Here is a 69,170-nt window from a genome sequence, read left to right as displayed (position 1 = left end):
CAGTACAGAGAACTGGGGCCCTGTGGTTGTCAAGTGGTTTGGGAGAAGACAAAAGCCAGGGATTCCTAGGGAAGGCAGGGAATGGATGAGTAGAAAAGGGCAGTCAGGGCCCTTCAGAATGAGTAGCATTGGTTCCTGGGCCAATCGCCCTGTGGGATGTGGCCACGGGACAGACATTGGTGTGAAAGATGGATCCGGGCAGCACGTGGGCTTAGTCCAGGTCTTCCTCCCCGGGACGACCCAGCTCCTCATAAATCTCACGCACAGCCAGAATGCGATTGAGCATGCTCTCCAACATGCTGCGGTCCATGGGGATCACAGAATACCAGAGAGGTGACTCGGCGATGCAGGACCGCTCGGGTTGCAGGTAGAACACATCGTTGCGAGTCCGGAGGCTTTCGGGACTGCAATGGTGGGGGTGGGGTGGGGGTGGGGCGGGAGGACAGAGATCAGTTCCTGGGCGAAGTAGAGCCTGTGGGTCCCCCCCGCTAATGCCATTCCTGCGAACCTGCCAACTCACCATTTTGAGAGATAGAATTCATAGAACTTGACAGGGCAGCGGAGGGGATTCATGCGGTTCTCACGCTGCTCTAAGATGGGGGCTTCGTCTTCTCTCTTCCGTTTCCCAGGACCGGTGTCTGTGGAGGAGACGAATGAACCAGACTCCTTAAAAGTGCAGTCTCAACGAGGCACCTCCAAGAGCACAGTCCAGGGCACGGGGGGAAGGCCTCAGGACACAAAACAGTCTCATGGAGAAATAAAGGCAGAAGAAAAGTCTGTCAGTCTCTCTGTACCAACCCAACGCTCTGTAGGGTGTTGCTCTGCAGTGTACCCTGGTTCTCACTGCTAAAGTCTCCATCATCTTCCCCAAGTTGATTTCCTGAAGAGGTGGTCTCAGAAGTTACACGGAAAAACTGACAAAACAGACCCTACTGCAAGATTGGGGTTGCCTTCTGGGATAAACAGCGATGGCCCCAGCTCCTGGCACATTAGTCCTGGTAGAGGCTCAGGTTCAGAAGGGACCTTGGGAACTGATTCCAGGGCCAGAATGGAAACCAAAGTGCTGTGGCAGTTATGCCCACTAGCAAAGAGCGATGGAAAGGCTGTCATTCACTCTTGTCAACTCTTCCCCTCAGCCAAACACACCCAACAGCTTCCCACCTGTCCAGCCCCAAAAGTAAACTGCCCTGAAATGAGGAAAAGTGGGAAACAGGCAGCTGGGTGACCTTTTATTTATATAATAGCCACGGCCCATCGGATTGAAGGACTGGCTGTTTTCATCTTTTCTGCAAACCCAGGAACGGAAGGATAGAGAACCTGGGGGCAATGGAGAGGGCCAACCTGGTGGCACGGTGAGGCATGGAAGGGGAAAGCAGAGAGGAAAGAAAAGCAAAGGAGGGGGCAGCTTCGTACCTCGCCCTTTCCTCTGCCGGACAGGGGCATAGTAGCGGATGCTCACCACCTTAGTGGTGCCCCGAGGGGTAGTACACTTGCGGGACTGCCGCACCACGTTGGTGAAGGAGAGCTGCATGTGTTCCTCAGCCGTCTGCAGCCCAAAAAACTTAGTGTTGAAGAACATGAGGGTGTTGAGAAGGACAAAGGGCGAGTAGACCCCCAGCTGCTTACACTCCCAGAGGTGCTCTTCCTCCACTCGGGAGAACACCGTATCTGCAACGGGCAAGGGGGAGAGGCTGGTCAGGAGGGATTGACTACACAGACCCAACCGCTTCTGCTCCCATATGTCCCACTCACAAGCATTGGGCACGCCAGATTCATTCGGTGAGGGACCATTGCACGTAAAACCCTGACACCTCGCTATACTACAAAGGAGGGCTGGATTTCTGGGTTTGTTTTGGTTCGGTTTTGGGTGGGGTGTTTTTGGGGGGGAAATTTTTTAACAGTTTCCACCTGCATTCAGAGCTTCGCTCACCATCCTCAAGTTACAGGCAGGTCGACGTAAACCTTGAGGAGTCCCACAACTTCTTCCTTTTTTTCCTTCACTTACCAATCAAACCCTGGTCACCATTTTGGGTCCCAGAGATAGCTCTTCAGACCTAAGTCTTGATCCCCTCCTTATGTTCAAGGACAGGGGCTCTGGCTCCTCTAGCTCTTAACCCTGAGGCACCCCACTACACACGTCTATGCTCAGATCTTTCTGTGAAGAGTGGTAGACCCAAGAGCTCTGGACTCAGAATGGTGCACTGGAAGAAAGGAGGAAAGGGCGGAGGGGTTGCTAAGTCCCTGTCCCTTACTGTTGGGGAGGAGTGTGGGCTGCCAGGTACTCAGAGACTTGTTGAGCTCTTGAACAAATGTCAGGTAGTAAAGGTCCGTGAAAATGTTCACCATTCGGTTATTTTCCAACAAGTACTGGAAAAAGAAAAACAGACACACATAGAGCTAGACTCTAGGCCCTAGAGGAAAGACGATAAGGCCGAAGGCCCCACGCATGGCGACCTTGACAGTTAGGAGCCCATGGGAAACGGTTGCTGGATTTAGTGATCCAGAGTGGTTTTCCCCAGGTATACCTACAGCTCTGAGGAGATGAGGCCTTGCTGGAAGAGGAGGAAGTCTGGAAGAGATGTGTCACAGCCACTCCTTCACAAGCCCAGACCCCCCTTGTCAGCTGAGGCACGGCTGACGTATCCCAGTGGGAACCAAACATTATCCCACCACTCAGGGAACCCAGCTCTGCCCATCCCTCCCCTCCTAAAGTGGGTTTCAGGATGACAAAGGGACCCGCAGAGCAATGAAGACTGCTCCTTGGTCAAAAGTCCTGGAACACAGCTTTGATTTTAGAAGAGTATTCTCATTTCTTGTCGTGTCTAGAGTAGGAGCTGAAAGGCAAGCTGCCTGCTCAAGGCAGGAAACAAGGTGAGGAACAGGGAGTGGGACAGGATCATTTCTGGTGGGACCCTGCCTGCTGTGTTAAGTGACGGCAAGTGAGGCAGGGCGCAAGGGGTACCTGTTGGATGCCAAGACACAGATAGTAGATACTGTCAGGTTCGTATCGTTCACCGTTGGGTCGAGTGATTTCTCTCACAAACTGGGCCAGACCGTAGTTGAGCTCAGCAGCTGAGCAGGCCAGAATATCCTCTTTGATACGCATAGGTTTGGCTGCAGTGATACACAGTGGAGGTGGCTGGCATTAAGACAACTGCACATTAAGAATTTCCTTTAGCTCCACCATTAACCCCTTCCTTCACCCCTTAATCACATCCAGCTCCAGAACAAACCCACCAATTACACAAAGAGCCCTCAGCCTTGAAACCTAGATGGCATCTCCTCTTATTCTGCAACTCCTCCCCATCTTCACAGGATACCCTTAAGTGATCACAGCCTTATCACTTGTAGACATCTACAGCTGAATCACAGCCCTGCCCCTGCTCCCCTTCCCCTCCTCCTTCCCTGGGTACTTACGGCCAAAGCGCAGCTCATCACCCTTGCTGGTTTCTCCATTGGCATATTTCGACTGCACCCAGCACTTCCAAGCATTGACACCATATGAATAGTTGAGTCCAGTACAGCTAGGCTGGCTGCTCATGGAGTCCCGGGAACAGCTCTCTGAAAGCACCAGCCGCTTTTGACCCTGGAGGGGAAGAGAAAGGAGGGAGTGGTGGAGGTAAGGCCAGGGCACCATGGAAGCTAGTCAGGATAGTGTTCACCACCAGGGGAGATGGGGACTGATGAAAGAACACAGCAAGCTTCCACAGCATAGAACCCCAGGAACAGCTCTTATAACCTCTGATGAACTGGGGAGAGAGCAGAATTTGGCTGTACCTTAGCACTCACAGTGGTGGAGAAAGGAGGCTAGGGAAGGCGAAACTAAGGCTGCTGACTTGGCTACGAAAGCCACCCCCCACCCCGCCCTTTGAGCCTCCATCCCTCTTCTGTGGATACAGCAGCCCCAGCCCTCACCTTCCTCATGGTTCGGGGAAGGTCTTGTTCAGTAGAAACGTCCTCAGGCCCTACCAGGCCACAATCAAACAGGAAATCTACGCTGGGGTTAATATCCAAAGGATCTAGAGGGGAAAGGAAGAAGAAATCAATTTTCTAAGACCTCAACCCTGTAGTCCTCCCATCCCACCCCTGCTACTTGTTCAACTGACTCGAGATGAGCCTCCCAGACAGCTTCATTGTAGTCACCAGGACAAAGCTATATACCGAGAACGTGCTCAGAGGCACATACACACAAAAACTCACAACAATGGGAATGTTCCTAGCACTACTGAACTGTAAACTTTTAAACATGGTTAAGATGGTAAATATTATGTTATATGTTTTACCACAATTTAAAAAAAAAAACGCAACAAGATTCAAGCATAGAATAGTCTGCCTGTCCCGGTATCTCTGGCACCACTCCCTGTGAGAGTCTTGTATTTAGGGTCACGCTCGGAGTAACAAGGAACACTCCTTTCCTGACGGTGCAAATGCTACTGTACACAGCAGGTACGCCCTGAGTCCTACTCACTCTTGGGGAAGTCCGCCTCCAAGTCTTGCCCAGGCTCATCCAATACATTGGCCATCTTGACGGCCATGGCCAGGACATCATCCCGAGCTGGCCCAAACAGGTCGCAGTCTTCCAGAAGTCCCTCTGCACTCTGGTTGCTCACGAGATCTACGAGGCAGAGAGGTTGACTTAGTTTTTGCAGCTCCTACTTGGCGCCCTCAACTGGCTTTCAGGGGCTGATCCCAACTATTCCCCCATCCCACCAGGCACCGAGATCACCACTCTCCGCCCCCTTAGGCAGAGACAGACTGGCAGCACCCTGTCTCCCTCACCGCCGCTGTCCATGGCATACCACAAAGGTCAGATGAGGCCTTGTCTAATTCCTCGGCCTCTGCAATCATTTCTGCCATAGCCAGGATGTCGGCCTCCAAGGGGTTAGAAGGGATCTTCACCTTCAGCTCCTCGATGGTCTCCACAATCTTGTCTGTGCTCTCCAAGGTAGTGGGCAGGAACATGGGCACAGGCACCTGGAGGCACGAATCCCAACTAAACGCCAGGAACCACACCAGCGGATGAGAGGAATGGCTGGTGAGTGGGAGGGGGCAGGGCGGGTCTCTAGCCTGGGAGGGTAGGGGGCCCCCCAGGAGGGCAGGGTGCTTACCGGGATAGGCATTGAGAAAGGCACCGGGACTTTCTGGCAGTACAGATGCATAGGCACTGGCACGAAGATCGGCACTGGGACGGGCAGCACGACCACCTGGGGCTGCCACTCTTCTGCCGACAAAAAAGGGGTCTTCGCAGAGCACCTGCCACATGGGTCACATCCCACCCAGGGCCTGGTGCCTGTCACCCCCCCAAAGCTCTAACACATGCTCAGTGTCACAAAACTGCCCCTGAAGCAAATGTGGAAAGACAACTCTGGGACTCTAGGACAATAATATGCAGGAGGCTTCGGCCACCTACGAAGCTCCCTTGTCCAGCTCCCAGGCACAGGGCTGGAGGCCCAAGACCGTGGTATACAGCCTGTGGTGTCTCGGCACCCTCACTCACCTGTCTGACTCCCTTTGGACTTCATTTCCACCTTGCAGGAGACCCCCCGATTCTGCATCAGTGGTTTACACATGGCAGCTTTGTTTTTGCGGGGTGTTGCTGGGGGCGGTGGGGGTGGAGGAGGGGTGGGAGCAGCGGGGGCTGTTCGGATCTTCACAGGGATCTGCAGAGACAAAGGAATTTTAGTGTCGCTGACTACAGTACACCCTCCTCTGAGACCATCCTACCCCCGGCTTTTGCCCTGACCTTGCCCAGATTCCCATTTTCCTCTGAGGTCTTTACAGTGTTGCTGTTCTCCACTTTGGTTTGAGAGGGTGTCTGGGGCTTCGCCTCAGAAGAGTGACCTGTAGATCAAAGCAAACGAAAGCTCCCATGTGAGGCACTAGCTCTCCGTTTTCCTCACCCCTGCTCCAGGAGAGCTTCATTAAGAGAACACCAAATACGAATGGGAAGTCTCAAATTTTCCCTCCACCCCCGCCCCGGGTCTAGTCTTCTCTATGTCCCAGCAATAGTGGCCAAAAAGATTCTTTGTGGGCTTCCCTGGTGGCGCAGTGGTTGGGAGTCCGCCTGCCGATGCAGGGGACACGGGTTCGTGCCCCGGTCCGGGAAGATCCCACATGCCGCGGAGCAGCTGGGCCCATGAGCCATGGCCGCTGAGCCTGTGCTCCGCAACTGGAGAGGCCACAACAGTGAGAGGCCCGCGTACCACCAAAAAAAAAAAAAAAAAAAAAAAAAAAAAGATTCTTTGCTCCTGGCTGCCAAGGATGAAAAATAGTGTCCCCACAATGACCCATAATTTAAGGCCTTCCACTTAGATGGCCCTCAGGAGTTTAGTACTGCTGGAGTGTGGAGGGGCCAGGGTAACAACAGCCTTCACTCTCACTAAAAGCAGAGCTTATGCCAACACTTCCTTCTCTCTTAAAACTAACTACAGCCCCCATATGCCCCACCCTACCTGGGCAGGTACCCATTCCGTACAATAAATCCCTTATAGAAAATCAGTAGGATCTAACTCTCAGAACCTTTAAACGAGACTCCTCTAGTACCTCTACAGTCCGGAAGCTGAAAGAGAACGCAGTACCAGGACCTCTGGCCAGGGATGAGGTGAAAGCGGGAGAGGAAGAAGAAAGGGGCCAGGCCCAGGATCAGAAGAGTCCAGGCCAGTTCTAACAGACTGTACCCGCTGCCCAGGACTCACTGTTCAGGAGGCTCTCGGGCCCACTCTGGGTATCCAGGTTGGGTTGGTTCTGCTGGCTGTAGAAACGCAGCAGACATTGTTGGTTGCAGAAATGACGGATCTGCCCACGCCAGTGGATGGTCTCCAGCAGCTTCCCCTGGCGCTTACAGGCATGGCACCGGGCAGCCTGAGGGTGTCAACAGGATGGTCAGACCTGCCTCCCTAAAATGTGCTGGACCCTTTGCCCTGGGATAAGCCATGCTGCTCCCCTTGGAGGCTGGGTAAGCCGGAGCCCCCTCCCTGGATATTGGCCCACACCCTGATGGCAGCACAAGAGCCCATGCTCCCTGCCACCTTTTCCCTCCTTTGTAACGTGCTGCCCCCCTTACCTTGCAGTACCACAGCAGGTACTTGCTCTTACAGTCCTCGCTGCAGAAGTCCCAGGTGCTGCCGTCCAGTTGCTCGGTGACTCCGCGCTGGCAGGTCTGGGAGCAGTAAGTACAAGTGATACAACACAACCCCAGCTTCTTAGTGAAGTCCTGTTTGTACAGCAGCACACAGCCTGGAAAGGGGGCGAGAGGGAAGAGTCCAGAGATGCAGAAATCTCCATGGCCGTGAGACCCAACCTTTTCAAGGCGGCGCACCTGAAACCTCTAACAACCTCCCGTGCCCAAAGCCTGGGGACAGACGGGGTAGAGCATCTTGAGCAGAAGGCCCTGGCCCTGCGGGCCACACTGCAAGCCCTCCTTACTTAATCTGCCATTCTCCCCAGCTGTGAGGCACAGAGCCCTCTGCCTCTTCCCCATCTCCTTACCTTCGCTGCAGAAGCTCTTCTCCACCCCACTGAATCGGAGCTTCTCATGCAGGAGTTTCTCCTGCCGGCAGTGCTCACACTGGGACACCACACCCCGAAGGCGCTTGAAGTCCTCACAGCAATCACGGCAGCAGAACTGGAACACCTGGTCCTGGGATGGGGGCACAGGGTGGGGAGGACAAGGCTGTGACATCCGGACCTGGCGAGAGCCAAGTGGAAGGACCCCCTTCAGACAGATGTCTCCGTGTAGCAAGATGTGGATGGGGGTGGGGATCTTACCTGCCAGTCCAAGACCTCAGGCTTGCCACTGAAGAGGCTGTGGCAGTAGTGACAGCTCAGGTGAATGCCCCCCTCGGGGCTTGTGCGCTGGAGGGAAGGAAGACAAGTAAGGGAGGGGCAAGATGTGTGTGGTGGGTGGGTAGGGGTAGGGGAAGTCAGGCTTGTTCTTTGCTCTGCCCAGGCCTACCTACCCCAAATCTCATACCCTCTCTACGTCGCCACGCCCTTTATCCCTGGTCCAGGGTTTGGAGTACCTGGAACTTGGTCCAGCAGCTGGGGCTGCAGAACTGGTAGACTGTGCGATCAACCTTGTTGTAGTAACAGGGGTCAGAGAGGCTGCGGCGGCAGAAGCTGCAGGGTCGGGGAGGGCCTGGGGCATAGAGAGAAAAGGAGAGAGAGAAAGAGAGAGAAAGAAAGAGAGAGAGAAAGAGAAAGAGAGAGAGAGCACACAGAAGGTGTAAGGCAGTGCAGAGATGGAACAGGAAATCCACGGGAAGATGTGGTTGGGGCTGAAGTCGGGCAGCAGGGGTTACTTTAGAAGAAGGGAGTATGGGAGGTGGAAGGAAGGCCAGCAGGGGTCTCAGAGAAGAGGGCTTTGCACCTACCAGTGAGCCCTGCCTGCTTCACTTTGTAAGAGGTGGTACAGCACAGGGAACAGAACAAGCTGGTCTTGCCATTACGGTCCACATGGGATAGCATCTCAAAGTTCTTACACAGGGTCTTGCACCAGACACATGGGTACACCCGTGTGTTTTTCTGTGAGGATGGGGAAGGAGAGGCTGAGGCTGGATTTGTCCCTTCACTTTTATTTTTTTAAATTTTTAAAACATGAAATATTTCAGGCATACAAAAAAAGTATAGATGATGAGATAACAAAGACCTGTGTATCCACCAGCCAGCTTCAAAAATAAAACATAACAGATACAATTGAAACCCCCTTTATTTGTTTTATTTCTCCCAGCCCTCGACCCGTCAGGCACCTTTATTTCTCACCCAAGGACCACACCCCCTTCCACAGCCCTCTAATGCACTACTCCCTCGGCCCCACCTTCTTGTATGCCCCCAAGCAGGTTGTGTTGCAGAACCGCTTTTGTTGGCCCTCGTGGAAGAGGAGCTCGGGGCCAGGGCTCCCGGTCTTGGTGTAGATGTAAGCCCCACACTGGTCACAACAGTTGGTTTTCAGTCCCTTGTTGGCCCGGAATTTGGAGAAGCAAGAGTCGCTGCAGAGCCGGTGCACCACGCTGCCATTGCTGACCTCGTGCAGGACCTGCCACATACACACACACACACACCCTGAGCTGGGGCCTGGCCACCACCACCCACCCTAGTGCAAGGACGGCCCGCCCCACCTCACCCTAGACCTTCACAGCGGACAGTGGGCCCAGGGACCCCCCAACCTGCACATCGGGCTGCCGACTTGATGGTGAGGTCCTGGGAGGCACGGAAGGCCAGCTGCACACATCCTGAAGAAGCTCTATTCTTGAATATGCTCCCTCACAATGGCTGCTTCCCCTCCCCACTCCCCTCTTCCACAGGGCCTGGCCCCTGCAGCCCCAGGATTACAGGGGCAGCTCAGGGCTGGCCAGGCTCTGTAAATCAGCCCCCATCGAGCTTCCTCACCTCTCCAGTCTTCTGGCATATACTGCAGCGAGTGGCATCGGCTGGATCTCCAGACTGGGGGATTGGGCGCTGCTGCTGGGCCTCATACAGAGAGAGACAGACAGACGTGCAGAACTCATGGAAGGAGCCTCCTGAACCAGTCTGAGCCACAACTGAGTCCTTGGTGTTCCAGATCTCTCTGGAGGTGGGGACAGGTTTGCACATTCACTCAGTACCACCCTCTCATTTTCATCAGCCTCCACCTCCCTCCTCTGGGATCAGTGACCACAGAACCAAAATACTCTTGGACCCCCTCCCTAAATCACCTCTCTCCCAGTTCCACTTTGCTAGGTTCTTGCCAACACAGTCTCTGTGTCACACTTTACTCCCAGCCCGATCCCTGCCCTCCCCACGGCCCGGGGCCCTCACGTACTTCTTGCAGAAGGTACAGGTCTTTTTGCCGGAGGGCTTCTTGGAGAAGGTGGTGAGACAGGATGAAGAGCAGAAGAGCTGTGGCAGCCCCTTGCGCTGGTAGGCCGTCTGGCCCTTCTGCAGTGGTGTCCGGCAGTGCGCACAAGTCATCTTGGTGCCTACCGCTGAGCGCCCAGCCCTCTGTGCCACGCTCGAGCGTAGGGACATGCGAGGAGAGCGCCGGGGCCGGAATGGCACAAAGTCCTCATCGTTGGGGTCATCTACCATGGCATCAGAATCCTCATCTGACACTGGAACTGAGGAAGAGCGGGGGAGGGGTGGGGAGAAAAGGCTGAGGGACCAGGCCTCCAGCCATCACCTGACCAACAGGTAGCTCAGCTGATCCTGGGATCCCCAATCCCTTTAGTTCTTGGCTTTATACCCCGCCCCTATTACATTGGAATCTCAAGTCACCCGGTGTCACTCTCCCTTAGTTACTCTGTAACCTCCCAGGGAGGGGAAGGAAGGGATCCAAGTGAGAAGATTCAGGGACAGGGATGGCAGAGCTGAAACAGGAAACTCCATTCTCAGTGCTCTTGTTTTCAATTTCTCCCACTGCCCCTGGTTCCCATGCCAACCCAGAGCAGAGACAGGCGCTTTGCACTCTGCAGAGTGCAGCACTACAGGAGCCCTGAGATCCGTGGCCCGCCACATCCCACTGGGTCACACTTCCTCAAGGCCTACTCACTGCTCTCAGTGGAATCCACAACCTCAGGTTTTGGAGGCTCTACTCTTCTAACGCGCTCGCTTCTCTTCTGCACCTTGGAAACATGGGGAGGGGAGGAAAGCTGACACCAGGGGCAGGCTAAATGGCCAGCTGCACTAGTACAGGGTTTGTGGGGGATACAGAAATAGGAGGGGGAAGGGAGAGTAGGGACCCTTGGCCCTGCCCTTAGGAGGAGGGGAGAAAAGGAGGCTGGACTTTCTCCTTAAGAAGCAATAGACACAAGTGCTCTCTCCCTCCTCCTAACTCTCCTCACACACACCCTCCACAGAGCAACATCTGGGAGGGAAAATGAAGGGTCTGTCCTTCCCAGAGCTACAGGGGGAACCAGACTCCTTCCAATCCCCTCCCCCCCTCACCCTCTCAGGCGGCTTCTCACTCGCCTTCCCAGTCAGGCCATCTCCTGCAAAGGAAGCAGAAAGCAACCTAAATCTTGAGCCTGCCTTCACCACCCCCTCCCTGGCCCAACCCCCGCCTCCATTCCTGGGGAAGAACTTACTCAAAACTGAAAGGGAAAACTCGAGCGCCTGTGGCTTCTTGGGGCCCCTCTCAGGGTTACCTTGAGCTCTGCACTAAGGTGGGGGGGCGGCGCGCAGCTATTCTCCATGAAAAAATCCTACCTTCCCACCAGCTTTCTGTCCCAATCATTGAGAGTTAAGGAAATGCAAGTAACACACCTTTCATCAAGCATTTATAGTTTATCAACAAAAACAAATGCAACCACCCAAAGGTAGTAAGGGAAAAAGGAAGCATTAATATATGGGGAGGTTCCCCTGGACTCAGGTGGTTATATAAGCCCTAAGACCCTGGTCACAGCCTGGGAGAGGCACAACACTAGGCAGAATTGGGGAGAAATGCAAGCCTCTCAAGTCTAGGCTGGCCCTCCTCTATCAGAGACACAATCCTAGGCCCTGCATGTCTACCATTCCTCTGAAATCACTATGCACTTGGTGGCTCCAGAGCCTAGTTATCATTCATCAAACACAGAAACCCCAGTCTCATCTAGAACAAAACAGCTAGAAAGATCTTAGAACCAAGAATCCTGGTGTCCTCCCCAAATCCTGAAGGAAGGAGGACCCTGGTACCAAAAGCCCACTGGGGGAAGAAAAAGGGGAACCTCTGCCACCAAACCCAGTCTTCTCAACCCACCCCCTGAAGCTTCACCCCTATTTCTCCTCCACAGCCACTGAGCTCCTCCTACCCCTACTTTCCTTAACCTTCTTCACCATACCCCCACTCCTCCTTCCAAACCCCCAACTCCTCCATACTCATCTCTACTCTCTCTCCACCCTCCTCCCACAACTTCTTCCCCAAACACACAGCCACCCTCCTTACCCCCACCCTCTCCCCATCCTTGATTTTCCAGCTGATCAGGCAACCTACCTGGCAAGGAAGGGTGTGCAGGGGGGCTAGGGCCCCCAGGTTTAGTCTGAGAACTGTTGATTCCATCCCCCAGAGTCTCTCCCACTGAAGGGCTGGGGGGGCCATTTGGGCTCTGTGGCTGCCCTTGGGGAAGCTCCTCCTCCTGCCCAGGGGAGCCCCTTCGCCCTGTAGCTATGGAGGTGGTCTCCTCCTCTTCAATATGTGGGGACTGCAAGGTTATTGGAGAATCTGGAGCCAAAGGCTCTAGTAGCCCCTCAGGTGAAGAGGGATTTGCCCCAGCCCCTGGGTCAGGTGGCACCACCTCAGGGGTCTGGCCCCCTGGTCCAGGCTCTAGGGTCTGATCTCCTGCATCCCATGCAAGGGTCCCCTCAGGACCATGGTCCACCTCTTGGGGGGAGGGGGCTTTATAGAGCAGCCCCCCAAGCCCCAGCAGCTCAGTGGCTCCATCCAGGACTCCAGGGTCTTTTTCCAGGCCAGCAGGGGTATCAAGCAGGTCCAGGGCTCCTGAGGATGGAGAAGGGCCAGGGGGGGCCCATCCTCGAGTTGGGGCAGTCTGGGATTCCAGTAGATCCTCTCCAAATTCCATGTCTACTGGAAGGTCTCCAGCCAGAGGCTTCTCTGGCAGGGTCAATGGGTCAAACGGACTGGGGAAATCACTGGGGTCCATGAGGATGACTGGATATGGGCTGTAAGTTAGGGGTAGAAAAGAGGACAGAAGAGGTGGTCTTTGCCAGAATTCCTTCTTATACAGGCTGTGGGACACACCCCACAATCCACTTGGATTTCTCTTGAATCGCCCCCACCACAACCGATAAGCCTTTCCACAGGCTTTAGTGCAAATGACCACTCCCCCCACCAACATACAGCGCCCCCTGTGGGGTGAGGCCTTCCCCACCCTGGCCCTGTGCCCCACTCACCAGGCAGTCTGCTGTTCCACTCGCCCGCCTAGCCCCCGCCACCCCACTGCAACTCCCGGTTCCCCTCCCCCCGCACCTTTCACTCCCCCCCCACAACTCGGGCTGAACGCCCCCTTAGAGTCTCCCAGGGCCACTGCCAACAGGAGCCTTTCCCGCCCCCGCGATCTCAGTTTCTATACCCTCCCCTCTCTCCTAGAACCCCCCAGTTCCCCAGTCTTTACCCACCCTGTCTGGCCCCACCCCCCCTCCCCGCGTTGCATGGTCCTCCCTCAGCCTTTCCCTCGCCCCCACAAACTGCCCTTCCTAACCCCTCCCCCCCCAGTTACCTTTCAGGGTCGCCCACTTCCTCAGCCCAGTCCCCCTTTCCTATTGCTCCCCCAGTCCTCCTTCTCCTGTTGCCCACCCCCCACCTCAGGCATTTACAGGAAGACATTTTGGAGCTACGATCTCTCCTTAGACCCCCCTCCCGGCTACTGCGAGAACCCGCCTGCAGGTTCGGTTCGGCTTGATCAGGCTCGACCCCTACCTGCGGCAGGGTTAGTGTAACGGCTACAAGCCTAGAACTGCAGACAGCGACGGCCCCGCGCTCCTTCTCCACCTCCCTCCCTAGCAGCCGGGACAGGGGTCGCGGCCCCTTTAAATGGCAGCGCCGCTCACAGCGCCCAGCGCTCTGCACCAGGCGGGCGGGCGGCGCCAGCGACCAACCCCATTGGCTGGCTCCAGGAGGGGGCTCGCGAGACAGCGCCGGCCCCCGGCGCGAGACTCCCAGCCCAATGGACGCCTGGAAATTGTGGAGTGGAGCGTCGGCACTGGAGATGGAGCTTGAGCCCCCGCCCGGGGCCCCGTTAGTTGAGGAGGAAAAGCTAGCCTCCGGAGCTTGGAAACCCGCCCCCGGGGAAGGCGGCACTCCCTCTCCACCAAAGGGCCGAGTACACTAACCCACAAAAAACAGATCTACGCACCTGCTTCCCTTACCTGGCTTGAGAGTCTGGCCCCCGTCAACACCCGTGCCCGCCCTACCTCCTGGAGCCCACTCTACCCGTGATCCCCTCCTCTCATTCAAATGGTTCCCGGTCCCCTCCCCCTCCCCGTGTCTCTCTCCGCTTCCCACTCGTGTTCAACCCCTCGGCGTCCGCCCCCCTCAACAGTCCCTACCTACGCCATGCCGCAGGCGCCTGCCAAGATTACCCTCCCCCCCCAACCCCACCTCTCCGGGGCCCGCCCCCTGGGCGACTGTTGGGGTAATGAGTGACAGCGAAGGGTGGGGGGAGGCAGTGACCCAACCCTCACGTGCCCCTCCTCCCCTTGTCTGCAGACTCGGGCCCCCCTAACCATTCTGAGACTCTGAGTTGTGGGGTGTCTTAAGCCTGGTCTCCAGCCACCCAGGGCGAGTTAAATGGCTCTGACTCAGTGACAACGCCTATGCAGTAACCGTTACTGCCTGATGACCCCAAAACCAGGTCCTGCAAAGACACTCCCCCACTCCTTCCACGGTCTTAGGGTAAGTTCTGAGATCTTCTCCCTGAGTCTTCGCGCAGGAGCCCCCAGCGTTATCTCTTCAGTAGTTTTCCTCACCGAGGCCGACAGCTCTCCTTCCTCCTTTCTCTGTCTCTGTCTCCCTCCCTCCCTCCCTCCCTCCCTTTTTCTGTCCTTGTCCCTCTCTCTCTCTCTCTCCCCCCCCCCCCAACTCTGGCGCGCACTCTCTCTCTCCCGGTCTCTTTTTGTCTCGTCTCTGTCTCTCAGGCTCTCTTAGGCACGAGCACGCACGCGCGCGCACACACACACTCCCCCTTCTGGATGGTCCTTAGCGTGTGGGTGTGGCTGGGGTTGAAGCTAGGGAAGTGGGGTAGGGGGAGGGGGCATTAGCATTAGGCCTACTGGCTTTAAAAAAATGTGTGCCAGGATCCATTCTCAGTCCCCATTAGAGTTAGAGCACTTTACAATCCCCGCTTTCTCCACTTTCCCCCTCCGACCCCTAAGTGCTGGAGAGTATTTTGTATCTGAGATACTAGAAGAGTCTCAGGCTGGAAGGGAGTCCTATCACATTTTTAGGTTTGGTGTCCAGTGCCTGCTCTGGCCTGCCTCTTTGCTCTGGGCCTTTCTTCCTTCCCACACTAAGCCGCCTCTCCTAGCCTTGTAGTCCTCCGGAGTTTTATCCTCCCTTGTCTCATTCACTTTCTCAGAAACCTTATCCTTCCTGGCTCCCCCCATGGCCTTGAGGTTATCTTTGCTCTCTCCTATATACAGAGATAAAAGCAAGAGTTTTCCCCTTTAGGTTTCCCAAATTCAGCTTTCTCTTTATCTTAACCAGTATACTGTGTACCCATCTCACACATTCTGCTTATTTCTGTGTCCCTGTACCTCCTTTTGCATTTTCAATTTGTTCCATCTCAGTTGGGTCACGTCGTTCTTTTGTATTGCCTGCACTTCTCAACACATGCTTAGATCCTTGACTGCTCTGGTTGTGGAGAATGCCTGGTTTCAAATTGAGGGGAGACAATCTAAAGGGGGCTGATGGTGTATTCAGAGGCAATGTGTGTGAGTTCTGGAGACAGAAGACCAGAATTCTAATCTCAACTGCCTGCTTTTTAACCAGTTGACTTTGGATTTGTCTCTTGTCAAGTCACCAGGTCTTATTTTTCTCATCTTTAAAACAGAGATAAGAAAACCATCTATATAACTGATTCACTTTGTTGTAAAGGAAAAACTAGCACACTATTGTAAAACAGTTATACTCCAATAAAGATGTAAAAAAAATAAAAAAGAAAAGAAAAGAAAAAAAAAAGAAAACCATCTAAATGTACAATAGAAAATTGGTCAAATCAATTTTGGTTATATTCATACAATGGATGTAGTAATTAACAACCATTACTACAAATTACTATTTTGCTGCAAACCTAAAACTACTCTAAAAAATAAAGTCTATTAAAAAAGCAAATGAGACATGAAAACGCTCCAGATATAATGTTACATTTTTTTACAGGAGTTAAAATATGGTACCAACTTCGGAGAGAAATTCTATATACATGTATACTTAGAAAAAGACTGGAAAGAAATACTGGGGATAATGATACCGCATAGCAATGCTACTAAGATTGAGGTGTGCACTTGCCTGCCATATAGCAGGTGTTTAATAGATACTTGTTACTATTATAAGAGAAATAGAGCTGACTTATGAAAGGTTTGGGACTTCACACCCTGGAACCTTCATGTCCTTAAAATAAATAACTACTTTTTCTCTTTGAGTAAGCCAAGAGTGCCCATAGTTGATAGGTTTGAGTATGTATCAGCCACAGATGAAAAGCTCTAACATAAATGGGCTAATAGGGGATGACAGGGAAGGTGTTGAGTAAGAGTGTGGCCTGCAATTCAACACTCTCATTTTCAGCCTTGTTACATTTATGGCATAGTACTCAATTCTGTTACTTGTTATTCACCATTTATAAAGCACTCCTAAAGCTTTGTAAATACTATAAGACAGGTAAAAACTCAGTCCCTGTCTTCATGAGAGTTCTTCCATTTTAATTATGTGTATACTTTTCTGATTACAAAAATATAAATGTTCACTGTAAAATTTTTGGAAAGCATAGGTCTGAAGAAGAAAGCAATGATCATTTTTATCCTATCCATCATACCTGGAGATAACCACTACTCTTTTTGATGTATATCCTTTCAGTCCTTTGTTTTCTTTTTGCATACTTTTTTTTTACAAAATTGTAATTATCTTGTACAGTATGTTCTACAACATAATTGTAATGGCTGTATATTATTCCATCATTTTCATGTGTCATGCTTTACTTAACTACACTGGGTGTCAAACTTTGTTTATTTTTTTATGACGGGCAAGGCTACATGTAACTTGATCAAACAATTGGAGATACTATTTGGCAGCCATTTGATTAGAGTGAAGTTCACTCTTTAGAACCGACTCTGGAAACATATGGATTCTTATTTAATGTCTTATACCATTTTAAAGTACCATGGAATGAAGAAAAGGAAATATGCATTTAGAGAGACTTTGGGGAAATGCTAGACTGTGAGTTCCTCAACAATAGGGACCAGTTCTTACTCATCTCTATCTCCAGCATCTAGCATAGTCCCTGATAATGTTTGTTGGATGAATTGGTGGACACATGAATAAGGGAGAGAGAGGGAAAAAAAAGCCTCAATGAACTCAAATTGTAGTAATATTTCTGTAATATAAGGAAAGAGGTAAGAATGAAGCAAGAGGGGAGCAAAGGCAGGCAGGCAAAGATAAGGAATCTTGATTTTTATCTTTAAAAAGAAGAATACTACTTAGCCATTAAAAAGAATGAAATAATGCCATTTGCAGCAACATGGGTGGACCTAGAGATGAAATACTAAGTGAAGTAAGTCAGAAAGAGAAAGACAAATACCACATGATACCACTTATATGTGGAATCTAAAATATGATGCAAACGAACCCATCTATGAAACAGAAACAGACTCACAGACATAAAGAACAGGCTTGTGGTTGCCAAGGGGGAGGGGGTTGGGGAGGGAAGGAGTGAGAGTTTGGGGTTAGTGGATGCAAACTATTATATATAGAATAGATAAACAAGAAGGCCTCATTTACTGTACAGCACAGGGAACTGCATTCAATATCTTGTGATAAACCATCATGGAAAATAATATAGGGACTTCCCTGGTGGCACAGTGGTTAAGAATCCACCTGCCAATGCTGGGGACATGGGTTCCATCCCTGGTCTGGGAAGATCCCACATGCCTCAGAGCAACTAAGCCCGTGAGGCACAACTACTGAAGCCCACGTGCTCTAGGGCCTGCGTGCCACAACTACTGAGCCCGTGTGCTGCAATTACTGAAGCGCCTAGAGCCCATGCTCCACAACAAGAAAAGCCACCAGAATGAGAAGCCCGCGCACCGCAACGAAGAGTAGCCCCCGCTCACCGCAACTAGAGAAAGCACGCACACAGCAACAAAGACCCAATGCAGCCAAAAACAAATAAAAATAATTTTAAAAAGAATATTAAAAAGAGTGTGAAATGATAAAATAGATAGCTAGTGGGAAGCAGCCGCATTGCACAGGGAGATCAGCTCGGTGCTTTGTGACCACCTAGAGGGGTGGGATAGGGAGGGTGGGAGGGAGGGTGATGCAAGAGGGAAGAGATATGGGAACATATGTATATGTATAACTGATTCACTTTGTTGTAAAACAGAAACTAACACACCATTGTAAAACAGTTATACTCCAATAAAGATGTTTAAAAAAAGAATGTGTATATATGTATAACTGCATCACTTTGCTGTACAGCAGAAATCAACACATTGTAAATCAACTATACTTCAGTAAAAAAATTAAGCAGAAGCAGAGTCAATAACACTGCTTCAGTGAAAATTATCAAACGAATATTATATTGAGAGCAAAATTATTTTTGTATTGCTAAGATATTTTTAAAACACAGTATTATTTGAAAATTTAAAAAAACAAAGAAAAATGAGTGAAATGTAGTAAAAGCGCACCTATTCCTCCTTATCAGCAAGTCCAATGGTGGCAGTCTGATTTAGTGTGATTCTGACTACACGCCACTCTTTAACATTCACTCTCTCCTGTCCAAACATCTCTCCCAATTTGGGAGGCAACATATCCTAATTTACTCCACAGGAGGTCAACTGATTTTATGAGACACACACCCTAGGGTCTATATGGGTTCCAGGATCTCTACAGGACTTTCTGCTATGGTGCTGTCCCTTGGGAAATCAACTTAGATTATTATTACTTCTTTAGATCCCACTTATACTTTCTGTTTTATATAAGAGCTTTATTGAGATAGAATTCATATACAATTTGCCCATTTAAAATATACAACTTATGGATTTTAGTATATTCACAGATATGTGCAACCATGAATGACCACAGTAGATTTTACATTTTCATCATTTTAAAAAGAAACCTTATGGGCTTCCCTGGTGGCACAGTGGTTGAGAGCCCACCTGCCCATGCAGGGGACGTGGGTTCGTGCCCCGGGCCAGGAGGATCCCACATGCCATGGAGTGGCTGGGCCCGTGAGCCATGGCCGCTGAGCCTGTGCGTCCGGAGCCTGTGCTCCACAACGGGAGAGGCCACAACAGTGAGAGGCCCTCGTAACACAAAAAAAAAGAAAAAAGAAAGAAACCTTGTACCCTTTAGCTATTTTCCCCCATCTCTCCATCTCCCAAAGCCTTATGCAAGCACTGTTCTACTTCTTTTCTCCATAGAGTCCCCTATTCTGAACATTTCACATAAATAGAATCATATAATATGTGGTCTTTTGTGATTGGCTTTTTCCACTTAGCATGTTTTCAAGATTCATCCATGTTGTAGCATGTATCCGAACTTTATTACTTTTTTATGACTGAATAATATCCCATTGTGCAGATATACCGTATTTGCTTAACCATTCATCAGTTGATGTACCTTTTGGCTGTTATGAATAACGCTGCTATAAACATTCACTTTTACAAGCTTTTGTGTGAACACGTTTTCAGTTCTCTTGGGTAGGTAACTGGTAGTTGGGACTTCCTTGGTGGTGCAGTGGTTAAGAATCCGCCTGACAATGCAGGGGACATGGGTTTGAGCCCTGGTCCGGGAAGATCCTATGTGCCATGGTGCAACTAAGCCCATACACCCTAGAGTCCTGCGTGCTGCAACTACGGAGCCCACGCACCTAGAGCCCATGCTCCACAACAAGAGAAGCCACCGCAATGAGAAGCCCCCGCACCGCAATGAAGAGTAGCCTCCGCTCGCCACAGCTAGAGAAAATCGACAGGCAGCAACGAAGACCCAAGGCAGCCAAAAATAAATAAATAAATTTATTTTTAAAATAAAAAAATAAAAATAAAACTTAAAAAAGGAGACAAAAAACCAGTCTGTTTCATGAAATCATATGATTTTTTTAACATCTCTGTTGGAGTATAATTGCTTTACAATGGTATGTTAGTTTCTGCTGTATAACAAAGTGAATCAGCTATACATATACATATATCCCCATATCTCCTCCCTCTTGCGTCTGTCTCCCTCCCACCGTCCCTATCCCACCCCTCAAGGTGGCCACAAAGCATATGATTTTAAACAGAGGTAATTTACCAGTGATAAAATATAAGACCTATAAATGTCTTTTAATTCATTCCCTTTACCAATCTACTCATCCTCAACATGAACAATATGCTTCAGTATACTGAGTAGTAATGAAATGAAAAACCATAAGTGTGAGTATATTATCCTCAGCTGACTTCCTCAATGCATTTTCCAGTGGTATATTTTTTTCCTAGCATAGATTAGCAATGAATCCACACCAGGTAAAGGATCTTCTTGTTCATAACATAAAGTGTGCATTTGGTGGGGGGACACACAGCATCAGTGAAAGCCTCATAAAATAAGGGCTTGCTATTCTTTGGGATTTCAGTCAGTACACATTTAAAAAGTATCTGTAGTTGCTAGCACTTTTGTAGCCTCTCAGTGGAAGTTAACAGTAGCCAGAAGGAACTAACTTTATTTTGCTTTTAAAAGAAGGCATGAAAACACGTCCACCAAAACTCATGGACCACATCTATAGAGCTGATAAGGGCGTAGTTTAAAAAAAAAAATTCAACACCTTGTTGACAAGGCTCTCAGGGAATTTAACCAGAAAGTTATTCTCTTTTTTCTTAACCACTGTCCCACCAGGGAAGCCCAATATACTTCTGTGTAGTTTTGAATATTTCCTTCAATAAGTATATATTACTTTTAAAATCAGAAAAAAAACATTATTTTTACAAAACCCTTCAATATCTCCCCATCACCTACAGATCTGTTTTGTTTTGTTTTTTTTGCGGTATGCGGGCCTTTCACTGTTGTGGCTTCTCCCGTTGCAGAGCACAGGCTCCGGACGCTCAGGCTCAGCGGCCATGGCTCACGGGCCTAGCCGCTCCGTGGCATGTGGGATCTTCCCGGACCGGGGCACGAACCCGTGTTCCCTGCATCGGCAGGCGGACTCTCAACCACTGCGCCACCAGGGAAGCCCCACCTACAGATTAAAGTAAAAAATTCTAAGCATGGCACAGGCCCTTAATTGTTTGGCCTATGTCTATCTCTCTAGCCTAATTTCCTGTCACTCAGCCTCCCCACTTCTCTTCAGCCATGACAAATTACCTAAAACATAGGTCATTCTGTCTCTGACCCTTTGCACACTGATCTCTCTGACTTCAACCTCTTAGTTAAGACCCAATTCAAAGGTGCTCTTTTCTGTGAAGGCATTCTTCATCCACTCAAGCAGAGCTACCTTTACCTCTAATATGATACTATTATTTTATTTGCCTACAGTATTGAAATTATTTGTTTACATTAACATTTCTCTGCTTATGTTGTGATTCCCTTGGGGAGCTACACAAATGTACAACAATTTTTCTTTTCATTTGTTATTTTAGTTTTTCAATGGTGTAAACAGCTGTCGTGATTAACAAAGTATAAGTTCATTAAAATGGTGTTGAATCCATAGTAGCTTTATTTATTTATTTATTTATTTATTTATGTATTTATTTATGGCTTCATTGGGTCTCCATTGCTGCACGCGGGCTTTCTCCAGTTGCGGCAAGTGAGCGGGGTCTACTCTTCATTGCGGTGTTCAGGCTTCTCATTGCAGTGGCTTCTCTTGTTGTGGAGCATGGGCTCTATGCACGCAGGCTTCAGTAGTTGTGGTGTCGGGGCTTCAGTAGTTGTGGCATGCAGGCTCAGTAGTTGTGGCTTGCGGGCTCTAGAGCGAAGGCTCAGTAGTTGTGGCACACGGGCTTAGTTGCTACGGCATGTGGGATCTTCCTGGACCAGGGCACAAACCCATGTCCCCTGCATTGGCAGGCAGATTCTTAACCACTGCGCCACCAGGGAAGTCCCATAGTAGCTTTTTTGTAACTATGTATTTTTTCACTTAACAGATACTAGAAATCATCATGCTGGAGTCTCTAAAATATTAGATATGAAAAGTCCTCATAGATCTTTATGCATTTATATGGAAAGATAGCTAAAGTATTTTAAGTGAGAAAGTCATGGCTCAGAAAAGTATGTATAGCTTAACCCTACATGTATAAAAAGGTATGAAGTTTTCCCTTTGACCAGGACAGTACAAACATAGAAAATAGAAATGCAATAATGTCATAATTGTAATCACTGGGATGAACAGAGGGAGAGACTTTTCTCTTTTTAGTTTTGGGTATTGTTTGATTTTTTTTCTGTAAGCAAGAAAAAATGGCTTTTTCAGAATAGAGGAATTCTTTTTTCATAATAGAGGTGTATTTATTCTCAAAAATAACAATTCCATTGGTCTAGATATGTCCAATATGGTAGCCACTAGCCACATGTGACTACTTAAATTTTAGCTAATTAAAATGAAATAGAATTAACAATTCAGTTCCTCACTTGCACTTGTCGTATTTCAAGCCCTCAATGGCCACATATGGCTGGTAGCTACTGTATTGAACAGAGGAGATATAGAACATTTCTGCCATTGCAGAAGGTTCTAGACAGGCTCTAGATCACTGTGTCCCCACGTAAGGTGGTGCCAGTTGGAACACCCTGAAACCTTGAGTGTGAATTAGTTAATTAGTGGGAATTAGCTACAAACACCTATCACTTGAGTGTTGTAGCCCTTGATTAACCACAGGGCTGGTTAGGCGTTACTGAAAAATAAAGGTGATTACCTAATTGGCATCCTTTGGAATATAGAATCAGTCTGATCTGGAGGCCTACAATGTATCCATGGCAATGATGACACCTGTTGAGTCTCTCTGTAAATCATGGGAATAGTGATGTTTGGACTGCTGGGTTCGCTGGTTACCATGGAAATGAGGGTACTGGTTACAGTTCTTTGTAATCACACAGAGACTAAAGTATCGATCCCCCCTCCCCCATCCCTTTCTATAACCATAGCCATAGTGATGACTATTTCAGCTGGGCTTTAGGAGTAAACCTGGCAGCAGGAGAAGCAACTAGAAAATCAGATTAAGTAAGGAGTGTCAGAGTGCAAGCCCTAATGAGGAAGTGTGAAAAAAGAAACATGGCGGGGCATTTTTTCAGTAGGAAAAGTCTAGATCTACTACACTGAATACAATGACATTGTTACTCTAGCTGCTTGTACAGGCGCAGTGCAGGAATTCTCAGAGCACGCCTACGCGCATATTTTCTCCCCTTCTGTTTCACTCTCTTTCCACTTTACTCTCTCTCCCTTTTTTCCCCTTTCCTTTCCCCCTCCCATCACTTGGTCTTTCGGTCTTTCAGTCAGTCCGTTGATGTCTCTCCTTCCAACCGTTTATCCCCCTCCCCCCTTCCTTTTCCGCCTCTAGCGGACGCAACTTGCGCGTGCGCACTCGGTACAAAGCCTCGCTCTTTGTCCCCATCTGTCGTTCACACGAACTCAAGTCTTTCGCATTCGGTAGCCAATAAGATCGAAGAAATCGTGAAAAACCGATTCCGCCTCTGGAGATAAACGTTGATTGGCAAGTCAGATAACCAATAGAGAACGCCACTTTGTAGCCCTTGGGAGCCACCGAGCTCGGTCGTCTGGTTTCCGGCGGTCGCGCGCTCTTTTCTCGGGACGGTAGAGGCCGTGTAGCGTCGCCTTTACTCTGAGGAGAAAACAGTCGGTAGAGGGTGAGTTTGGGGACGACTTAGTTCTTGTTCGAGAGGGGAGTAGGATTTTTGGCGACAATTGGTGAAGATAGAGGCGAGAGCGAGGCTGGGTTTGGAGGGAGTTGGGCCGTTCGTTCCGAGGCCTCTTGAGGCCTTGTCCCCGCCGCCACACGGCCTCCTCAGCCCACCCGCGGGGGCCCATCTCTCTCCCCTCGCCTCGCCTTCAGCTTTAACCTGGTTCGCGTTTCCCTTCCCGCCTCTTTTCTTTGTGCGACACATCTTGGAATCTGAGCCCTGTCAGTAAGTTCCCCGGCCCTTGAGCCGACCTGGGCCTGAGGGTGTGGGGTCTATTATCCGAGAGCCCTGAAGTCGCGGCTGCAGGAGGAGGCGCTTTGTCGGGTGCTCCTCCTCTCGACCTCTTGAGGCCATTAATTCCGGAGGAGAAAGCGCTCCCCCCACAGCGATGTTTTTTTGGCGAAACTCTTAGCTGGGAAGTTCATCTGCTAGTCCAGACCTCGCCGCTTTCCTAGGCAGGTTCCTGGAGGCTTTTTTTTTTTTTTTGACTGCTCGACCCATCTATGACATCACTTTTTTAAATGAAAGTGAATGTTATGGATTTTCTATCGGGTATTTTACATTTGGAAAAATTATTTTAAGTTGATGCTTTTCTTTGTGTTCTTAACAGAGAAGTCGAGGTTAGAGAGGACTGGGAGGCACTTTGCTGTGTGCAGTGGAAGTTGAGGTAGGTGTAGAGGGTAGAGTTGCCAGATGAAATACAGGACACGCCGTTAGATTTGAATTTCACGTAGGCAACAGATTATTTTTTAGTATACGTTGCATGGGACTTAAACATCATTCATTTTTAACATCTGAAATTCAAATTTAACTGTAGTGTGTTTTTATTTAATGCATCTGGCAACTCTAATGGGAGGGTACTGGTTGCATTTACATTGTTTCTTTGTCCGACTTCCTTATTACTAAAGGTCCTAAGAGACTCTTAGGAAAGGACCTTACCATGCCAGTGCCTCCTACAGCTTTCAGGCTGGTCCACATCCAGGCAGCCATCTCCGTCTGGTAGATTTTTATTAGATTTAGCCCCACAGTTTTCACTTAAAAAGTTGATCCTTTTCCTGAAAATTAAGGGGACATTTATTTAGATTTCAGATGTATGTGATGTAGTGTTTGGTCCTGTACCTGAACAGCATTTGTGCAGTTGTGTTGCAAATAGCACCAGTTTTTCTAACATAAATATGTGTTTTCTCTCAAGAAAGTCCATCAGGGTTAGACTTAAGGGCAGATAAGTAGACAGAAATCCTTACTGCTGATCTTTATGCTGTGTTCTTTTCTCAGAGGCCCAGTGGTTAGGGGGCAGTGAATTTATTACCAAGATACCTGCACATACTTCCAAATTATATTGGTAGTCATCATCAGAAGTACATTATAGGGACAATACTTACTGAGTACTTGCTACTTTGTGGGCACTGTTTTAGGTGATTTATACAATATTTAATGTTCACCGTTGAATGCCTGCTTGGGAAATAAGAAAACTGAAGGGAAAGATTATAAAGATTGGCATTATGGAGACATTTATTCAACACAAAGGTAGGCAGTTTGGTTGTAAAAACAATTTTTGCTAGAATGCAGAAGAGCAGGGGAAGAATGTAATTGATGACATTTGTCTAACTTGAGCACCCACCATATGTAGAAATAGGGGTAGTGGTTGCCAGCAGTAACAAGTGACTGCTGTGTTATGTGACCTCATTTAGTCAAAATAACCAGCCCTGTGAGATAGATGTTACAGGTGAGGAAACTGAGGCTCAGAGGTTAAGTGACATTTTAGTAAGTTTTTTGGATTCTGAACTCTAAAATCAAGGTGAGCTTGATTACAGTTGTAGCATAGGGATGAGTATGAGCTTTAGAGTTCAACAGACCTGAGTTCTACTCCATGCTCCATCAAATTTTTGTGTGACCTTGGATGTGTATCAGTTTTTTTCATTCAGAGGAATGATCGTTATGAGCATTAAATGAGATAATACGGACTTAGCACAGTGCCGGACATATAGTGGGCAATAAATATCTGGTATTATCATAACTACCAGGCTACACTTTCTAAAACCAAAAATAACCTCCCTTGAAGTAATTCTAAATGGTTTAGGACATCCCAGTGCTCAAGTAGATCATTTCTACTAAGTTGTAAAATGGCCTTTTTTGAAATGGAGTGGTGAGGTGTGGTTAGGATGTAAATATAGAGTTTTTAACATTTCAGTTTTGAGTGGATCTCTATAAGGATTTCTGTTAACATATACATTGTGGGTTCCTGAATGGGATGCCAGGATATTGAGGCTGGGGCCACTGACTCTTAAATTAAAGGCTGGAGGATAAAAAAAGAGGCTCCTTGGATTCTAGCCAGAGGTAAGAAGAACTAGTTGGAGAAATGGCTGTGGATAATTCAAGTTTCTGCTGTAGGCCACTTTGGGGTCAGGGGAAGGGAGGCATTTGATTCATGGGACTCAAATAGGAAAAGATCTGATTCTAATGCCCACTTACCTATCCTCACCTGTAGCTGGGGTAGACTTTAAATTTTGTGTGTTTTAATTTCCTACTCTTACATCTTGTTTTTAAAAACATTTTTGTAAGATATCCCATTTGCTGTGAAACTGGTATACTTACTCATGGTGTTTAAAGTTGTTATACTGTGTGGCAAGAGTCACAAAGGCATTTAATTATTCTATTTTTAAGAATTTATCCTAAGGAAATAAACAGAAAACTATAAGCAAGAAGGTATTTATTTCAGCATTGTAATAGGAAAAAGCTGAAAACAGCCTAAATGTCTCATAGGGAGTAGTTTAGTAAATTAGTGTATGTCCAATTGGACTTTAGCCATTAAAAAGTATAATTAAGTTGACACTATAGAAATGGGGAAAGGGTGAATATACAACAGTGCATTTATGATTGCAGTTTTGAAATGACAGTGTATGTTTTGAAGGTAAATAAGCAAAAATGGAAATTGTGGGAGGAGTATTTAGTCATGGAGGTGCCCCAAGATTTAGCTGTGAGCATTGTTTATAATGGTGAAAAGTTAGAAACAGCCCAAGTGTCCCAACACAATAGGGGCTTGGTTGACAGCTGAATACTTTGTCCGTTAATGGTAAATGTAGATTTAGTGACATGGAATATACCATTTAGAATACATACAAATGTATAAATCAGTGACTGAAAGGGTATACCAAAATGTTGACAGTGACTTTTTTAGTGGTGGATCTTCGGGATTTTCTTTATTTTTGTTTTTATTTCTACGTTTTCTATGTTAAAGGTATTTTATACCTTATTAATGAGAAACAAAAGATTGATGAAATGATACAAATGAGGGAATTCAAGTCTTGGCTTGAATGTCAGGTTTCTAGTGAGGCTAACCTCACCAGTCTATTTAAAATTGCAATCTTCCCCCTTTCACTCCCTGTCCATTTTTATTTTTCCCCCCTCCACCCCCTTTTTATTTTCCCCTACACTTAACCTCTTCTTAAGTACTGTGTAATTTAATTATTATGTATATTGTTTTCTCTCACTGGAAGGTTATCACTGCTGAAGGCAAGAATCTGCTTTGTTCATTGAGGCATCCCAAGCACCTAGAATAGTGCCTAGCAAATAGTAAGCATTCAGTGAATATTTGTTGAATGAATTAGTTTAAAAAATTAGTAAAAAAATTATCAACCTACAAGCAGGACAGATTTCATTTTTGCCCACCTTCTGTTTCTTATCTACATTCATGCATTTAAAAAAACACTTCCCCTCTTAAAGCATCAAACATTTTTCATGTTTACGTGGTCTTTATAATTTTTAATGCCGTGTGACATTCCATTGTATAGATGTACCACAATTTATTAAAAACACTGCCCCTAATTTTGGGTACCTAAGTCATTTTTATCATTTTTTTTACCAGAAAGCCCATTACAGTATCTTGTGGATGTAGTTTTAAATTTTAAAATGATATTCTTAGGATAAATTACTGGAAATAGAATTTCCTGAGTTAAAAGAATAGGAACATCTTGATGGCTCTTGTTACGTATTGTCTTATGAAACAACTTTTGGATACAGAACTTAATTGCATTGATGTTTTCAATTTTGGTGGGATATGATATAAAATGTATTAGAAAGTTTTTATACACATAAAAGTATTCTTATATACCCATAATCCAAAATCAACAGTTATTAAGTTTTTGTCACTTTTTTTTCATCTGAGGAATATAATTTATTTTAAAGGAATCATGATGTTAATAATAGAGTATTCAGGGAAAAGGTCCTTTTCTGCATCTTTCCTTCAGTTAAATCTGACTGGAGAGTCCTTTGTTGAGGGGAAAAGATTCAGGATTGATTTTGCCCTTTAATTTACTGGAGAACTGCCTTTGGATGAGGAAGATGGTCCTCACTTTGTTAACCTGATCCATTAGGAAATTTCCATTTTTAAACCATCAACTTTTGTCTTCAGTCTGGATTATACCAGGAGTTTTCATTTAATCTTATGCTGATTTTTTTTTGGGGGGGGGCTGGCTTATGGGATCTCAGTTCTACAACCAGGGATTTAACTCGGGTGACAGTAGTGAAAGCCCAGAATCCTAACCACTAGGCCACCAGGGAACTCCCTTACATTGATTTTCAAATGACAATTTAAGATTTTATGATTGTATATTTTTGTATTTGCTGCTTTTATTGCTTTGGTAGTCGTTTATTTTTCCATTATGATTAATAGCAGTATTTACTGAGTGTTTACTATATGCCAGTACAGAACTAGTGTTTTCACATACTCATTAATCTTTATAGGTACTTTGAGAGGGTGGGTATTTTTATTATTCCCTTTATAACAGCTTAAGAAACTGGTGCAGAAGTATTTTACTAAGTAGTTCATGGCTAGTAAGTAAGTATTAAGACCATGCTTCAAATCTAAGTATATCTAACTCCACAGCCCATACTTTTTTTTTTTTTTTTTGCGGTACGCAGGCCTCTGACCGTTGTGGCCTCTCCCGTTGCGGAGCACAGGCTCCGGACGCGCAAGCCCAGCGGCCATGGCTCACGGGCCCAGCCACTCCGCAGCATGTGGGATCCTCCCAGACCGGGGCACGAACCCGTGTCCCCTGCATCGGCAGGCGGACTCTAAACTACTGCGCCACCAGGGAAGCCCACACAGCCCATACTTTTCCAGCTGTTCATTCCACAGTATCTACCGTAGGCTAGGACTGCAAGGTACCAGAGAAGAACAAGACTTATTAGTCCTTGTGATAACTAAAATCTGTTTCAGTCATTGTGTTTGAAAGTGTGCTTTAATATTATGATAAGGCCAATTTTTAGGGAGTAGATTCTTTGGGGAAAGTAGTTTCCTATTAATGCATATAGTCATTGAACTGGAAGTTTCCTCAAGTCATTCTAGTGCAAGCTGTTCTTATCTAGTACTTGTCTAGTTTCTATGTACAACATAACTGCTAGTGCTGGTGGTTTTTCGATTTTTGAATTGTACTCCTTTGCCATGCTTGTTAAAAATAATACCAAAGGTGATTAATGACATACAAGTCACCAGGAAGAAGGCTGATTGTGTTCTTAGCACTGAATGTATTTGAACTTCTACTGTTCCTTTTTAGGGTGCAAAAATGCAGAGCAATAAAACTTTTAACTTGGAGAAACAAAACCACACTCCAAGGAAACATCATCAGCATCACCATCAGCAGCACCACCAGCAGCAACAGCAGCAGCCACCACCTCCACCAATACCTGCAAATGGGCAGCAAGCCAGCAGCCAGAGTGAGTACATGCTAGGTAATGGGGTAGAAATAGGTCCCTTCTTGGGAATAGTTTCTTGAGTTTTAGATTAGATTCTTGGCATTATAAAGTAATGGGCCTTTGTAGCACACCTTTGTTGTTCTTTTCTCTATTTATCTCTTAATACTTAGGATAGAAGAAGGCTGATTCTCTGAAATAAGGAGAAGACATGTAGGCTAGCAGTTGAGTACAGGTTGCTTTGCTGCATTGGCACATTCTGTTGCTAAACAGATGACTGCATATTTTACCTCAGAGCTTGGTTCTTAGAGGTAATCATCAGATGACTAGTACATAGAGAAAATATAGAAAAGGTCTTTAAGACTTAATGGAGAAGAAGTCTGGTATTAAGTATTATACTTTTATCTTGGGGCCTGTGCCACCCCATTTAAAAAACAAATACTTATTTATTTATTTGGTTGCACCGGGTCTTAGTTGCAGCAGGCAGGCTTCCCAGTTGTGGCATGCGAACTCCCAGCCTCGGCATGCATGTGGGATCTAGTTCCCTGACCAGGGATCGAACCCGAGGCCCCTGCATTGGGAGCCCAGAGTCCTATACACCGTGCCACCAGGGAAGTCCCTGTGCCACCCCATTTTTAATCAGAGTAAAAGGTCTTTAAAGGTATGTTTCCATCCATTCAGCAAATTTTGAGCACCTGTTGTGTGCCTCTAAGACTACAACCAATCTCAACCCTCTTTATTTCCAGAGATTCCTACAAAGAATACTCTTCCCTAACTCATTCTTTTCATTCCATTACCCCAAGCCTGAAAGAATGGGAACTGTTAAGGTTATGAAGATTAGTGAGGGATTGGGAAATGGAGCAATTATGTTTTCAATGTAAAAATCTGATCCCCTCTGACCTAGGGCTCCTTGACTTGCTTAATTTTCTCTTTCTGTCTCTGAGTTAGTCCAGGGTGGCTCCTGGCCCATAGTAAAGTTGTTGAGAAGTCTCCCCAGATCTCTGCCTACTGCTTTCACATTCTAAGGTGCAATTTACTGATAAGTGGTTAGTGGATAGATTCCATTGGGAAATGGTGTTTGACTTCTCTACAGCAATTATATTGCCCATCTAGCAGCAGTTGTAACTCTTTGAGAATGTGACTGTGTGTCTTCTCTCAGATGAAGGCTTGACTATTGACCTGAAGAATTTTAGGAAACCAGGAGAGAAGACCTTCACCCAGCGTAGCCGGCTCTTTGTGGGCAATCTTCCTCCTGACATCACTGAGGAGGAAATGAGGAAACTGTTTGAGAAATATGGGAAGGCAGGCGAAGTCTTCATTCATAAGGACAAGGGCTTTGGCTTTATCCGCTTGGTGAGCAACTGTGGGCTTTTAGAGCATGTGCTCTAAAAGGTGGGGAAGCTGGGGAATGATGGATATGGAAAGTTAGGCAGTAGAAATAATTCTCAGATGATATTAAAAGCTTATAGTTATAGTTGGCAGAACAGGAAAAAAATGCAGATTTTATTTTAATTTTTCCTCATAGGTTTTTGTTTTGTTTCAAGGGCAACATAGGTTTACTTGCCTAGGACTCTGGGGCTAAAGTATGCCCTTTGGAACTTTTTTTGTTTTAATTTGGAAATTTCAAACATAGAGAAGTGGAGAATAGTATAATGAACCTGCACATACTCGTTACCCAGCTTCAGTAACTATCAACTCATAGTTAATTTTGTTTTATCTCTACCCTTCTATTTACTGCCCCCCACAAATATTTTAATAAATTAGATTTTTTCCCAAAAAAATGAAAAAAGCTTTTTATTTTAGTAATGATCAAGGTTTATATAATTTATTTCCAAAGCCCTTACACATATGCTATCTCACTTAAGATTCGTCAAAACCTTGAGGGAACAGTTTTATTTGTATCTATTTTTTAAAAAAAAATAAGTGTAGATCTTTTTTAAAAATCTGATTTGATTTAGGAAATGTGTTTAAGTGCATGGGGGAAACGTTTCTGGGCATTATCTCCATAAATGAGGGACATAATGTGCTAGCAATATCACGATGTTATGGTCAGAACTAGTCTTCATTCCAGATCTACCACTAACTATATAGGCAAGTCGTTTTTTCTAGGGCTCAGCTTCCTCTTCAGTAATGTGGAGGGTCCCATCAAGGTCTGTGGTTCTAAAGAGACCTCTTGTAGGGCATAGTGATTCTGGTTAAACTTGTATGTAGCTAGCAAAAATTAAAATAATTCTGGCTGCTGTATTGTAAGGGTAGGCTTTATGATGGTCGTTCTTGTCCAGATGATCTATTAACACTTGAGAGAATAGCCTGTGATGCCAGTGACCGCATAAGTGGTATTAACTCTAGAATTTCCAGTTGATGTATTGCAAGGCCATCAGAGCAATTAGGCTAACCAAAGAGTTATCTGAAACACCTGACTCCATTCTTCCAGTTCTATCCATGTTTCTTTGTATGCTTGTTGCCATGGGTTTTTTGGGGTTTTTTTGGAGACATTGAGCTATTCTTCTTGAGGCTCTTGATGGCTTTGTAGGTGGTCTTTGTCCAACTGAGTTATTCTGACTTTCCTCTGCTTCCTAGGAAACACGAACCCTAGCAGAGATTGCCAAAGTGGAACTGGACAATATGCCACTTCGTGGAAAGCAGCTGCGTGTGCGCTTTGCCTGCCATAGTGCATCCCTTACAGTCCGAAACCTTCCTCAGTATGTGTCCAATGAACTGCTGGAGGAAGCCTTTTCTGTGTTTGGCCAGGTGGAGAGGGCTGTAGTCATTGTGGATGATCGAGGAAGGCCCTCAGGAAAAGGCATTGTTGAATTCTCAGGGAAGCCAGCTGCTCGGAAAGCTCTGGACAGATGCAGTGAAGGCTCCTTCCTGCTAACCACGTGAGTGAGGGGTCATTTTCAGAAACATACCTTAAATGCTACTTCTGTGGTCTGGGGAGTTAGCCTCTAAGAACCATGTTCCTGTGTTCATTTAAAGACTTTTGATATAATTCAGCTCTAGTAGAGTTTTCAGTGTACTCTTAAATTAGTGGTATGAGGATTAAAAAATAAACCTTTGCAGTCTTTCAGTAGGTTGTCATTTAATCAGTGTTAAATCTCCCCTTATGGTGAAGTTTTAGAACTCTAAAAAGTTGGTTTGTGCATGTAGCATCTCTCTTAATATTTATCCCAAGTCGTTACCTTGAGTTCTGTAGATACCATATATAAAGGCTGCACCTGGAACGTCCCTGGTGGCCCAGTGGTTAAGAATCTGCCTGGCAATGCAGGGGACATGGGTTTGATCCCTGGTCCAGGAAGATCCCACGTGCCGCGGAGCAACTAAGCCTATGCGCCACAATACTGAGCCCACACACCACAGCGACTGAAGCCTGCGTGCCTAAAGCCGGTGCTCTGCAACAAGAGAAACCACCGTGATGAGAAGCCCCCGCACCACAACGCAGAGTAGCCCCTGCTCACCACAACTAGAGAAAGCCTATGCGCAGCAACAAAGACCCAATGCAGCCAAAAAAAATAAATAAAATAAATAAATAAATAAAGGCTGCACTTAAGTCCTCCACCTACTTAAAGACTGTATTCAGAGATCTGAAACCTGACTCTATCCTGTCAACCCCAGATTCTACATAATGCCATTAAAAGTGCATGGTTACTTAGAAATGGGTATAAAAACCCTTTCAGAAGTATGTTTAATTGTCCAGTCCTGAGTCCTAACTAGTTCACTGTGCCTGTATAATTTGATTAACACTGAGCGTCTCTCTCCCAGATTTCCTCGACCTGTGACTGTGGAGCCCATGGACCAGTTAGATGATGAAGAGGGACTCCCAGAGAAGCTGGTTATAAAGAACCAGCAATTTCACAAGTATGTTGTCCAGACATTCCCTGTTAGGTGTTTGCCTGTTCTTAAGGAAGCTTGTAAAGAGATGTGTAAAAGAGGCACATCTTTGCTGTATGTGTTCACTGGCAGCCATTGTCTTGGCCCTTGGGAGGAATATAGTGTTTCGTTGGGAAAATCTTGGACAAAAGTTTTAGTAACCCAGGAACCTTGTGTATAGGGAGCGAGAGCAGCCACCCAGATTTGCACAGCCTGGCTCCTTTGAGTATGAGTATGCCATGCGCTGGAAGGCACTTATTGAGATGGAGAAGCAGCAGCAGGACCAAGTGGACCGAAACATTAAGGAAGCTCGTGAGAAGCTGGAGATGGAGATGGAGGCTGCTCGCCATGAGCACCAGGTCATGCTAATGAGGCAGGGTGAGTATTGGCCTGTAAGTCTTAAAACTAGAAGAAGGACAGAGTAACTTTTTTCAGGAGTTTCTTTGTAATCAATCAGTAGAGAAAGGCCAAAACTTCAACTTTTATTCTCTGAAATATTTTGTTGATCTTGGTAGGCAAATGAGCTTGGAGATGTGGCAGAGGATACTGGATTCTGTGGAGAAGGAAATAATAGGTTTGACTTCATTTTTGGAATCTGGATACCTCGGATGGCCACTCAGGGATTAAATATCCCCTTTGCTTTCTGGATCTATATTTATGGAAAATTACTGGGCCTATATGAGGAGCATGAAAAATATTTTCAATCAGTCTGTTGTTTTCATAGATTTGATGAGGCGTCAAGAAGAACTTAGGAGGATGGAAGAGCTGCACAACCAAGAAGTGCAAAAACGAAAGCAGCTGGAGCTCAGGTAACTCTTTTCTCCAACCCTTTTTATCTGACAACTTTAAAATGTAATGTCTCTCTCCTGTTTCCTACCACCATGCTACCTCATGCATTTGTAAATATGTTGGCAAATATTTCCTGGCTGCTTCTCAAGTTCTCCCTTTAGATGGGAGATGTTTCAAGTACCCATGGTTCTAGGAATTCCTGGGACTGCGCTAAAGAGGAAAGCAGCTGAGTGCTGGTCTTATGAGACTGGCTCCTTTGGGAAAGAACTTTTTTCCCTGAAGGACACATCTGGGTTGTTTTAGGGCTGGGCGCATTTAACAGTGAGTTTCCTGGAGAGCTATGATAGTTTTCAGCAGGCTCTTGATCTCCTTGGCTGAGTCCCCTATTAAGATAATCTGTTTGAGTTTTGGAATGCCTCTGCTTAAATATCTTGGTGACTTCTCTGTAGGCAGGAAGAGGAGCGCAGGCGCCGTGAGGAAGAGATGCGGCGGCAACAAGAAGAAATGATGCGACGACAGCAGGAAGGATTCAAGGGAACATTCCCTGATGCGGTATTATCTCCCATGTGCCCATGATATGAAAAACTCGTCATGAATTGTCCACTAGGACTATTAAAATACACTAGGCTATGACCAATTTTTCCATTCTATGATACTCCTTATAAAAAGAAGCATTCATAGGAAGGAAAGGTAAGGTTTGAAGAGGAGCTCTTTTTGCCTCACAGACAATTTAGGATGAAAAGCTGGGGGGCCAGTGTATGCCGTTTAAACTCAGTGACTACAGGATTAGATAGACCCAGTCCTGTAGCAACCTTGACTGGTCTTCTGATGTCCTTGGCAGTTGCACAGGTTGGAGCCCTGGAAGAAATCAGCTATGTCTCTCCTTTTCTTTCATCTTTCCTTCTGTTCCTAATAGGAAACTCTGACTTGTGTCCTAGTAGCTCTAATCTTGAATTCATTGTACAGCTGTAATGAGTTCAAGGAGCTGTTGTTGATGTTCTTCCTCAGCTTGGTCTCAGTGCACTTAGGATGTGTTATCACTGTCTACTTCCCTTAGTATGTGGGCCTCAATGGATTGTGGTAGAATGAATGCAGTGCTGTCATGGACTGTCGTGAGTGTTTTTTGTTTTTCAGAGAGAGCAGGAGATACGGATGGGCCAGATGGCTATGGGAGGTAAGGACTTAACGGGTTAATGGCTCTGATTTCCTTTTTTTGTCTTGTCTCTGGTAAACTAGGTAGCTTCTCCTACCTAGTCCAAATTTAAGAGGCTTGACATTTCTGGGAGCATCATTTTGGTGGGAGGGTAACATGTCTTAGCCCAGAAATCTTGAATTATTTCCTTTGACATAGAAAAAGACTGACAATCGCTGTCTCCTATACTGATCACACTGCTCTGCTTTAGGTGCTATGGGCATAAACAACAGAGGCGCTATGCCCCCTGCTCCTGTGCCAGCTGGTACCCCAGCTCCTCCAGGACCTGCCACTATGATGCCAGATGGAACCTTGGGATTGGTAATTAACTGCAGGGCCTTATAGTAACTCTAAATGGTAATAGGAGGAGGAAGGACTTTGCCTTCGTGGTCCCTGGGCCTGCCACAATTTTGCTACAGATAACAGTTCTTAGGATCACTGTTATCCATAAAATATTACCTCAAGATCTTTGTTTGGAGTCTTGTGCAAACCCAGTCTCAAACTATATTTTACCCAGGAGTTAAGCAAATAACTGTCTGACTGGGTAGTCTTGATTGACTGTTTAGTTGCTACCCTGGGTGAACAGGTTCTTCTTTGGAGGGAAGGCAACAAAGGCTAGGCATTATCACATAGTGAGTCCAAAAGCTTTATGGCTCATACAATCCTGAGGTGGTTTTAGTTCTGCTGTCAAAATGTTTAAATTAGATAGGCTTAAGGTTGCTGAAGAGTGATGGCCTGCCCTCGTCCATATACCTGGTTCAGGAAAAAGGACTTGGCTAGCACTTATCAAGCCTAGGAATTTAGTATGTAATATTGCTTAGCATGTACAAATACGGATAAAAAGTTAAAGGTAGGATGGTTGGGTAGGACTGTATTTCAGGCTACTTTCCTTTTAGGGATAGCCACTAGAGTTCTAAACAGGCTTGGTCAACCCTACCCTACCATCAGGAGCCTTGAATAGTTGGGTGGAAATGGCCTCCGGGGAGGGACTACAGATGGTTGGGAAGCTAGGGCATAGGTTCTATTATAACATTGCTCTCTTTCTCTTTAAGACCCCACCAACAACTGAACGCTTTGGCCAAGCTGCTACAATGGAAGGAATTGGGGCAATTGGTGGAACCCCTCCTGCATTCAACCGTGCAGCTCCTGGAGCTGAATTTGCTCCAAACAAACGTCGCCGATACTAATAAAATTGCAGTGTCTAGTTTCCCAAAACCCTTAAAAGAAGGACCCTTTTTGGACTAGCTGAATTCTACCCTGGAAAAGTGTTAGGGATTCCTCCCAATAGTTAGGTCTTCCCTGCCTGTAGTACTCTAGGGAGTATGCTGGAGGCAGAGGGTAAGGGAGGGGCGATATTTAACAAATCAGTTCTGTGTGGTATATACTTTAACTAACCAGTTCTGTGTGGTGCATTCCTAAAGTCTCCTGTGATTGTTGAGAGCCTGAGGGGCGGGGAGCCATGACAAAATGGATCCAGTTAGGGCCATTAATCTTAATCATTCCACTTTGTCCACCCTGTTCTATTTGCTTTCTTGTCCTTACACCCCCCATCCCAGAGACACTGCCACATATACCACAAAAACCAAACATCCCCCAATGACCTTGGCCCCGTTGCTCCATTCACTCCCAGGTGGGAATTCAGGCAGGTGTCCACAGAGGTCACAGACAACATACATACGGTTCTGTTATATCCCATATATTACCCCTTCGTGTCCTAAGGAAGACATTTTCTCTTAGAGATTTTCATTTAGTATATCTTTAAAAAAATTCTTGTGTTAAACTTGCCTCCATCTTTTTCTTGGGTAAGGACAACCCAGAAATGGCCCTTTTGTGTCTATGATATTGCTGTTCACAGCTTTTCTTGATAGGCCTAGTACAATCTTGAGAATAGGGTTGCTGTATGCTGAAGGTCAGACAGTAGCTCTTAGCTTTGCCTATCTTAGGTAGTTATGCTGTGCATTTTTTATTGGTGTACCATGATTGATTTGTCCCTGATACCTTTGGAGTTTTTCTGAGAAATGAAGTAATGCAACATCAACTTATTAAAATACATTTTAAGCCTTTTAATTTTCTGTGCTGTTTTTGAAGGGGCAGGGAGGGAGGGGAGTTCTGTCTCAGATGAGCACAAGGCTATAAGAATAATCCTGTATGACCTCTTGCTTAAAGTATTAATCATCCATCTAGGCAAACATGGGGAGGTTGGATTAATGCTATGACTGAAGTGGTTGACAGATCCGGGGCTATTGGTGGTACACAGAAGTAATGAGGATGGGAGGAAAGCTGCTGCTCTGAAAGAAGGAGAAAATGGGCTGGAGGAATTGGGGTACCTTCACCAAGCTGGGAGGGGGCTCAAAATTGGTATTCATTTCTGAGCAGCTGCTGGTATGTCAGAGGCTTGGAATTGGCATGGTGAATCTAAAACCGTCTCAGCAATGGTTAGCTGACCTCACCCAAGTTCCAAGCCCTACTCTGCTTGATCCTTTTTTCTTGAGCCTCAGAGCTAAAATGTTCCTGAGCTCTTTCCTATTGGCTGGGAAGACCAATTGAAGTTCCCTTGCCCATGTTAGGAGGTGTACGCCTCCTGAACTAAAGATAGAAACAGCTGGCCCTCCCAGGCAGCTAAAAGCCTCCAGACTAAGAGGTGTTCCCCACTCGGCAGCCAGACTCCTTGAAACACCCTTTCAGTAATTCTACCAACGCCTCCATGTCTCTACTCTGCCATAACAAAGGCTGTGGGCAGCACTTTGACCCCCAAACCAACCTTCCTGGTGAGTAATCCTGACCTTGCCAGGAGCTCTGTGAGTGCTGGGGGAGTTGTCAGCTGTGGGCAGTCTGTTAAAGGAAGAAAGAAAAAAATTTAGTGTACCTGCCATAGTTTAATTGGTCTGAGTGATTTTCAGTCTTTACTGACTTTTTTTACATCATACGGAAAGACTGTAAGCATATAAACCTGGAAAAAAGGTAAGTGGTGTTTGGTATAGTATCTTTCCTTCCTTGATCCTTCTACTGGTATCCACAGATTCCTGTTGCCATCACCCTGGGGTCCCAATCTTCCATGATGCACTTAAGGTGAGGAATAGGCAAGGGGGGATAGCAAGAGCATTTCACAAAAGAAATATAGCCAGGAATCTAAGCTGAGCTGGATCTCTTGTTATCAGGGTTGGTCCTGCTGCCGGAAGCGAACTGTAGATTTCTCTGAGTTCTTAAACATCAAGGTAAATTCTTTACTTCCTGGGATTCTGCCCCTAATAGAAGGATTCTATCCCTAATCCTCTCTCCTTATCTGTACTAGGGCTGTACTGTGGGACCACACTGTGCTGAGAAGCTCCCTGAGACCCCTCAACCTGAGGGCCCTGCCACAAGCAGTTCACTTCAGGAGCAAAAACCTCCGAATACGATTCCAAAGTCAGCAGAGACTTTGCGCCGGGAGAGGCCCAAGTAAAGAGGAGGAGGTCCCTGGGTTTTTCCTACATTAATGGAACTTACTAGGAGAGATTAATGGGTCATTGAGGTTTGGGGACTAGTGACTAGAGATGTGAGGAGACCCAAGGGTCAGGGCTTGGTGTATCTTTGGTGCCTTAGGGGAAATTTGTGTCTGGAAATAATGTCTTTTGTGCTAAAGTGGTACAGGGTGATGGGATAGGTATTCTGTGGGGGGGTTCTTTTGTTTTTTGGGGACTCTTGGCCGCTCCATCTGGCATGTGGGATCTTAGTTCCCTAACCAGGGATTGAACCCATACCCCTGCAGTAGAAGCACAGTTAACCACTGGACCGCCAGGGAAGTCCCAGGATAGGTATTTTGAATCAATAGAGTAGATAGCCTCTCGTGAATACATACTTAGTTATAATACAAGGGGGATTGTTGAGAATGACTTTTTTTTCTTTTTGGAAAAGAGCTTTAAAATAAGTTTTGCATCAGGAAAAGGACGTAGTAGTATTGGCAGCCAGGAGACTGCAGAGAAGAATAAGTTAATTTTGTGGAAATAGTATGAGCAACAGAAGAAAGTCATATTAGGTCTACTAATTAGATGAAAAAGAAGAGGGAATGATGCAGTTATGCAGAGAAATGTAGTTGGATTTAGAGCAACTGAGTAGATGGGCAAGAGGAGCCCTGGGGAATTCCCGAGGGTTCAAGGATTTGGCATGTCCACAGAGAAGAAAATTGGCAATGGGGTTGCTACCCATCTTCTCTAACCCTGCTCCACTTTCACCAGACTTGTTCGATTCCATTACCACTGGTGGGAAGGTTGGCACTGTTGATCACGGTTAGTGGGTCAGGACTAAATCACCCCACCCATACTCCCTAGGTCAGAGTTGTCTCCAAAGCTGCTTCCGCTAAATATATCCCAAGCCCTGGGAATGGCACTGGAACAGAAGGAATTAGACCAAGAACCTGGAGCAGGTAAGTGGGTCTTTAGTAGGACAGGCTTCACAGGCAGGAATTTAATGAAAGTGGCAGTTGGGTGGAGGAAATGAATAGGGTTCCTGACTCTGTTTCCTTTGTCCAGGACTTGACAGTAGTCTGATCCAGACTGGTGCCAGCTGCCAGAACCCAGGATGTGATGCTGTGAGTGAGAGTTTGTGGAGGACTCAAGCATGTGGTTGAGAGATGCCACGCCTGAGGGATGACTGGGTATAGATATGAGGCTGCATAGGGTACATTTTTAAATGACCCAATTCTTTTCCTGATTCTCCTTTATCTGTCTTAGGTTTATCAAGGCCCAGAGAGTGATGCTACTCCATGTACCTACCACCCAGGAGCACCTCGATTCCATGAGGGGTGATGGAGGGGACTGGGTGGGCTGTGAGACAGGTTTCTCCCAATGTTGACCTTAAGATGGAAGTGGGGGCTTGTGGGGAGGGGAAAGGAGAGTCAGTTGAATTCTATTCCTACCTCAGGATGAAATCTTGGAGTTGTTGTGGTATCCAGACCCTGGATTTTGGGGCATTCCTGGCACAGCCAGGGTGCAGAGTTGGTAGACATGACTGGGGGAAGCAGGTAAGTCCCGACTTTCCTGAACTCTTGACTAGAACCCAATTCCAAAATAATTTCTTCTCCCTGTACCTCATGGCCAAGCTCTGTATCTTCTCCCATTTGCATGGACCAAATAAGATTCTGCTCCTTATCCTTTACCAGCCCAGTGGGTTTGCAATATGAGGTAGTGTTAATCTTTCTGAGACTCTCTGTCTCTTCTCCACATATACCATGAGAATGCCCCTTGGGTTAAGAGTTCATTCTTACCACCCACTTTTCACATCTTCTTTTTAGCTGCCAGCGTCTTGCCGTCATGATTGGCACCAGACAGATTCCTTAGTAGTGGTGACTGTATACGGCCAGATTCCACTTCCTGCATTCAACTGGGTGAAGGCCAGTCAAACTGAGGTGAGGAACATCTGATGCTGAATGGAAAGCCAGTGAATTGGGTGATATTATAATCTTACAGGCAAAGTCGTCGTAGGCAGTAAACATGTAGGCTCCATAGTTCTCTGAGAGGAAATTAGAGCTGTTAGGTCAGGGTTATCTGGCTGACCCATGGATGTAGGTATTACACCACTGGCCTGCTTCTCTGTCGTAATGACTTGTTCTGACCTTCTGGGATTGTTACTACCCCTGTAATTCTTTTCTCTCAGCTTCATGTCCACATTGTCTTTGATGGTAACCGAGTGTTCCAAGCACAGATGAAGCTCTGGGGGGTAAGTGAAGATAAGGGGGCACAGGAGGGGGAGGCAGATGGGGTAAAAAGAAGGGCCAGACTGGAATGAATAGAGGGTGTCTTGAGGGAAGGAGTTGTAGCGGGAAAGTGGAGGTTTTCTCTTCATTTGCTTTGATATTCTCTCTCTCTCTCTCTCCCTCTTCCTCTCTCTTTTTCTCCCTCTCCCCCCCAACTCCCCTTTATTTCCTCTTTCTCTCTCTCCCTTACTTATTCCTTCCCTATATTTTCCCCACCTTGCATTTTTTATTTTTCTCCCTATCATTCATCACCATCCTACCCTGACCCCAATCCCTTTGATTTCCTCTTTCTCTTCTGTGTTCCTCTACCTTTCCCTCCTCCTCAGGTCATAAACGTGGAGCAGAGCTCTGTCTCCTTGATGCCATCTCGGGTTGAAATCTCCCTGGTCAAGGCTGACCCAGGATCCTGGGCCCAGCTGGAGCACCCCGATGCACTGGCTGAGAAGGCTAAGGCAGGGGTTGGGTTAGAGATGGATGAGGAAGAATCTGAGGATTCAGATGATGACCTGAGCTGGACAGAGGAGGAGGAAGAGGAGGAAGTGATGGGGGAATAGTGACACCAGACAGTCAAGTGTCTAGATAGGACCTCAGTGACTCCCTTAGGATCTCAGAGACCAGGATATGGTTGGCCATGTGGTGTCATTGAGCAGCAGGAGGCAGAAGGAGGGGAGAACAAAAGTGTCCCAACCATTCTGTTTTTTTCCCTTAAATAAATCTTGTATTCTGCAGTTTCACATAGTGTCGTTCTCTCACCTCACTATCTAAGATTGTATTCGTTCCCTCCAACTTCCGTGTGTGTGCAACACACGTGTGTGAAAAAAGCACATGTAATCAATTCTTCACAACCACCAAGTATTTACTGAGTACTTACTATGTGCCCAGTTATATGGTAGGTGGTTTAGAGGTATCTGAGAAACAGAAGACTCATTCATTCCTCCCAGGAAAATTGTAGTCAGGCTGACAAGTCAAGGCTCTGCATGAGATAATAATAAACATTATCAGGTAGTTTAACTGAGTGCTAAATTGTGCAGTACAGTTTTGAAAAGCTGTAGGAGATGAGAGAATAGAGTGATTAATGTGGACTGTAGTAGAAAGGGAAAGCTCCATGGACGAAGTACATTTTTTACAACTTTAATTAGATACAATACACATCCCATATAATTTGCCCATTCAAAGTGTAAAATTCAGGGTTTTTTTAGTGTACTCAGAGTTGTACAACCACAATCAATTTTACAATGTTTTCATCACTCCAAAAATAAACTCTGTACCCATTAGCAGTCACTCCCAGTGTCCCCCCAAACTCATAGCCCTAGGCAACCACTTATCTACTTTCTGCCTCTGTGGATTTACCTATGCTGGATATTTCATATGAATGGAACCATACAATATGTGGTTGTTTGTGACAGGCTTCTTTCATTTAGGAAAATGTTTTCAAGGTTCATCCATATTATAACATGTATCAGTACTTCATTCCTTTTAATGGCCAAATAATATTTCACTGTGTGGATATACCACTTGTGTTTATCTCTTCATCAGTTGAGGTATATTTGGATTGTTCCCACTTTTTGGCTATTATGAATAACGCTTCTATAATAACGCTCCCATGCATTCATGTTCAAGTTTTTATGTGGACATATGTTTTCATTTCTCTTGGATATATACCAAGTGTAACTGGAATGTAATTTCTGGGTCAAATGGTAACTTTTAACCTTTTGAGGAACTGCCAGACTATTTCCCAAAGAGGCTGCACCATTTTACATTCCCACCAGCAGTGTATGAGGGTTCCAATTTCTCCACATCCTCAATGACACTTGTTACTTGTCTTTTTTTATTATGGCCATCCTAGTGGGTGTGAAGTGGAATCTCATTGTGGTTTTACTTTCACTTTCCCTGATGGCTAATGATGCTGAGCATCTTTACATGTACTTATTGGCCATTTTTGTATCTTATTTGGAGAAATGTCTATACAAATCCTTTGCCCATTTGTTAATAGGGTTGTTTGTCTTTTTATTGAGTTGTATTTTTAAAATATATTCTGGAGACAAGTCTCTTGTCAGATATATGATTTATAAATATTTTCTCCCATTCTCTGTGTTGTCTTTACACTTCCTTTATGGTGTCCTTTGATACACAAAAGTTTTTAATTTTTATGAAGTCTAATTTATCCATTTTCCTTTGGTTGCTTATACTTTTGATGTCATATCCCAGAAACCATTGCCTAATCCAAGGTCATGAAAATTTACTTCTATGTTTTCTGAGAGTTTTATAGTTTTAGTTCTTACATTTAGGTCTTTGATCCATTGAGTTAGTTTTTGTATGTGGTACGAGGTAGGGGTCCAACTTTACATTTTTTTTTCAACTTTACATTTTTGTGTATGGATATCCAGTTGTCCCAGTACCATTTGTGGAAGAGACTATTCTGTCCCCATTGAATTGTCCTAGCACCCTAGTTGAAAACCAATTAACCATAAATGTGAGGGTTAAGAAATATATTTTGAATGGAAACTTGAAGAATGAGAAATTTTGATAGATATGGAAGAGTAGGGAGAGCCAGGCTTGGGTAGGAAGTTGTTCTATTTTACTTTTTGTGTTTTATTATAAATTCCAAAGCAATACATATTGTCACTGTAAAAGACTCAATGCAGAAGTATATGGAGTAAGAATTAAATGCTCCTCTTCAAATTCTCTCCAAGCTTAGTCCTTTTGCTGTTTGTAACCACTGCTAACATATCAGAGGGTATTGGTTCCCCGACCAGGGATTGAACCCATACCCCCTGCAGTGGAAGCGCAGAGCCCTAACCACTGGGCCACCAGGGAATTCCCTCAGAAGGGTATGTTTAAGCGAGGGAACAAAAAAGTCAAGTGAAGTGTCACTAGATTGGCAAGAGCCTAAAATGCTAGATCAAGGATTTTGAACATGATTTAAAAGAGAGTTAAAAAGGCATTAAAGGCCTTTTTTTCCCTTTTAATTGAGTTTTGGCTGCGTTGGGTCTTTATTGCTGTGCACGGGCTTTCTCTAGTTGCGGCTAGTGGCGGCTACTCTTCGTTGCGGTGCAGGCTTCTCACTGCGGTGGCTTCTCTTGTTGCGGAGCATGGGCTCTAGGCGTGCAGGCTCAGTAGTTGTGGCTTGCGGGCTCTAGAGCACAGGCTCAGTAGTTGTGGCGCATGGGCTTAGTTGCTCCATGGCATGTGAGATCTTCCCGGATCAGGGCTCGAACCCATGTCCCTTGTGTTTGCAGGCGGATTCTTAACCACTGAGCCACCAGGGAAGCCCAGCCTTTTCTTTTTAAACGTAGATTTTTTTTTTCTTTTTGGCTGCGCCACGTGGCTTGCAGGATCTTAGATCCCCAACCAGGGATTGAACCCAGGCCTGTGGTAGTGAAAGTGCCGAGTTCTAATCACTGGACCACCAGGGAATTCCCTTAAATGTAGATTCTTAATTAGAGGAGTGATATATCTTTTTTGAGTCTCTCTTGAGTCAGATTTACTCCCTCAGCTGCCTTGTGGCTTGTGGGATCTTAATTCCCCGATTAAGGATCGAAGCCATGTCCCAGCAGAGAGCACCGAGTCCTAACCATTGGACTGCGAGGGAATTTCCTGAAAATAGGATTTTTCTTGACAGTCAGGTTTTGTTAGTCTATAAAGTGATAACATATTTACCATACCATTGCATCAACTTTAGGATTAAGGAAGATTGTATTCACCTGCTGAGGGAGTAAAGTATCATGTATATAGAATGCCACTGTGTGGGGCACTTCTACCCACATTATTTTATTTAATCCTCACATCTGCTCTGTGAGGTAGGTACTATTATCCCAAATTTATACAGATGAGGAGACCAAAGCTCAGAGAAGGACATAGCTAGCCTGAGGTCACATGGCTAGTGATTAAAACCTCAGTCATTGTTCTAGAGCCACCTGAGAATATCCAAAACCTAAGGACCCAACGGGGATCTTAGAAGAGGAGCTTGATATTGCATCCCTGTAGCCTAGCAGAGTCCCTTCAACAAGCCTATCTGGGAACCAGCGAGGCCCTTAGTTGATCAGTGATATCTCACACTGATATAATGCTTTCCCAACCACTTTTTGTCTCTGATCACCTCATCCCTAACCTAAGTGGGACCCCTGGGTACTTTACCTCTCACTTCATCCAGATCAGTAATTATCTCCCAGTTACACTAGATTTAGTGCTACTGACTCTGGGACCCTTGCCTCCACTGTCCTCTTTCTCTCTTTCTGCTCCCAAAGTCCCAGAACACTGCTAGAGGGACAACCAAGCAGACCAATATGAATTAATGCTGTCCAATTTCAACTTGGCCCTTGCAGCTGCTCAGCAACTCTTTTATTTGTCTCATACATTCCCTGGCACTCTCCCCACAGAGGCTGTTCCAGACCTTCTTCTTTCTCCTCAAACTACAAATTCCAATCTCCCTGCTTCTACTTACACAGATTTCATATTAGACACTTTCATCTGATTAACTGTCCCTCCTGCAGCAAATCAGTAATATCTTTCACCCTTCCAGCCCTGTCCTCTAGCCATCCAGTTTCCTTTCTGGGAAAGCAATCAATGTTCTTGATCTCTTATTTATCCTTTCAGAGATACTTTATGACTCTACAAGCAAAAATATGGAAAGGAGGGAACTTGTACTGGTCGTTAAAGATAAGTAGGATTTGGATAGGTGGAGAGACAGGAGATGATATTCCAAGCAGGGAAAACATTTGGGGCAAAGGTACAGAGGTGGAAATGAGTAAGATATATTTAGAAAACAGGGTATAGCAAGTAGAGTAATCCCCTGAGAAATAATCCCACCTGCTGCCTCAAGTGCTACCTCTCCTTTTCTAGTTCTGACTTCAGCGTGATCTGCTTCCCTGACTGTCCTGCTCTACATACCAGCAGAGTAGAAATCTGACACTACATGGCCCCTCACCCATCCTATCTTGCCTGGACCTCCATTATTATTTACCGAGCCATCTGTTTCAGTCCTGCTAAAGAGGTCCTAGCTCCTTCCTGAGTAACTCTCTGGGCAAGACACCTTCCATTTCTTTGGTCACATGGACAATTTCCTCACACCATTGAAAGCAGGACAATGAATATAGAATATGCATTGTATAGACATTATTGATCTTACCAATATATACAACAAATGGAGGTCAAGGAAACATGTTAATCTATACAACAGAGATGGAATTGGCAAAACCCAGACTGTGAAACTACTGAAAAACAGTCCAACTTCCTCAACAAAAAAATTGCAAGGTAAAAAAGAGATGAAGGGGAACCTTCAGTTTAAAAGTGACATATAATATATATCCACCAATCACACCAAAAAAGCTGTAAAATATTCTTTTGACATTTATGAAACTATTGGAAATTTAAATGCTGACTTGGTATTTGATGATATTAAGAAAATATTGCTTGTTTATTTTATGTGTGCTAATGATATTACCATTATGATTTTTTTAAAGGATCCTTAACTTTTAAAGATACACACTGAAATATGTAGGTATGGAATGATGTCATGTCTGGGATCTGCTCCAAAATATTACAGGACGGAGGAAATAGATGAAACAAGAGTGCCCAAGAGTTGATACTAGTTGAAGCTGAGTGTTTGGTAAATGGGGATTCATTGTACTATCCAGTCTACTTTTGTACATGTTTTAAATTCTCCACTAAAAAGCTTTTAAAAATGTTACTGAATTGTCAAACATCTGATGAAACTTTGTGTACTAGTCTGAAGGAGTGGAACAGGAGGAGCTGGAATATGAGAAGAGGAAGGTCTGGAACAGCCTCTGTGGGGAGAGTGCCAGGGAATGTATGAGACAAATAAAAGAGTTGCTGAGCAGCTGCAAGGGCCAAGTTGAAATTGGACAGCATTAATTCATATTGGTCTGCTTGGTTGTCCCTCTAGCAGTGTTCTGGGACTTTGGGAGCAGAAAGGGAGAAAGAGGACAGTGGAGGCAAGGGTCCCAGAGTCAGTAGCACTAAATCTAGTGTAACTGGGAGATAATTACTGATCTGGATGAAGTGAGAGGTAAAGTACCCAGGGGTCCCACTTAGGTTAGGGATGAGGTGATCAGAGACAAAAAGTGGTTGGGAAAGCATTATATCAGTGTGAGATATCACTGATCAACTAAGGGCCTCGCTGGTTCCCAGATAGGCTTGTTGAAGGGACTCTGCTAGGCTACAGGGATGCAATATCAAGCTCCTCTTCTAAGATCCCCGTTGGGTCCTTAGGTTTTGGATATTCTCAGATGGCTGTCAGACAGCTCTTAGCAATGACTGATGTTTAAACAGAGGGAATTCATCACTAAAACTGGAAATTCTGCAAGACACATGGTGGGAGGAGTAATTACAAAAAAACCTAATCTTTACTATGATCTAAGCACTGTAATAAAATATATATATATATATATATATATACTTTTCTGTTATCTCTCTATATTATATATATCAAATGAGATTTTATATTCTCACAACAATGTATTAAAAGCATTATTATTTTTTAATAGATGAGGAAACTGAGCTTCAGGGAGCTTACATAATTTTCTCTAGGTCACATAGCTATCAAGTGTCAGAGCTGGGACACAAATCCAGGTTTGAGTACAAAGCCTGTGGTCTTTGGTGTCCAGCATACTTTCCAGCAAACACCTCCTTCCATTAAATCACTTATTTTGCCAGTGACATCTGTTAATAAAATTATAGATGTGTTCTCACCAAAAAGAATTATACACTGAATTGAAAGCTTTTGGTAGGTAAGAAGTTAATTGACTAGGGTGGAAGAGATAGATACTTGGAGGTAGTGAAACCAGTTGAAGATAATCACAGTGGTGCAGGGGAGAAAGATGAGACCTCAGACTAAGTGGGTGTGGTAGTAAGAATGGAGGAGAGAATAATGGATTTAAGAGATATGTCTTAGTTCAGGCTGCTATAACAAAGTACCATAGACTTGGTGGCTTATAAACAACATAAATTTATTCATCACAGTTCTGGAGACTGGAAGTCTGAGATTAGGGTGCCAGTATGGTCAAGTTCTGGTGAGGGACATCTACCAGGAGGAGAGCAAAGACACGAAGCAAGCTCTCTCATGACTCTTACAAAGGCACTAATCCCATTTATGACCTCATCTAATCCTAATTACCTCCCCAAAGCCCCATCTCCTAATACCATCACAATGGGGGATAGGATTTCAATGTATGAATTTTAGAGGTACACAAACATTCAGTCCATAACACAGGTAGGAGTGAAAGTAATGTGGCCATTGCTGGTCTTCTGTGTTCCTTGAACTTATGCAACTCACTCCTTCCTCAGTGCCCCTGTACTATCTGTTCCCCCTACCTGGAATAGTCTTCCTCCAGGTCTTTGAATAGCTGGCTCTTTCTTGGCACTCACGTCTCAGCTCAAATATCACCACTCATGATAGAGAAACAATTCATTATCTCAAAATTTAATCAATAAAGCGAGAGACTCGAGCATTTATCCTTCCTTTCCTAGATGAACTGGGTAACAAAATAGTAGATGAAAGGACATGTTTTCCAAAATGATTCCAATTAATAAAAAGAAATGAAATTAGAATATCACCATTTTGCAATCCTTGATAAATAGAGGTAGTGAGCATCAGCAGCTTCTAAGATTATAAAAAGACATCAGACATTATGTCTATCCTGTAGTCATACGAAAGGGATGGAACCTCAGTTTGATCTAGTCTTTAGATCCAGCTGCCAATTTGCAGGAAATACAGACATAGTAACTGCATGATGCCTATGCAATTGGCAAACTGCGAAGTGAGAAGTTTCACAGGTCAAACTTGAGTTCTTCCATAAAAAAGATCAAGCCTTTCTTGACCATCTTCTCTAAATTAGCATCCACTCTCCAAGTTGCTATCACATTACCCTATTTTATTTTCCCCATATCCCTTATCATCAACTGAGGTTTCCTTACATGAGAAGGAATATAGCATAACAGTTAAGAGGACAAACTATAACATCAGGCTGGCTGGGTTCAAATCTTGACTACTTACTGGCTATGTGACCTTAAACTACTTAAGAACTATGGACCTCAGTTTCCCCAACTATAAAATGGGATTGATAACAGTGCCTACATCATAGGGTCATTAGGAATATTAAATGAGATAACATATCTATCTCATAGCTTATCACAGTTCCTAGTACAGGATAAGCATTATAAATGCTAACAATATTATTGCATAATTATTTTTTTGCTTATACATTATTTATCTCTTTCACTAGCATATAAGTCTTTCTTCACTATACCCAGCACCTAAAACTGCCTAGCACATATATAATATGTGCTTAATAAATGTTTGTTGAATGAAGGGCCTGAATTAGGGTGGCAAAGAAAGATATGAAGGAGACATGTAAGGTATTATTTTTAATAGATCTTTATTGGAGTATGATTACTTCACAATACTGTGTTAGTTTCTGTTGTACACTAAAGTGAATCAGCCATATGCATACATATGTCCCCATATCCCCTCCCTCTTGAGCCTCCCTCCCATCCTCCATATCCCACCCCTCTGGGTCATCGCAAAGCACCGAGCTGTTCTCCCTGTGCTATGCTGCTGCTTCCCACTAGCTAACTATTTTACATTCGGTAGTGTATATATGTCGATGCTACTCTCACTTCGCCCCAGCTTCCCCCTCCCACCCCGTGTCCTTAAGTCCATTCTCTATGTCTACAACTTTAGTCCTGCCCTGCCACTAGGTTCATCAGTGACTTTTTTTAGATTCCATATATATGCATTAGCATTTGGTATTTGTTTTTCTGAGTAACTTCACTCTGTATGACAGACTCTATGTCCATCCACCTCACTACAAATAACTCAGTTTCATTTCTTTTTATGGCTGAGTAATATTCCATTGTATATATGTGCCACATCTTCTTTATCCATTCATCTGTTGATGGACATTTAGGTTGGTTCCATGTCCTGGCTATTGTAAATAGTGCTGCAATGAACATTGTGGTACATGTCTCTTTTGGAAATATGGTTTTCTCAGGGTATATGCCCAGGAGTGGGATTGCTGGGTCATATGGTAGTTCTATTCTATTTTTAGTTTTTTAAGGAACCTCCATACTGTTTTCCAGAGTGGTTGTATCAATTTACATTCCCACCAACAGTGCAGGAGGGTTCCCTTTTCACCACACCCTTTCCAGCATTTATTGTTTCTAGATTTTTTGATAATGGCCATTCTGACCAGCGTGAGGTGATACCTCATTGTCGTTTTGATTTGCATTTCTCTAATAATTTGTGAGTTGAACATCTTTTCATGTGCCTCTTAGCCATCTGTATGTCTTCCTTGGGGAAATGTTTATTTAGGTCTTCTGCCCTTTTTTTTTTTTTTTTTTTTTTTTTTTTTTTTTTGTGGTATGCGGGCCTCTCACTGTTGTGGCCTCTCCCGTTGCGGAGCACAGGCTCCGGACGCGCAGGCTCAGCGGCCATGGCTCACGGGCCCAGCCGCGGCATGTGGGATCTTCCCGGACCGGGGCACGAACCCGTATCCCCTGCATTGGCAGGCGGATTCTCAACCACTGCGCCACCAGGGAAGCCCCTGCCCATTTTTTAATTGGATTGTTTGTTTTTTTTGATATTGAGCTCCATGAGCTCTTTGTATATTTTGGAGATTAATCCTTTGTCTGTTGTTTTATTTGCGAATATTTTCTCCCATTCTGAGGGTTGTCTTTTTGTCTTGTTTATGGTTTCCTTTGCTGTGCATAAGCTTTTAAGTTTAATTAAGTCCCATTTGCTTTTTGGTTTTTTAAAATAAATTTATTTATTTTATGTGTTTATTTTTGGCTGCATTGGGTCTTCGTTGCTGCACGTGGGCTTTCTCTAGTTGTGATGAGCGGGGGCTACTCTTCGTTGTGGTGCGCAGGCTTCTTATTGCAGTGGCTTCTTCTTGTTGTGGAGCATGGACTCTAGGCATGCAGGCTCCATAGTTGTGGCTCATGGGCTCTAGAGCACAGGCTCAGTAGTTGTGGCGCACGGGCTTAGTTGCTCTGTGGCATGTGAGATCTTCCCAGACCAGTGCTCTAAACCATGTCCCCTGCACTGGCAGGTGGATTCTTAACCACTGTGCCACCAGGGAAGTCCTCCCATTTGTTTATTTTTGTTTTTATTTCCATTACTCTAGAAGGTGGGTCATAAAAGCTCTTGCTGTGGTTTATGTCAAAGAGTGTTTTTCCTATGTTTTCCTCTAAGAGTTTTATAGTGTCTGGTCTTACATTTATGTCTTTAATCCATTTGGAGTTTATTTTTGTGTATGGTGTAAGGTAGTGTTCTAATTTCATTCTTTTACATGCTGCTGTCCAGTTTTCCCAGCACCACTTATTGAAGAAGCAGTCTTTTCTCCATTGTATGTTCTTGCCTCCTTTGTTGTAAATTAGGTGACCATATGTGTGTGGGTTTATCTCTGGGCATTCTATCCTTTACCATTAATCTATATTTCTGTTTTTGTGCCAGTACTGTACTGTCTTGATTACTGTAGCTTTGTGGTATAGTTTGAAGTCAGGGAGCCTGATTCCTCCAACTCCGTTTTTCTTTCTCAAGATTGCTTTGGCTATTTGGAGTCTTTTGTTTTTCCACAAAATTTATTATTTAAAAAGAAGAAAAAAAACTTGGACTTGATTTTTTTTTTCTGATAGGGGAGGGAAGGGTATAAGATAATTACTCCAAGGCTTCAAACTTAATTAACAGTAGAAGGCTAGTACTTTTAACAGAAATAGGAAAACCGGGAGCTAGAACTAATATTATTTGAATAATCCACTAATGAATTCTATTTTAGGTACGAGTTTGCAATGATGGCAAAGCATAAGAGTGGAAATGCTAGCAGGCAGTTATTTGTAAATGCAAAATTCGAGTTCATGAGAAAAGTCAGTGCTGAAGATAGATTTGAGTATCATCTGCCTAAATGTGACACTTAAACATTCAACTTACTTTGTATGAGCTCCCTTCATCTTTAAAAAAACAAAAAACTCGCAGATGTGAAAAAAATGGAAAATACAATATTTGAATCCTTAAATTGTTCTCAGGGGAAGTCACTGTTAGCAGTTTGGTGTGTATCATTACAAATCTTTTCTATACATTTACAAACAGATATTGACATACAACATGTAGAGACATAGTAAAAATCTGAGCAGATAGCTGCATTTATATGGAGAAATTAGTTTTTTTCTTTTTGGCCAATTTGGAATCATTCTATAATGCTTTTCTGTAACTTATTTAATCATTAAGCATATCACTTTATTGTCCTTTAAGATATTTCCATGTCAATATATATAGATCTCTGACATGCTTTTTTGTATTGCATAGTACTTTATCGTATGGATATGCCATGATTTATTTAACTATTCCCCTAATGGTGAACACAAGTTGTTTATAATTTTTTATTGTTACAAATTATGCAGCAATGAAAATTATTATACATGTATCTTTGAATATTTGTGCTACTATTTTTTGAGGATAGATTCCTAGAAGTGGGATTGCTGGAAGGAAGGTATATACATCTTTACACATCTAAAGTGTTAATAGATACTGCTCAATTTCCCTCCACAAAGGCTGTTTCAATTTATATAGTCACCCAACAGTGTATAAGGTACCATTTTCCCCAATACCCTCATCAATACTTTATGTTATCATTAGAAAATATTTTTACCAACCAGATATGCAAATAATGGTATCTCATTTTTATTTTGCACTTCCTCTGGTTACAGGAAAGGGTAAGCATTTTTTACTGAATACAGTAGTCCCCCTTATCCATGGTTTCACTTTCCATGATTTCAGTTACCCTCAGTCAACTGTTGTCTGAAAATATTAAATGGACAATTCCAGAAATAAGCAATTCAGAAGTTTTAAAATTTTTATTGAAGTATAGTTGATTTACAATGTTGTGTTTAATTTCTGCTGTATAGCAAAGTGACTCAGTTATACACACACACACACATATATATATATATATATATATATATATTCTTTTCCATTATGGTTTATCACAGGATATTGAATACAGTTCTCTGTGCTATACAGTAGGACCTTGTTGTTCATCCATCCTATATATAATAGTGTGCATCTGCTAATCCCAAACTCCCAGTTCTTCCCTCCCCCACCCCCCTCCCCCTTGGCAACCACAAGTCTGTTCTCAATATCTGTAAGTCTGGGGCTTCCCTGGTGGTGCAGTGGTTGAGAGTCCGCCTGCCGATGCAGGGGACACAGGTTCGTGCCCCGGTCTGGGAGGATCCCACTAGGCCCGTGAGCCATGGCCGCTGAGCCTGCGCGTCTGGAGCCTGTGCTTCGCAACGGGAGAGGCCACAATAGTGAGAGGCCCGCGTACCGCAAAAAAAAAAAAAAAAAAAATCTGTAAGTCTGTTTTTATTTTGTAGATAGGTTCATTTGTGTCGTATTTTAGATTCCACATATAAGTGATATCATATGATATTTGTCTTTCTCTTTCTGACTTACTTCGCTTAGTATGATAATCTCTAGGTCCATCCATGTTACTTCTTTATCCATTCATCTGTTGATGGACATTTAGGTCGTTTCCATGCCTTGGCTATTATAAATAGTGTTGCTATGAACATAAAGGTGCATGTATCTTTTCAAATTATAGTTTTGTCTGGATATATGCCCAGGAGTGGGATTGCTGGGCCATATGGTAGGTCTATTTTTAGTTTTTTAAGGAACCTCCATACTGTTCTCCATAGTGGCCGCCGTACCAATTTACATTCCCACCAACAGTGTAGGAGGGTTCCCTTTTCTCCACACCCTCCAGCATTCATTGTTTGTAGAACTTTTAATGATGGCCATTCTGACTGGTGTGAGGTGGTACCTCATTGTAGTTTTGATTTGCATTTCTCTAATAATTAGCGATGATGAGCATCTTTTCATGTGCCTATTGGCCATCTGTATGTCTTCTTTGGAGAAATGTCTGTTTAGGTCTTCTGCCCATTTTTTGATTGGGTTATAAGTTTTAAATTGAGCACAGTTCTGAATAGCAAGATGAAATCTTGTGACATCCCACTCCAGGATGTAAATCATCCCTTTGTCCAGCATATCCATGCTATATACACTACCCTCTTATCAGTCACTTAGTAACCTCTTGGAGGTTATCAGAGGTCTCAGTATCACAGTGCTTGTATTCAAGAAACCCTTATTTTACTTAATAATGGCCACAAAGTGCAAGAGTAGATGCTGGCAATTCAGATATTCTCTTACTGTACCTAATTGATAAATTAAACTTTATCATAGGTATGTATGGGGGGAAAAACATAGTATATATAGGTTTTGGTACTATCCATGGTGGTTTCAGGCATCAACTGAGGGTCTTGGAAAGTATCCCCTGCAAATAAGGGGGGTTTACTGTATTAATGTACAGAATTTCAATTAAACTCTGTTTTCAGCCCCATATGTCATGTCCATCCTCTGCTGTACCTGGTGTCTTGTATCTTTCCATAGTCTTACTGGTAAAATGGCCCCTTCTTATCTGTATCCTCTGTACTAGACCAAAATTTCTTCCCAGCTACTATTTCAGCTACCATTTCTCTTGCATCTAGAAAACCCCAAGAACTTTTTATCCTTTTGGGTTTGTACATATTTTGTATATTATTTTGGTACACTTTTAGTGGTGCCTCAGAAGGGATTTGAAATGCTATATTTGTTATATACTAAATTCTCACATGTAACCACCTCTCTATTCAGTTCCATTGATATATTTGTCTATTCTTGAACCATATCACAGCTTTACATAATAATTTGATATCTAGTAGGTAAGTCTTCCCTCATTTCTACCTTTTAAAAGTTTCTTGGCTCTTTTTATGTGTTCTTCCAGATGAACTTCAGAACCAACTTGTTCAGTACTCCCACCCAATCCTCTCAAATCCCAAAGAGATTGTTATAGGAATTTATCCTTCTTTGAAAAAAATTTTAAATTATGAAACTTCTCATTCAGGAATATTGTACATCTATCCATTTGTCAAATATTCATACTTATAGCCTTCAGTAATATTTTGTCATTTTATTCATGTCATTATTTTGTACGTTTCTTGTTAGGTTTATTCCTGTCATTTTTTTTTTTCACTGCTGTGAATGAGATCTTTTCCCCCCATTATATTTTCTAATTGGATATTGTTTTTATAGAGAAAATTTATTGATTTAAAACTTAAACTCTTTCTGTTTAATTTTAATAGTATATCAGTTCATTCTCTTAGATTATCTATATATCATATATAAACAAGGACATTTTATTTTTTTTTTTTTTTTTTTTTTTTTTTTTTTTTTTTTTTTTTTTTTTTGCGGTACGCGGGCCTCTCACTGTTGTGGCCTCTCCCGTTGCGGAGCACAGGCTCCGGACGCGCAGGCCCAGCGGCCATGGCTCACGGGCTTAGTTGCTCCGTGGCATGTGGGATCTTCCCAGACCAGGGCACGAACCCGTGTCTCCTGCATCGGCAGGCGGATTCTCAACCACTGCGCCACCAGGGAAGCCCAACAAGGACATTTTATGATGCTTCCTTTACAACATTTTAAAAAATTATTTATTTATTTATTTATTTATTTTTGGATGCATTGGGTCTTCGTTGCTGTGCGCAGGCTTTCTTTAGTTGTGGTGAACAGGGGCTAATCTTTTGTTGCGGTGCATGGGCTTCTTCTCATTGCAGTGGCTTCTCTTGTTGCTGAGCACAGGCTCTAGGTGTGCAGGCTTCAGTAGTTGTGGCACACGAGCTCAGTAGTTATGGCTTGCGGGCTCTAGAGCGCAGGCTCAGTAGTTGTGGCATACAGGCTTAGTTGCTCCACAGCGTATGGGATCTTCCCAGACCAGGGATCAAACCCCTGTCCTCTGCATTGGCAGGCGGATTCTTTTCTGTTTTTCTTAAGAGAAACATGAACTCTCATTTATTGCTGGTGGGAATACAAAATAACACAGCCAGTTTGGAAGACAGTTTGGTGGTTTTCTTACAACATTACACGTATTCTTACCCTACAATCCAGCAGTCATACTCTTTGGTATTTACCTAAATGAATTGAAAACTTACAACGACACAAAAACCTCCATGCAAATGTTTATAGCAACTTTATTCATAATTGACAAAGCTTGGAAGCAACTATGATGTCCCTCAGTAGGTGAATGGATAAACTGTGATATATCTAGACAGTGGAGTATTATTCAGTAGGCAGGCGGATTCTAAACCACTGTGCCACCAGGGAAGTCCCCTTTACAACATTTATAACTTTTATCTTCTCTTGTCTTAATGCTTTGACTAGAACCTGCAGAGCAACGTTCAGTAATAGTTGTGAAAGCAGGTGAATATTCTTGGTTTTGTTCTGACTTTAAGGTGAATGCCACTAGTATTTCACTATTAAGTATGATGACTGCAGTTGTTTTCTATATTCTTTATCAAGTTATAAAATTCTCCTGTCCCTAGCCTACTGAGAAAATATTTTTAAGGTACTACAAGCATAAGGTAAAAAATTTAAATGGTACAAAATGGTATGTGAAGAGTTGCCCATTTGTATTCCCTAGTTTTCCAGTTCCCTTACCGAGAAGCAATTCCTATTAACAATTTTTAGGTGAACTACCAGATATAAATCGATGCAAATATATGTGAATATGTTATTTTTTACACAAATAGTGGCATACTATAAACACTATTCTAAACCCCGATTTTTTTGTTGATATATCAGCTGTCAGTCATTTCTTTGTAGGTAATCAATCTGTCTTTTCTTTTTGGCTCCTTTTCCCTACTTTCATTATAGAAAATTTCAAACATACAAAAGTAAAGAAAATAGTATACTGAATTCCCATGTACCTGTCACCTAGCTTCAGTAATTATTAACTCATGGCCAATCTCGTTTCATCTATATTTCACTAACCCCAGCTCCTCCACCCACACAAGATTATTCTGAAGCAAATATCACACATCATATTATCTCATCTCATCCATAAATATTTTGATATGTATCTCTAAAATAAGGACTTTTCTTAAACATTACAACAAAACCACCACCTCTAAAAAATTAACAATTCTTTAATGACATCAAATGTACAGTCATTGTTCAAATTTTCCTGATTGTCTCAAAAATGTTTGTGTGTTTATTTTTAGTTTGTTTGAATCAGGATCCAAATACAGGCTATACACTGAAATTGGTTGATATGTTTCTCAAATCTCTTAATCTATAGGTGCCCCTTCCTTCTCCCCCCATTTTTTTTCTCCCATGGGATTTATTAGTTCAAGAAACTGGGTGGTTTTTCCTATAGCATTTTGTGTAAAATGGATTTTAATAATTGCATCCCTGTGGTAATGTTTCCCTGTTCCTTATATTTCCTGAATATTGATTAGAACTAGAGGCTTGATTAGATTTAGATTTAGGTTCTATTTTTTCCTCTATTGAGGGGCAAGAATATGTCATAGGTAGTATTGTATACTTCTATAAGTAGTATACCTCTAAAAGTCTCTTGTTACTTTTAAGATTTCTTTGATGTTCTTAAGTCTCATTAAAATGTGTCTGGGTGGGGATTTCTTTCTTTGTTTACTTTTTCCTGTTTGGGTTTCCTGAGTTTTAAGATTGGCATTTTTCATCAATTCTCAGCTATTTCTTTTCAAATACTGCTGCTCCACTGTTTTCTCTTTCTTTGCCTGAACTCCAATTAGACATCACCTGTAAGTATGGGGCTTTTAAAACTAAGGCCATAGGCCACGAGGGATCAGATGACATCAGAGCAAAAGTCTGCTCTAGCAATTACTCAGTAGAGTTGTAGTTATTCATTGTTTCCTCTGCTTTACTGCCAGTGCACCATATATGTGTATGTGCCTTTTATTCTCTGTCTGACTTATTTCACTAGGCATAATATCCACCAGGTCCATCCATGTTGTTGCAAGTGGCAAAATTTCATTGTTTAACACATCTTCCTTATCCATTAATTTGTTGATGGACATGTAGCTTGCTTCTATATTATGGCTATTGTAAATAATGTTGCTATGAACATTGGGGTGCATGTAACTTTTCAAATTAGTGTTTTTGTTTTCTTTGGATATATGCCCAGGGGTGGAATTGCTGGATTGTATGGTAGTTCTATTTTCAGTTTTTTGAGGAATCTCCATACTGTTTTCCACAGTGGCTGCACCAATTTACATTTCCACCAACAGTGTACTAGGGTTCTCTTCTCTCCATATCCTCACCAACACTTGTTATTTGTTGTCTCTATGATGATAGCCATTCTGACATGTGGTATCTCATTGTGGTTTTGATTTTGCATTTCTTTGATGACGAGCAGTGTTGAGTATCTGTTGACCCTCTGTACGTCTTCTTTGGAAAAATATCTGTTCAGGTCTTCTGCCCACTTTTTAATCATGTTGTTTGTTTTTTGGTATTGAGCTGTATGAGGTATTTATATATTGGGGATATTAACGCCTAATCAGTCCTATCATTTGCAAATATTTTTCCCATTCAGTTGGCTGCCTTTTTGTTTTCTCGATGCTTTCTTTGTTGTGCAAAAGCTTTTGTCTAATGAGGTCCCATTTGTTTATTTTTGCTTTTGTTTCCTTTGCCTTAGTCGACAGATCCAAAGAAATATTGCTACAATTTATGTCAAAGAGAGCTCTGCCTATGCTTTCTTCCAGGAGTTTTATGGTTTCTGGTCTTACATTTAAGTCTTTAATCCATTTTGAGTTTATTTTTGTATATGGTATTAGAGAATGTTCTACTTTCATTCTTTTATGTGTAGCTGTCCAATTTTCCCAGCACCACTTATTGAAGAGATTGTCTTTTCTCCATTGTATATCCTTGCCTCCTTTGTCATAGACTAATTGACCATAGGTGCATCGGTTTATTTATGGGCTCTCTATTCTGTTCCATTGATGTATTTGTCTGTTTTCATGCCATTACCATGCTGTTTTGATTATTATAGCTTTGTAGTATAGTGTGAAGTCAGGGAGCTTGATTCTTCCAGTTCTGTTCTTCTTTCTCAAAATTGTTTTGGCTATTTGGGATGTTTTGTTTTTCCATACAAATTTTAAAATTATGTGTTCTAGTTCTGTGAAAAATGCCATGGGTATTTTGTTAGGGATTGCACTGAATCTGTACATAATCTTGGGTAGTATGGTCATTTTAACTATTAATTCTTCCAATCCATTGACACAGTATGTCTTTCCATCCGTTTATGTCATCTTCAATTTATTTCATCAGTGTCTTATAGTTTTCTGAGTGCAGGTCTTTTACCTCCTTAGTTAGATTTATTCCTAGGTATTTTCTTCTTTTTGATGCAATTGTAAATGGTATTGTTTCCTTAATTTCTCTTTCTGATGGTTTGTTGTTAGTGTATAGAAATGCAACAGATTTCTGTATATTAATTTGGTATCCTGCAACTTTATCAATTCATTTATGAGCTCTAGTAGTTTTCTGGTGATGTCTTTAGGATTTTCCATGTATAGTTTCATGTGATCTGTAAAAAATGACAATTTTCCTTCCTTTTTAATTTGGATGCCTTTTATTTCTTTTTCTTGTCTGATTGCTGTGGATAGGACTTCCAATACTGTGCTGATAAAAGTGACAAGAGTGGGAATCCTTGTCTTGATCCTGATTTTAGAGGAAATGTTTTCTGCATTTCACCATTCAGTATGATGTTAGCTGTGGGCTTATGACCTTTATTATGTTGAGGTATGTTCCCTCTATACCTACTTTTTTATTTTTGGCTGTGCTGCATGGCTTGTGGGATCTTATTTCCCCAACCAGGGATTGAATCTGGGCCCTCGGCAGTGAAAGTGCAGAGTCCTGACCACTGGATCACCATGGAATTCCCCTTTTTTTAATATACCCACTTTTTGTGGACAGTTTATTTTTATCATAAATGGATGTGGAATTTTATCAAAAGCTTTTTCTGCATCTTTTGAGATGATCATAAGATTTTTATTCTTCAGTTTTTTAATGTGGTGTATCACACTGATTGATTTGTGGATATTGAACCATCCTCGCACACCTGGGATAAATCCCACTTGATCATGATGTATGATCCTCTAATGTATTGTTGGATTTGGTTGGCTAATATTTTGTTGAAGATATTTACATCTAAGTTCATCAATGATATTGGCCTATAATTCTCTTTTTTTGTGATATCCTTGTCTAGTTTTTGTATCAGGGTGATGCTGGCCTCCTAGAATGAATTCAGAAGTGTCCCTTCCACTGCAATTTTTTGGAATAGTTTGAGAAGGATAGGTATTAACTCTTCTTTAAATATTTGGTAGAATTCACCTGTGAAGCCATCTGTTCCTGGACTTCTGTTTTTTGGGAGATTTTTTATTATTATTACTGATTCAGTTTCATTACTGGCTATTGGTCTGTTCATATTTTCTATTTCTTCCTGGTTCAGTCTTGGGAGAGTGTACATTTCTAGGAATGTGTCCATTTCTTCTAGGTTGTCCATTTTATTGGCATATAGTTGTTTGTAGTAATCTCTTATGATTCTTTTTGTTCCTGTGGTGCTGGTTGTACCTTCTCCTTTTTCATTTCTGATTTTATTGATTAGGACGCTTTTTAAAAATTATTTATTTGGTGGGTTTTTTTTGGCTATGTTGGGTCATCATTGCTGTGCGCAGGCTTTCTCTAGTTGCGGTGAGCGGGGGCTACTCTTCATTGTGGTGCACAGGCTTCTCATTGCGGTGGCTTCTCTTGTTGCGGAGAATGGGCTCTAGGCACGTAGGCTTCAGTAGTTGTGGCACGTGGGCTCAGTCATTGTGGCTTGAGGTCTCTTGAGCACAGGCTCAGTAGTTGTAGTGCACGGGCTTAGCTGCTCCATGGCATGTGGGATCTTCCTGGGCCAGGGCTCGAACCGGTATCCCTTGCATTGGCAGGCAGATTCTTAACCACGGCACCACTAGGGAAGCCCAGGACCCTTTTTTTTCTCAATGAGTCTGGCTAAAGGTTTATCAATTTCATTTATCTTTTCAAAGAAATAACTTTTTTTTTTTTTTTTTTTTTTTTTTTTTTTTACGGTACGCGGGCCTCTCACTGCTGCGGCCTCTCCCGTTTGCGGGGCACAGGCTCCGGACGCGCAGGCCCAGCGGCCACGGCTCACGGGCCCAGCCGCTCCGCGGCACGTGGGATCCTCCCGGACCGGGGCACGAACCCGCGTCCCCCGCTTCGGCAGGCGGCCCCCCAACCACTGCGCCACCAGGGAAGCCCAGAAATAACTTTTTTTATGGCAAGTTTGTAGGGTACAATTTTTTTAATATATATTTTTTTAATTTAATTTTATTTATTTTTTTATACAGCAGGTTCTTATTAGTTATCTATTTTCTACATGTTAGTGTATATATGTCAATCCCAATCTCCCAATTCATCCCACCCCACCCCAACTTTCCTCCCTTTGTGTCCATATGTTTGTTCTCTACATCTGTGTCTCTATTTCTGCCTTGCAAACCAGTTCATCTGTACCATTTTTCTAAGTTCCATGTATATGCATTAATATATGACATTTGTTTTTCTCTTTCTGACTTACTTCACTCTGTATGACAGTCTCTAGGTCCATCCACATCTCTACAAATTACCCAATTTTGTTCTTTTTTATGGCTGAGTAATATTCCATTGTGTATATGTTCCACATCTTCTTTATCCATTTGTCTGTTGACGGGCATTTAGGTTGCTTCCATGACCTGGATATTGTAAATAGTGCTGCAATGAATATTGAAGTGCATGTGGCTTTTTGAATTATGGTTTTCTCTGGGTATATGCCCAGGAGTGGGATTGCTGGGTCATATGGTAATTCTATTTTTAGTTTTTTAAGGAACCTCCATACTATTTTCCATAGTGGCTGTATCAATTTACCTTCCCAGCAACAGTGCAAGAGGGCTCCCTTTTCTCCACACCCTCTCTAGAATCTGTTGTTTGTAGATTTTCTGATGATGCCCATTCTAACCAGTGTGAGGTGATACCTCATTGTAGTTTTTAATTTATTTTTTATTATTTGGTGCACCAGCTTGTTAGTTGCAGCACTTGTACTCCTTTAGTTGTGGCATGCAGACTCTTAGTTGCAGCATGCATGTGGGATCTAGTTCCCTGACCAGGGATCGAAGCCAGGGCCCCCCTGCATTGTGAGCATGGATTCTTAACCACTGAGCCACCAGGGAAGTCCCTCATTGTAGTTTTGATTTGCATTTCTCTAATAATTAGCAATGTTGAGCATCTTTTCATGTGCCTCTTGGCCATCTGTGTGTCTTCTTTGGAGAGATGTCTATTTAGGTCTTCTGCCCACTTTTTATTGGGTTTTTTTGGTTTTTTAATATTGAGTTGCATGAGCTGTTTATATACTTTGGAGATTAATCCTTTGTCCGTTGATTCATTGGCAAATATTTTCTCCCATTCTGAGGGTTGGTTGTCTTTTTGTCTTCTTTATAGTTTCGTTTGCTGTGCAAAAGCTTTTAAGTTTCATTAGGTCCCATTTGTTTATTTTTGTTTTTATTCAAAGAACTAACTCTTAGTTTCATTGATCTTTTCCATTGTATTTTTTAGTCACTATTTCATTTATTTCTCTCTGATCTTTATGATTTCTTTCCTTCTACTAAACTTGGGTTTTGTTTGTTCTTATTTTTCTAGATCATTTAGGTGTAAGATTTGGTTGTTTATTTGAGATTTTTCTCATTTCCTGAGGTAAGCTTGTATCGCTATAAACTTCCCTCTTAGAACTATTTTTGCTGTGTCCCATAGATTTTGGATCATTGTGTTTTCATTTTCATTTGTCTCCAGGTATTGATATTTTTAAAATTTCTTCCTTGATTTTTTTCAGTGATCCATTGGTTTGTTTAGTAGCATACTGTTTACTTTCCATGTGTTTGTGTTTCTTTTCAAATTTTTTTCTTGTAGTTGATTTCTAGACTCATAGTGTTGTGGTTGGAAAAGATACTTAATATGATTTCAGTTTTCTTAAATGTATTGAAACTTGTTTTGTGGCCTAGCGTATGATCTCTTCTGGAGAACGTTCCATGTGCACTAGAAAAGACTGTATATTCTGCTGTTTTTGGATGGAATGTACTATATATATCTATTAAGTCCATTTAGACTATAATGTTTCATTTAAGGCCAGAATTTCCTTACATATTTTCTGTCTAAATGATCTGTCCATTGATGTAAGTGGGGTGTTAAAATCACCTAGTACTGTGTTGCTGTCAATCTCTCCCTTTATGTCTGTTAATATTTGCTTTATGTATGTAGGTTCTCCTATGTTTGGTGCATATATATTTACAATTGTTGCATCTTCTCGGAATGATCCCTTAATCATGATGTAACATCCTTCTTTGTCTCTTGTACAGTCTTTGTTTTAAAGTCTATTTTGTCTGATATAAGTATTGCTACCCCAGCTTTCTTTTGATTTCCATTTGCATGAATACCTTTTTCCATCCCCTCACTTTCAGTCTATGTGTGTCTTTAGATCTGAAGTGTGTCTCTTATAGGCAGTGTATATATAGGTCTTGTCTTTGTATCCATTCAGCCACGCTATGTCATTTTTAAAAAATATTTATTTATTTATTTATTTATTTGGCTGTGCTGGGTCTTAGTTGTGGCATGTGGGATCTAATTCCCTGACCAGGGATCAAACCCAGCCCCTTGCATTGGGAGTGTGTGCAGTCTTAACCACTGGATCATCAGGGAAGTCCCCACTCTATGTTTTTTGATTGGAGCATTTAGTCCACTTCCATTTAAAGTAATTATTGAAAGATATGCACGTATTTCCATTTTGTTAATTATTTGGGCATTGTTTTCATAATTTTTTTTTATCCTTTCTTCTTTGGTTCTCTTCCCTTGTAATTTGATGACTATCTTTAGTGTTAGTTTGGATGATTCCTTTCTCTTTTTGTGTGTGTCTCCATTACAGATTTTTAGTTTGTGGTTACCATCAGGTATATATATCAATGTACATACACATATATGTGATTACTTTAAGCTGCTTATCTCTTAATTTCAAATGCATTTTAACAGCCCTGCATTTTTACTCCCTTCTCCCTATTATTGCTTTTTTGACGTCATATTTTACATCTTTTTGTCTTGTGTAGTCTTTAATGACTTACTGTGGATATAGATTATGTTACTACTTTTATTTTAAAACTTTCCTACAGCTTTGTACATGAATGATTTACTACCTTTACTACATTTGTCTTTATCAGTGAGTTTTTCCCTTTAGTAATTTTCATGTTTCTAGCTGTGGCCTTTTCTTTTTCACTTAGAGAAGTCCCTTTAGCATTTCTTGTAAAGCTGGTTTGGTAGTGCTGAATTCATTTAGCTTTTCCCTATCTGTAAAACTTTTGCTCTCTCCATCAAATCTGAATGAAAGCCTGTCTGGGTAGAGTAGTCTTGGTTGTAGGTTTTTCCTTTTCTTCACTTTAAATGTATTGTGCCACTCCCTTCTCGCCTGAAAGGTCTCTCCTGAAAAGTTAGCTGATAGATTTATGGAAGTTCCTTTGTATGGTATTTGTTACTTTTCCCTTGCTGCTTTTAATATTCTATCTTTATCTTTAACTTTTGCCATCTTAATTACAATGTGTCTTGGTGTGGTCCTCCTTGGGTTGATCCTGTTTAGGACCCTGTGCTTCCTGGACCTGGCTATCTGTTTCCTTTCCCTGGATAGGGAAGTTTTCAGCTATTGTGTCTTCTAGATATGTTCTCTGTCCCTTTTTCTCTCTCTTCTCCTGGGACCCCTGTAATGTGAATGTTAGTATGCTTGATGTTGTTTCAGAGGTCTCTTAAACTGTCCTCATTTCTTTTTATTCTTTTTTTCTGTTCCGCTTCAGTGATTTCCCCTACTCTATCTTCCAGCTTGCTGATCCATTCATCTGTATCATTTAGTCTACTGTTAATTCCTTTTAGTGTATTTTTCATTTCACTTATTGTATTCTTCATCTGTTCGGTTCTTCTTTATATTTTCTAACTCTTTGTTAAAAACTTCTAACTTCTCACTCTCTTCATCTATTCTTATCCTGAGTTCTTTGATCATCTTTATGATCAACTCTTTATTGGGTAGATTGCCTATCTCCATTTCACTTAGTTTTTCTTCTGGGGTTTTATATTGTTCCTTCATCTGGAACATGTTCCTCTGTCACCTCATTCTGCCTAACTTGCTGTTTTTATTTCTATGTATCTTGTAGGTTGGTTATGTTTCCTAACCTTGGAGAAGTGGCCTTTTGTAGGAGACATCCTATGAGTCCCAGCAGCACACCTCCCTGTTATCACCAGAGCTATATGCTCTAGGGGTGCCCCCTATGTTTACTGGGTAGGTCCTTCTGTTATGGTGGGCTGACTACTGTGGGTGGTCTCATAGGCATGGCTCACCCCTGGTTTGGTTGGTTGTCAGGCCCTGCGTTGCATGGAGGCTACCAGCTGCTGGTTGGCAGGGCCAGGTCATGAGATCCTGGCTGAGGGACCCTGGGGGCGTCCCAGGCTAGTGCTTGCTCACTGGTGGGAAGAACCTTGTTCTAGGGTGGGTGGTTGTGGGGCTGGAGTTCCTGGATCTAGTGTTGGCCTCCTGGTGAGTGGGACTGGTTTCTGACATTGCTGGCTGCAGGTTCCCAGGTGTCCCAATGCTGGTACGGGCCCATTGGTGAATAGGGATAGATCCTGGGGTGGCTGGCTGAGGAGTCCAAGGCATCTCAGAGCTGGTGTTGGCCTGCTAGTAGATGTGGCTAAGGCCCAGGGGGTCCAAGGACTAGTGCCAGCTCACTGGTATGTGGAGCCAGGTCTTGGTGTCTCCAGCTTCAGGGTCCTGTGTGTCCTGAAGCTGGTGTCAGCCCACTGGCATGGATTCCAGGGCCACTGGCTGAGGAGCCCAAAGTGTCCCAGAGCTGGAGTTGGCCTGCTGGTGGGAAGGGTCATGGTCTGTGGGGTTCCCAGGGCTGCTCTCTGCCTGCTGGTGTTTCAGCTGGGTACTGACAAGGCAGGCTGTGGGGCTGTGGTGATCCTGGGGCTGGTGTCCACCCATTGGTTGGTGGGGTTTGAGTCCAGGAGATCTCGCCACTGGTGCCCACTCACCAGTGGGTGAAGCTGTGTCCTGGGGCTAGTGCCAGCCCACTGGTGGGTAGAAACAGGTCCTGGGGTCTCTGGCTGAAGGGCCCAGGGGTCTCAGAGCTGGGGTCTGACCACTGGTGGGTGAGGCCAGTTCTTGACATGGCTGCAGGGTCTGGGGTATCCTGAAGCTTGTGTCAGCCCATTGGTGATTGAGGATGGATCCTAGAGCAGCTGGCTGAGGGCCTCAAGATGTCTCAAAGCTGGTGTTGGCCTGCTGGTGGGTGAGGGCATGGCCCAGTGGGTCACAGGGCTAGTGCCAGCCTGCTGGTGGGTGGTCTGAGTCCTGCCATGGCAGGCTGTGGGGCTGCAGTTGTCCTTGGGCAGGTGTCTATCCACTGGTGGGTGAGGCTGGTTCCAAGGCTAGAGATTGCTCACTGGTGGGTGGGTCCAGGTCCCAGGGTGTCCTAAGGCTAGTGCCTGCCCACTGGTGGGCAGAGCTGGGTCCTGCAGTCTCTAGCTGCAGGGCCCTGAGGGTCCTGGGTCTAGTGCGTGTGCTCTGATGTGTGGGGCTGGGTCCTGGGCCCTCTGTTAATAGGGCTGTGTCCAGGGGAAGCTGTGGGCTCAGGGCGTCTTAAGGCAGCTTGCCTGATGGTGGGTGGGGCTGTCCCTGCCTGGCTAGTTGCTTGGCCTGAATCATCCCAGTATGGGTGCCTATAGGCTGGTGGACAGGGGCGCTGGGTCCCCAGGCTAATAAACTAGAGGGAGTAACCCAAAATGGCGCTTGCCAGCACCAGTGTCTGTGTCCCCAGGGTGACCTCCAGTTGCCTCCTGCCTCTCTGGGAGACTCTCCAAGATCAGCAGGTGGGTCTGACCCAGGCTCCTTTCAAATTACTGCTGCAGCCCTGGGTCCTGGAGTGTGTGAGATTTTGTGTGCACCCTTTAAGAATGGAATCTGTCTCCCACAGACTTCTGGCTCCCCTGAAAGTAAGCCCCACTGGCCTTCAAAGCCAAACTTTCTGGGAGATCATTTTCCTGATACTGGACATTTGGGCTGGGGAGCCTGATGTGGGGCTCAGACCCCTTACTCCATGGGGAGAACTCTGTAATTGTAATTATTCTCTCATCTGTGGGTTGCCCACCCTGGGGTGTGGGTCTTGACTATACTGTGACTCTGCCCCTCCTACTCATCTCATTGTGGTTCCTTTTTTATGTCTTTAGTTGTAGAAGATCTTTTCTGCTAGATTCTGGTCTTTCTCATCAAGAGTTGCTCTGTAAATAGTTGTAATTTTGGTGTGGTTGTGAGAGGAAGTGAGCTCAGAGTCTTCCTACTATGCCATCTTGACCAATAAAACTATTAAAAAATATTTTTATCTTTGACAATATGACAGGTGAAAAATACAAACCAATAACTAATAAATATTTTTGTGTTTTAACTAAAAATACATGCACATGGTAAAAAACAACTCAAGCAATATAAAAGGATATACAATTAAAGTTATATATTACTCCTATTCCTTAGTTCCCTTGGTTCCCTTTCCAGAGAACCCCACTGTCAGTTTCTTGTTTATCCTCCAGATATATTCTATGCAAACCATGGATATACAAGTATAAATGGGTATATATGTGTGTGTGCACATGCGTTTGGATATCTATCTGTCTGGCTATTGATGAAAATGGGAGTTTATCATACTTTTTTCACTTAAAATATATCATATTCATATATCCATTTCTTCTCTCTTTTTGTCACAAATGGTAGCAGGCTATTCACTCTGCTTTTTTCACTTAATATATTTTTGAGATTGTGTCATATCAATACATTTACATCTGCCTTATTCTTTTTTTTTTTTTTTTTTTTTTGCGGTACGTGGGCCTCTCACTGTTGTGGCCTCTCCCGTTGTGGAGCACAGGCTCCAGACACACAGGCTCAGCGGCCATGGCTCACGGGCCCAGCCGCTCCGCGGCATGTGGGATCTTCCCAAACCGGGGCACGAACCCGCGTCCCCTGCATTGGCAGGCGGACTCTCAACCACTGCACCACCAGGGAAGCCCCTGCCTTATTCTTTGTATGGCTACATCATAATTTATTTAACCAGTCCCAGGCATTTTGGTTGTTTCCAATATCCTGTTATTACAAATGATCTCCCTGAACATACTTATTTGTACACATGGATCAGCATATTTTTAGGATAAATTCCTAGAAGTATGGTTGCTGTATCAAAGTATATAATGGTTGATGTTATTCCCTGCCCAACATCCATTCCATATCTTCCCCATTGTTTAGCAGTCATAAAGTTTGAAGGGGGTAGAATTGATCTCACTCCCAGCTTCTGGAGGGGGTACACCACACATGTAACCCAATCAGGGTAAGTCCATCCCCCATGCCTCAGTTATTGGTTCAAGCAACCCAGGCCTTAGCCAATCAATGCATACTATTGTCCTGTCAAGGGGAAATTTCAGGAATGGGCCAATGATGCAAGTCAGTGAAATGTTAGAGGATATTTTTTGAAGTATTTGGGGGAAGAAGGTTTGTTTTTGTTTTTGTTTTTCTTTGCTCTTCTGAGAGAGAACAAAAGCCAGCTTTGTCTCTTCTTTTGGACAGTATGGTGTAGCTGATGTGAAGACTTCAAGTGCCGCAGCCCTTTTGCTACCAAGAAGGGAGTCAGATTTACAGTGGAGCTTGCACTTTGGACGACTTAACTGACAAATGGAAGGAAATTAGGTCCTTGGTGATATTGTTGATCCACAAAATCAAACCAATTTCAAAGCTCACTCATCCCCTGGAATTTGCAGTTATTTGAACTGATAAATCCTCTATTGTTTAAGCCTATTGGAGTTGGGTTTTCTGTTACTTACCAATAAAAAGGCATATGTACTTAACATTTCTTTTCTTTTTTAAAATTTTTTTATTGGAATATAGTTGATTTACAATGTTGTGTTAGTTTCAGGTGTACAGCAAAGTGATTCAGTTATACATGCATTCAAAAATATGGAACGCTTCACGAATTTGCGTATCATCCTTGCGCAGGGGCCATGCTAATCTTTTGTATCGTTTCAATTTTAGTATGTGTGCTGCCAAAGTGAGCACACTTTAAACTTTTTTTGATAAATTGCCTTACAAAAAATATACCAATTTACAATCCAACAACAAAATATGAGTGTTTCTCCACAGCCTCGCCAAAACAATATATTATCAAACTTTCTGATATTGCCATCTTTATAGGAAAAGAGTGGTATCTTAACACAATTTTTTATCATGAGTAGGGTTAAGCTTTTTTTGGTTTGTTTATTTTTGTTTTGGCTGCGCCGTGTGGCATGCGGATCTTACTTCCGCATCCAGGGATCGAACACGTGCCCC

At 43.8% G+C, this 69,170-nt stretch overlaps 3 protein-coding genes and 1 non-coding gene across 14 annotated transcripts in view; 2 read left to right on the top strand and 2 right to left on the bottom strand.

The window, feature by feature from the left end:
• The window catches only part of ZMYM3 (zinc finger MYM-type containing 3), a 15,549-nt gene extending 1,081 nt beyond the window's left edge, over positions 1-14,468 (bottom strand). Inside the window, exons 1-25 of one of the 8 annotated variants that reach the window (XM_067023519.1) lie at positions 14,437-14,468; positions 11,945-12,630; positions 10,921-10,964; positions 10,526-10,598; positions 9,800-10,094; positions 9,388-9,565; positions 8,816-9,034; positions 8,373-8,523; positions 8,022-8,137; positions 7,768-7,854; positions 7,489-7,639; positions 7,064-7,236; positions 6,696-6,861; positions 5,744-5,841; positions 5,498-5,660; positions 5,109-5,221; positions 4,800-4,974; positions 4,469-4,615; positions 3,916-4,019; positions 3,418-3,586; positions 2,963-3,114; positions 2,253-2,367; positions 1,414-1,668; positions 521-638; positions 1-404 (exon numbers count right to left, since the gene is read on the bottom strand). The exon at positions 1-404 is cut by the window's left edge and continues 1,081 nt beyond it. In XM_067023519.1, the coding sequence (XP_066879620.1) occupies positions 212-404; positions 521-638; positions 1,414-1,668; positions 2,253-2,367; positions 2,963-3,114; positions 3,418-3,586; positions 3,916-4,019; positions 4,469-4,615; positions 4,800-4,974; positions 5,109-5,221; positions 5,498-5,660; positions 5,744-5,841; positions 6,696-6,861; positions 7,064-7,236; positions 7,489-7,639; positions 7,768-7,854; positions 8,022-8,137; positions 8,373-8,523; positions 8,816-9,034; positions 9,388-9,565; positions 9,800-10,094; positions 10,526-10,598; positions 10,921-10,964; positions 11,945-12,611 (4,122 nt within the window). In that variant the 5' untranslated portion in view covers positions 12,612-12,630; positions 14,437-14,468 and the 3' untranslated portion in view covers positions 1-211. Of the gene's footprint in view, positions 405-520; positions 639-1,413; positions 1,669-2,252; positions 2,368-2,962; positions 3,115-3,417; positions 3,587-3,915; positions 4,020-4,468; positions 4,616-4,799; positions 4,975-5,108; positions 5,222-5,497; positions 5,661-5,743; positions 5,842-6,695; positions 6,862-7,063; positions 7,237-7,488; positions 7,640-7,767; positions 7,855-8,021; positions 8,138-8,372; positions 8,524-8,815; positions 9,035-9,387; positions 9,566-9,799; positions 10,095-10,525; positions 10,599-10,920; positions 10,965-11,944; positions 12,631-13,387; positions 13,573-13,823; positions 13,974-14,016; positions 14,048-14,436 lie in introns of those variants that run through there. The other 7 variants (XM_067023521.1, XM_067023516.1, XM_067023517.1 and 4 more) reach the window with 7 other exon arrangements.
• Positions 14,469-23,205: 8,737 nt separating this feature from the next.
• NONO (non-POU domain containing octamer binding) lies at positions 23,206-37,163 on the top strand. Of its 2 annotated transcripts, XM_059050416.2 has the most exons (12): positions 23,362-23,500; positions 24,165-24,221; positions 29,110-29,269; positions 30,405-30,598; positions 31,826-32,127; positions 33,008-33,103; positions 33,297-33,493; positions 33,840-33,924; positions 34,354-34,456; positions 35,039-35,078; positions 35,308-35,417; positions 36,149-37,163. In XM_059050416.2, the coding sequence occupies exons 3-12, from the start codon at positions 29,119-29,121 to the stop codon at positions 36,281-36,283; spliced, it is 1,413 nt and encodes a 470-aa protein (XP_058906399.1). In that variant the 5' UTR covers positions 23,362-23,500; positions 24,165-24,221; positions 29,110-29,118; the 3' UTR covers positions 36,284-37,163. The 2 variants fall into 2 exon arrangements, with proteins under 2 accessions (XP_058906398.1, XP_058906399.1); XM_059050415.2 differs by lacking the exon at positions 24,165-24,221 and having other exon boundaries at positions 23,206-23,500.
• Positions 37,164-37,711: 548 nt separating this feature from the next.
• Positions 37,712-68,587, top strand: ITGB1BP2 (integrin subunit beta 1 binding protein 2). 3 transcript variants are annotated; one of them, XM_059050470.2, is made up of 11 exons: positions 37,712-37,864; positions 38,116-38,165; positions 38,255-38,311; positions 38,389-38,534; positions 39,404-39,498; positions 39,605-39,663; positions 39,806-39,876; positions 39,996-40,095; positions 40,366-40,479; positions 40,728-40,790; positions 41,154-41,561. In XM_059050470.2, the coding sequence occupies exons 1-11, from the start codon at positions 37,801-37,803 to the stop codon at positions 41,379-41,381; spliced, it is 1,047 nt and encodes a 348-aa protein (XP_058906453.1). In that variant the 5' UTR covers positions 37,712-37,800; the 3' UTR covers positions 41,382-41,561. The 3 variants fall into 3 exon arrangements, with proteins under 3 accessions (XP_058906453.1, XP_066880387.1, XP_066880388.1); XM_067024286.1 differs by lacking the exons at positions 40,728-40,790; positions 41,154-41,561 and adding an exon at positions 68,415-68,587 and having other exon boundaries at positions 37,724-37,864; XM_067024287.1 differs by lacking the exons at positions 38,116-38,165; positions 38,255-38,311 and having other exon boundaries at positions 37,786-37,864.
• A 208-nt stretch (positions 68,588-68,795) lies between these two features.
• On the bottom strand, positions 68,796-68,900 carry LOC131749121 (U6 spliceosomal RNA). The gene has a single exon (XR_009333229.1). It is a non-coding gene; the product is annotated as a U6 spliceosomal RNA (small nuclear RNA).
• Between the last annotated feature and the right edge of the window lie 270 nt (positions 68,901-69,170).

Source organism: Kogia breviceps, chromosome X, assembly GCF_026419965.1.
Source record: "Kogia breviceps isolate mKogBre1 chromosome X, mKogBre1 haplotype 1, whole genome shotgun sequence".
NCBI lineage: Eukaryota > Metazoa > Chordata > Mammalia > Artiodactyla > Physeteridae > Kogia > Kogia breviceps.
Note: the sequence above shows the minus strand (reverse complement) of the source record. Positions and strands in the feature narration are given on the sequence as shown.

What these genes read in the sequence shown, in the direction of transcription:
- NONO (XM_059050415.2), top strand. Translation starts at nt 29,119, where the DNA reads ATGCAGAGCAATAAAACTTTTAACTTGGAGAAACAAAACCACACTCCA. An exon ending in GGCTCCTTCCTGCTAACCAC is followed by an intron (nt 32,128 to 33,007) that starts GTGAGTGAGGGG and finishes TCTCTCTCCCAG; the next exon opens with ATTTCCTCGACCTGTGACTG. An exon ending in AAGAACCAGCAATTTCACAA is followed by an intron (nt 33,104 to 33,296) that starts GTATGTTGTCCA and finishes CCTTGTGTATAG; the next exon opens with GGAGCGAGAGCAGCCACCCA.
- ITGB1BP2 (XM_059050470.2), top strand. Translation starts at nt 37,801, where the DNA reads ATGTCTCTACTCTGCCATAACAAAGGCTGTGGGCAGCACTTTGACCCC. An exon ending in CCCCCAAACCAACCTTCCTG is followed by an intron (nt 37,865 to 38,115) that starts GTGAGTAATCCT and finishes TGGTATCCACAG; the next exon opens with ATTCCTGTTGCCATCACCCT. An exon ending in TGAAGGCCAGTCAAACTGAG is followed by an intron (nt 40,480 to 40,727) that starts GTGAGGAACATC and finishes CTTTTCTCTCAG; the next exon opens with CTTCATGTCCACATTGTCTT.